This window comes from Pseudophryne corroboree, chromosome 8 (genome assembly GCF_028390025.1).
Source record: "Pseudophryne corroboree isolate aPseCor3 chromosome 8, aPseCor3.hap2, whole genome shotgun sequence".
Taxonomy (NCBI): Eukaryota; Metazoa; Chordata; class Amphibia; order Anura; family Myobatrachidae; genus Pseudophryne; species Pseudophryne corroboree.
The window spans coordinates 421,101,700-421,173,788 of NC_086451.1; the positions used below are offsets into that span (position 1 = coordinate 421,101,700).

At 48.3% G+C, this 72,089-nt stretch overlaps 1 protein-coding gene across 2 annotated transcripts; it reads right to left on the bottom strand.

Annotated features, from left to right (window-relative positions):
• Nucleotides 1-30,243: 30,243 nt before the first annotated feature.
• GMFG (glia maturation factor gamma) lies at nucleotides 30,244-58,350 on the bottom strand. Of its 2 annotated transcripts, XM_063935724.1 has the most exons (8): nucleotides 58,260-58,350; nucleotides 49,111-49,207; nucleotides 48,951-49,000; nucleotides 48,350-48,401; nucleotides 45,293-45,373; nucleotides 39,487-39,560; nucleotides 36,140-36,219; nucleotides 30,244-30,396 (listed from the first exon to the last, which is right to left on the bottom strand). In XM_063935724.1, the coding sequence occupies exons 1-7, from the start codon at nucleotides 58,263-58,265 to the stop codon at nucleotides 36,169-36,171; spliced, it is 411 nt and encodes a 136-aa protein (XP_063791794.1). In that variant the 5' UTR covers nucleotides 58,266-58,350; the 3' UTR covers nucleotides 30,244-30,396; nucleotides 36,140-36,168. The 2 variants fall into 2 exon arrangements, with proteins under 2 accessions (XP_063791794.1, XP_063791793.1); XM_063935723.1 differs by lacking the exon at nucleotides 36,140-36,219 and having other exon boundaries at nucleotides 58,260-58,349.
• Between the last annotated feature and the right edge of the window lie 13,739 nt (nucleotides 58,351-72,089).

Here is a 72,089-nt window from a genome sequence, read left to right on the forward strand (position 1 = left end):
GATAAGGCGGCCAAATCGGAATGTGAAGATACGCATCCTTGATGTCGAGAGACACCAGGAATTCCCCCTCCTCCAGACCTGAGATCACCGCGCTCAGAAACTCCATCTTGAATTTGAACACCCGTAAGTACGGGTTCAGTGACTTGAGGTTTAAAATGGGCCGTACTACAAGCAGGTTGCAATAATAACCCTTGTTTTGTAGGTGTAGTGGAACTGGAACAATGACCTGAGTCTGTACCAGTTTTTGAATCGCTGCCTGCAAAGTCAAACCTGCTTCTGGAGAAGCTGGTAAGCCGGATTTGAAGAATCTGGGAGGTGGGAGTTCCTGAAATTCCAGTCTGTATCCCTGTGCGATAAGCTCTTTGACCCGGGGATCTTGACATGATGTCACCCATATGTGACTGAAATAACGTAACCGGGCTCCCTCCTGCCTGTCTTCCAGGCAGTGCGGTCCACCGTCATGCTGAAGGCTTTGAGGAAGCAGATCCGGAGGTCTGTTCCTGAGAACCTGCAGCCGCGGGTTTTCTGGGTTTACTTTTACTGCCTTTGAAGGTTGTAGAAGAACCCTTGGATTTTCCTTTAAATTTTGCAGTCTGAAAGGATGGCAGAGTTGGAGCAGTGTAGGTTTCCCTAGCTGGGGTTGCTGCGGAAAGAAGGTATGTAGACTTACCCGCCGTAGCTTTGGATATCCACACATCCAGTTCATCTCCAAAAAGAGCATCACCCGTGAATGGTAGGCTTTCCACACCTTTCCTGGAATCCGCATCCGCAGTCCACTGGCGTAGCCACAAGCCTCTGCGTGCTGACACTGCCATGGCAGTGGTGCGTGCGTTGAGCAAACCAATTTCCTTTAAAGCCTCCACCAGAAAGTTAGCAGAATCCTGAATATGCTGTAGGAGTAAAATAATCTCCCCCCTGGGTAAGGAATCTAAGCGGTCAATTAGGTTACCTGACCACATAGCAATGGCCCTAGTGATCCATGCACAAGCAATAGTGGGTCTTTGAGCCACCCCAGCCGCAGTGTATAAAGATTTGAGAGTGGTCTCAATCTTGCGGTCAGCTGCGTCCTTTAAGGACGTGGCCCCAGGAACCAGTAAGACTATCTTACGCGACAACTGGGACACTGATGCATCCACAATCGGCGGGTTTTCCCATTTCTTCCTATCCTCCGCAGGAAAGGGAAAGGAAGAAATCAGCCTATTAGGGATCTGAAACTTTTTGTCAGGGTTCCCCCACATCTCTTCAAACAGGGCATTTAATTCCTTTGAAGCGGGGGAAGTAGCTGAGGATTTCTTTTTAGTGTTAAAATAAGATTCCTCTTCTATATCTTCAGTCTTGTCAGGAATATGTAGGACAGATCTGATAGCCTCAATGAGGGCCTGTATACCCTGTGACAGGACAGCATCCCCCCCACTCGCATCCACTTCACCCTCCTCTGGATCTGATGTGTCAGGATCAGTATCACCCTGCATGATTTGGGCCAGAGTACGCTTTTGTGGACAAATGGCAAGAGTGTGGGGCGCAGGCATGGGAGCTGAATCTCTATTTATCAGGTCATCCATAGACTGCCGTAAGAATTTTGTCTCATTCTCAGAATGAGACCGCTTAGTAGAAATATTTGAAATCATCCCTTTAATGGAGGCCAGCCATGAAGGTTCAGCCCCACTGGACTGGGAGTGAACACTATCCTGAGTACAGGGTAGTGAGTCCCCAGGGGATGAGAGACATTCCGCTGTACAAGACACACAGTCCCTGGACATGATTGTAAAGGGACACCTACACACACACACACACACACACTAGTGAAATCTCAGTATATGTAGGCAGGGTCCTCAGAGAGACACAGAAATCAGAGCCAAACACACAGCGCCCATTCTAGCAAGGTAAAACCTAGCTGGGTTGCACAGAAATAAGCACCTTAGTAGTGGTTATAATCTTAAACTTGCTCCTCCACTTTACTAAGACCCCCTGGTACCACTGAGGAGATTTGGAGTCCTTGTGGAGAAGCTGCGCATCCCTGGGAATGCTGCCTGTATGAGCTGCAGAGGGAAATGGCGCTGGAAAGCTGTAGGATCCGCTCCGAGTGAAGTCCCGCCCCCTGTAATGGCGTGTGGCTTCCCGCATTTTTTATACTGGCCCTGAGGTAAAAAATGTCTAACCAAGAGTTAAAACCCCTGTTAGTACGTTGTGGCCAGTGTGGGCATCGGCGGAGGCTCAGCGCGCCCCTCACAGCGGGACACACCACCAGCATGTGTCTGTCTGAGCCCCCTGAAGCACAGTCTGCAGTCAGGGCTGTGCTACATCCCTTGTACCGCCATTCCAGCTGGCGCCCCGCTAACCGGGGCGCCGGCGTTGTACTCACCACTCTTCATCTTCTGGCTCTGTTAGGGGTGGCGGCGTGCTGCAGGAGGGTGCGCTGTGCCGTGGTGTGACTTGCTAATGGCTCCCTCAGGAGTTCAGTGTCCTGTCAGCAGAGAAACGGGACCATTAACTCTAAGGAAGTTGGGCCATTCTCCCCCCTAAGTCCCACGAAGCAGTCAGGCTGTTGCCAAACAGCCCTGACTGAAAGTAACAAACATTTAAAATAAAAGTAGAAAACTCTTCAGGAGCTCTCCAAAGCGTGACCGGCTCCTCCGGGCACATTTTCTAAACTGAGTCTGGTAGGAGGGGCATAGAGGGAGGAGCCAGCCCACACTATTGATTTCTTAAAGTGCCCATGTCTCCTAGTGGACCCGTCTATACCCCATGGTACTAATGTTTACCCCAGTATCCTCTAGGACGTAAGAGACACTTAGAGAAAAGCTAAGGTAACTCTGTGAGGTTTAAAGCCACTCTCCACTCCAGGTGGTGACCAGAGGTGCTGGTGCTACACAGACATACAACATACATGTGAATCAGTTATAATGTAGCCGTGTATTGTATATGAGTCAGCAGTGGCTGATCGGGTAACCCCATCCGCTGTCTCACTCTCACACACAGGGTGTATATGTCCCTTTCTCCTTTATGCCCAATGAATACAGAGAAACAGTCGTCCAAGGTGAGGGGTTAATAATAAAACTCTCTCCCATTGTCTAATGATCACGCTCGATATATCACATTATTCTCTGATCACGATGAATCATCCTCTCCCAGACGGGATTCTATTTTCCCTCTGCCTCTCGAGCCGTTTCCATTATTTTGAATGTATAAATAAAAGGATTAATAGCGCAGTGTTTACGGAAAACATTTTCTTTAATCCAACAGCCATCTACACTATCTTCTGCTAAACCACAGCCCTGACGGGTCTATTGTGTATTTGCGTACAGGTTCTTGGGGCATTTATCACAAAATAATGTTTTGTTGGGAAAGAATACACAGTGCATCCTGTATACCCAGCCAGTGACATTCCATATTCATACAAGTTTGTTTTGCAGTTGTTCTACAATAGTTCCACTATGTGCAGAATTGAGTAATGCTGTCAGTGCCAGATTAAGGGCCACATGGGCCTGGAGCTGAAATTTACAAAGGGCCTAATTGTGTGCGGCAACAGGGGATGTGGCTTTCCTTCAATCACCTCAACTGCGCTCTCCATTTCACCTATATCAACAGTATAACGTGAAAGTCAACAAACAAAAGGAAACCACTGTGTATAGCAGTGGTGCTTAAACACATAATAATGCCCATGGTATCAGTGGCGCTTATACACATAATGCCCACGGTAGCAATGCTCTTATACAAATAATAATGCCCATGGTAGCAGTGCCACTTATACACATAATAATGCCCACGGTAGCAGTGCCACTTATACCCATAGCAATGCCCACAGTATCAATGCCCCTTATATACATAATAATGCCCACAAGGTATCAGTGCCGCTTATACACATAATAATGCCCACAGTAGCAATTCCGCTTATACACATAATGCCCACGGAATCAGTGCCACTTATACACATAATGCCCATGGTAGAAGTGCTCTTATACACATAATAATGCCCACGGTATCAGTGGCGCTTATACACATAATAATGTCCACAAGGTATCAGTGCTGCTTATACACATAATGCCCATGGTATCAGTGCCGCTTATACACATAATAATGCCCATGGTATCAGTGCCTATCATATACAATGCCTATGGTAGCAGTGTCGCTTATACACATAATGCCCACGGAATCTGTGCCACTTATACACATAATGCCCGTGGTAGAAGTGCTCTTATACACATAATAATGCCCACGGTATCAGTGTCGCTTATACACATAATAATGCCCATGGTATCAGTGCCTATCATACACAATGCCTATGGTAGCAGTGTTGCTTATACACATAATGCCCACGGAATCAGTGCCACTTATACACATAATGCCCATGGTAGAAGTGCTCTTATACACATAATAATGCCCACAGTATCAGTGCCACTTATACACATAATAATGCCCATGGTATCAGTGCTTCTCATACACATAATGCCACGGTATCAGTGCCTCTTATACAAATAATGCCCATGGTAGCAGTGCCGCTTATACACATAATAATGCCCACAGTAGCAGTGCCGCTTATACACACAATAATGCCCACGGTAGCAGTGCAGCTTAAATCCATAGCAATGCCCACAGTATCAGTGCCGCTTATACACATATGATATAATATCACCTCTCAGTGTGCCACCAACTCTACTCCTTGTGGTCCCATTCCTGCCGCAGCCCAGCGCCATTGGAAGGGACCGCCCTATCTATTAATGCAGGAGCCATGGCTCACAGAGAGGAGACAGCGCTGCCTGTACAGATAGTCCCATTGCCAGCGGAGGAACGCATACCGCCTCCACATACAACTGATGAACCGCAGTTCCACCCCACTTTAACCCCTGCCTACCACCACATATATAGACACACAGTACACACTACAAACACATACAGTACACACACGCCCATCACCACATATACACGCGTTTTGTTATTGCTGGACTTCTACACCCCCTGACGAAGTCCAGCAGTGACGAAACGCGTTGGTCGTGGCCTGGAAGGACGTGTGATACACACCTATCGAGTACTATGTCCATGAGCTAAGACGCTGCTGAAATGACACTTCCGCTGAAGCTGTGTGGAGCATATCGCTGGTGCTTTCCGGAGGCATTGGTGAACTGACCATATACTTGTGTTTTTAAACCTTGATGTACGTGAGCCTGTTACTTGTTTAGTAAAATATATTTGATATCTAATCTCACCCTCATTCTCTTCTAGTTGTTTTTATATATATATATAGGAAGAAGGCATGGACCGGCACTACCACAGCTCCAATCAATTGCCCCGGTGCCCTCTGAGGTAATGTTGAATATACGGAGAAGCTGTGAAGCATTCAGCGGCACTCGAGGTCTTTGTAAATAAACAACTGTATTAAAAAATCACAGCATAAAGCCAACGTTTCGGGACTGACACGTCCCTTTGTCAAGGTGAGTAACAGTACAATAAGTGAATATACACATACAGTACACACACCACCACATATACACACACAGTACACCAACACATCCACCACTGCTGAATAAGTGAATATACACACACAGTACACACACCACCACATATACACACACAGTACACCAACACATCCACCACTGCTGAATATACACATACAGTACACACACCACCACATATACACACACAGTACACCAACACATCCACCACTGCTGAATATACACATACAGTACACACACCACCACATATACACACACACAGTACACCAACACATCCACCACTGCTGAATATACACATACAGTACACACACCACCACATATACACACACAGTACACCAACACATCCACCACTGCTGAATATACACATACAGTACACACACCACCACATATACACACACAGTACACCAACACATCCACCACTGCTGAATATACACATACAGTACACACACCACCACATATACACACACAGTACACCAACACATCCACCACTGCTGAATATACACATACAGTACACACACCACCACATATACACACACAGTACACCAACACATCCACCACTGCTGAATATACACATACAGTACACACACCACCACATATACACACACAGTACACCAGCACATCCACCACTGCTGAATATACACATACAGTACACACACCACCACATATACACACACACACCACTGCTGAATATACATATACAGTACACACACCACCACATATACACACACACACCACTGCTGAATATACACATACAGTACACACACCACCACATATACACACACAGTACACCAGCACATTCACCACTGCTGAATATACACATACAGTACACACACCACCACATATACACACACAGTACACCAACACATCCACCACTGCTGAATATACACATACAGTACACACACCACCACATACACACACACACCACTGCTGAATATACATATACAGTACACACACCACCACATATACACACACACCACTGCTGAATATGCACATACAGTACACACACCATCACATATACACACACACCACTGCTGCATATACACACACAGTACACCAACACACCCACTACTGCTACCAGGGGCGGATTGGGAACAAAAAGCGGCCCTAGAAAAAATTGTACTAGTGGCCCCACATGGGCAGCACCAGAGGTGTAAGGTCTAGCCATGGGCCATGGCAGCAGCACCCTTCCCCCAAGACTTTCCAGATAGTGGGCATGTCCAGCATCAAGGGGGAAGTAAAAGGAAATAAGATTAAATATTATGAGCACATTATATGATACACCTTCAGAATTTAGGAAACTATAGAATTCTTTAGAAAGATATAGTTTCTTGCTTATTACACCAACCGTATCCCAATCACTATTCACTCAATCTTATATGTCAGCCAAGCAGGCAGACAGAGCATACACTAGATTAGTGGTTCTCAAACTCTGTCCTCAGGACCCCACACAGTGCATGTTTTGCCGGTAACCCAGCAAATGCACAGGTGTATTAATTACTTACTGACACATTTTAAAAGGTCCACAGGTGGAGCTAATTATTTGACTTGCGATTCTGTGAGGAGACCTGCAAAATATGTACTGTGTGGGGTCCTGAGGACCGAGTTTGAGAACCTGTGCACTAGATCATCTGCAATCACAGGCTAAGTGGCAAAGTAATTTTCATATATGCTAATTATTTTGCATCTTATTCATCATGTCTATAAAAAGGACCACATGTCCTCAAACAAAACAGGCCCCACGGGTGCGTCGGCCCACCGGGAATCTTCCCTGTGAGCCCTATGGCCAATCCGCCTCTGACTGCTACATATACACACACAAACATAGACCCTCGTGGGCTTGCCACGCTTTGGGCAAGGTGGCTCGCTCTGCTATCAATTTGCTAGCCACAGGTTACTATTCCCATTCTTAGTCCACGTGTATAATAAAGCAAGAAAATGTTGTGAAAACGTGAAAAAAACCCACCCCACCATTGTCATGTCAACCTTTTGAACCTGTCGACCTTAAGCAAGCTTTCATCTGTCAACCTTTTGTACCCATTGACCTTTTGTACCCATGACCTTTTGTACCCATTGACTGTCTGCCTAGTCGTTGTAGATATATCATCTGGATACTGCAGTAGTGGGCAGGTGGGGTGTTATGGGGGGAGGGGGTGGTGATCGCCCTGACACCCCGCTCCTGGGTCTGCCGCTGCATACATTTACATTTTCAATGGCAGAACAATCACTCATGGCCATCTAACGTCACACACAAAGAGGGCAAACATTGATGATGAAGTGAATTACGCTGCTCAGCAGCTGAGAATTAAAGAGCACGCCATGCAGGCAGACTATTGTGAATCACTTCCCTCACTTATATGCTGGCAAGAGTTTAGCGTGATTACTGTTCATGCTGATCCATGTGAATTTATTCTCTCAGTTGTGTGTGTAGGTCAAGTCCTGAATAAATTGTGGCAGTATTGATGCAAGCTCTACAGACTGGCCCATATCATTTGCTTTTATTAGCTGCGTAAGCCACTATTTCCTAACCCAAACAGAGTGCAAGCTTTGCAGGAAAATCACTGTGAATGGTTTCCGGCATCGGTGTGCAGGACATGTCTCGGATACATATAGTGGTGTTGTACTTCCCGCAGCTCTATGCAGAATATCCCCTAATCATTGTATCTGCTCATTAGGGAATTAGTATATAAGCTCTGCAGGCTAGTCTGTATAAATTGCTTTTCTGTAGTGTTTGCAGGGCAGCTCCCCACAGGACGTGTTGGAGATAGCTCTATTTTCACACATGGCACAATTAGAGACCTGTGATAGATTTGGTGCACTGGAGAGATATAGACCAGCGTACATGCAGTTGCTCTGGTAACAAAGGGCCTTGTTTTGCAGAGAAGGGAGTTGCTGCCATCTCATGCTCACATCAAGGAAAGGTAATTATCGCAGTACCACAGAGGCAACTGGCATGGTGGGGGGGGATAAAAAGCTCTTTTCTGGAGGGGAAAAAAACGATTTTGATGTATTAATTTAATTTCATATAGATTTTGATAACATAATTTTCCTAGATCAGTGTGACGGGAGCTTCATATCACTACTCCCCAGACCCCAGTACTGCTGGGGACGCCTGCCCCTTCTGTTATATAACTCTCAGTCTGTGGCTTCCTGATCGATGCCTCCATTTGCCTCCTTACATCATGTGACTCCCTCTGTCACGTGCAGCTCTGTTCTCCCTAACACATCAGTCAGTTCCTGATATACTCTGTGCTGCTGGTGAACCAGGTTCCTTCTATCTATATAACTCAGTCTGTGGCTTCCTGTTTCCTCTTTTCTCCTCACATCATGTCACTGCCCCTGTCACATACGGCACTGTCCTCACTTCCATATGACATAACATCTCCTGATTACAATACTATGTAGGGATGGCCATAGACCATCGATGATTCAAAGGTTTATGGCCGATGTAGAATATTTTTGCCAGATGTTTTCCCTGCATTGATGGAAAGGCATAACCAAATATTTATTTAAATTTTTTTAATGAGGTGCCGGGACACGGAGCATAGCTCCGCCCCTGACACACATGAAGCCCCACTCCCATATTCTGATTGGCCCATTAAAAAACAGGGAAGACCATCAAAAGTGGGAACCATCGATAGTCATCCACTGCATAGTTGGCAGCCATTGATGGTTACTTGCCACATCGCCATCGATGGCAACCACACCAATGGCCATCACTAATACTATGTGCTGCTGGGCACCCTGCTTCTTTTACTGTATAACACTTATCATGACACTGTCCGTGTCATATGCAGCTCTGGCCCAAGTAACATAATCAACGATACCCCTTTCAAATTACAAAAGCACCGGTCGCACCCGGGCTCATGTACAAGGCCCAACCCAGGCGCAACAAGATAGAGACCCCTTTAAGGACTCTCTGAAACTGAAGTAGAATCCCAGGTTGCTGTACTTTCACTTGCAATAACTCAGGATATTTTTGCCAGTCTTATAGGGGTAAAGGTGTACAGATCGCCATATCCCACAACATCACCCGTACTCTAATCTCCTGAAATACTTTATGCTGCAGTGAACATTCAGATGACTCTGCAAACGCACAGATAATCGGCCTAATTCAGAGCTGATCGCAGCAGCAAATTTGTTAGCAGTTGGTCAAACCATGTGCACTGGAGGGGGGGGGGGGGGGGGGCAGATGTAACATGTGCAGAGAGAGTTAGATTTGGGTGGGGTGTGTTCAAACTGAAATCTAAATTGCAGTGTAAAAATATAGCAGCCAGTATTTACCCTGCACAGAAACAATATACCCCACCCAAACCTAACTCTCTCTGTAAATGTTGTATCTGCCCCTCCTGCAATGCACATGGTTTTGCCCAACTGCTAACAAATTTGCTGCTGCGATCAGCTCTGAATTACCCCCTATAAGCAGGAGATGAATAGTGAATACAGGGGGTCATTCCGAGTTGATCGCTCGCAAGCGGATTTTAGCAGATTTGCTCATGCTAAGCCGCCGCCTACTGGGAGTGAATCTTAGCATCTTAAAATTGCGAACGATGTATTCGCAATATTGCGATTACACACCTCGTAGCAGTTTCTGAGTAGCTTCAGACTTACTCGGCATCTGCGATCATTTCAGTGCTTGTTGTTCCTGGTTTGACGTCACAAACACACCCAGCGTTCGCCCAGACACTCCCCCGTTTCTCCGGCCACTCCTGCGTTTTTTCCGGAAACGGTAGCGTTTTTTCCCACACGCCCATAAAACGGCCTGTTTCCGCCCAGTAACACCCATTTCCTGTCAATCACATTACGATCGCCAGAACGATGAAAAAGCCGTGAGTAAAGATCCTAACTGCATAGCAAATTTACTTGGCGCAGTCGCAGTGCGGACATTGCGCATGCACATTAAGCGGAAAATCGCTGCGATGCGAAGATTTTTACCGAGCGAACAACTCGGAATGACCCCCACAGAGTGGTGCTCTCACCATGTTATTTGCATATGTAAAAAAAAAGACTTTGTTGAAAGGGTGAATGGGAGATGGTGACTGAGAATTCATTCAGTAATGAGCTGAATGTGTTACTTCAATTTATTTTCAGATCTTCGGAGGGAGAAGTCGAGAAATTGACAAATTCCTCTCTATGAAAATTGCTTTTTCCAATTAATAGGGAAACATGGAGGGAGGAAAAAACGGCACAGACTGTTTGTGATTCTTCAGGAACCATGCAAGAGTACAAGTATTAACATATAATCAAACTGCAGACTGGGGAGGAGAGACATTTTGTAACAAGCTGGATGTATATCAAAAGAATTGTGGGACAACAGCCAGCACAGGGATATTTGCAGTCAGTACTGCCATCTAGGGGAAATATGGGTCTCCACACTCTGCAATTCAGAATCTTACAGAGTGCTCCCTCTGCTGGCCAAGTGCACAAAACGAGTTTCTAGTTCACAAGCTTAGCCCAGTGTACACTTGGGACAATGAAAATACTGTATTTATGTCCCCATGCAGGTTTTAGGTGCCCCAGAAACATCTGCACCCTAGATGACTGGCTCTGGTTATTTAAAGAGCAGTTTGTCGCTTACGCCTTGAATTATAGTTGAGCCCCGGTTAATAGCATCCAGTGGTGCAAGTAGAAATATTTTCTTAGTGGTACTGAGGCGTGGCCATGTGTTATGAGGGGGCGTGGCCACATGCTGCTAGTGGGAGTGGCTACATGACAGCCCCTTTTTTTGGAATTTGGAGGCAAGGCTAAAAATATATAGTGATACCTCCAGTATAATAGAAATATATAGTAATGCCCCCAATTTAACAACAATATATAGTACCTAGGTGCTTCATCGCGCCCTACGGGCGCTCTTCACACCGTCGCAAGGGGCTACGCCCCCTTAACCCTTGCATGCCTTTCTGGGGTTTAATATTTGTATTATATGGAGTATTACCTGCATTCCTTTGTTAGTTGTTAAATATTGCACAATGAAAGGGCGTGCGATGGTGAAGGAGGCGCAGCCCCTTGCGACGGCGTGAACAGCACCTGCAGGGCACGATGTACAGAATGTAGCGGGTGTGGGGGGGACTGCGGATGGTGTCTGTAGATGCTGCGGGTGGAGGGAAGCAGAAGTGGGGGTGGGGCCCGGATGGGGAAGGTTCGGGAGGTGCTGTGCGTGGGGGAGGGGCAGAGGAGTGGGGGATGCAGATGGGGGAGGGGTCCGGAGGCACTGAAGGTGGGGGAGGGGCAGGGGTGCCACGGGTGGGAGAGGGGCAGGTGTGGGGATGTTGTGGATGGATGAAGGGTTCCGGAGGTGCTGTTGGATGGGAAGGGACGGGAGTGCCGGGGGTTGGGTAGGGGACCGCAGGCACCATGGGTAGGGTAGGGGCAGGTACGGGTGTTGCGGCGGATGGGAAAGGAGATCCGGAGGTGCTGCAGGTGGTGGAGGGGCAAGTGCGGGGGTGCCATTGGTGGGGGAGGGATGGGTGAGGGGGGGACCGCTGATGGAGGAGGGTGTCTGCAGATGCTGCGGGTGGAGGGGAGCAGGTGTTGGGGGAGACATATAAGGGGGGTGAATGGTGGAAGGGGCCTGGAGGTGCTGTGGGTGGTGAAGGGGTGGAGGAGTGGGAGCCACAGGTGGTGTAGGGGGTCTGGAGGCACAGCATGTGGTGGAGGGGAAGGAGCGGAGGTGTGGTGCATTGGGGAGAGGTCTGGAGGCGCTGCGGATACTGTACATGCCATAAAAGGTAGTTGGAGGGTATGCAGTAACAGAGCCAGGACAGGGGTGACAGGGTCAGTACAGGGTTGACGGGGCCAGGACAGGGGTGACGGCCAGGACAGGGGTGACGGGGCCAGGACAGAAATGATAGGGACAGGATAAGGGTGACAGGGCCAGGATAAGGGTGAAAGGGCCAGGATAAGGGTGGCAGGGCAAGGCCAGGGGTGACAGGGACATGACAGAACACAGGGCACGGGAGAGATTGGTATTAGGGACAAAACAGTGGTGACAGACAGATGTGTCTTACCGGAGTCACTGCTGCTGGCTGCTGCTGTTCCACTCCAACCTGTTGGGATCTGCTGCTGCTGGAGACTTGGCATGGCTGACTCTCTCAGGCTGGAGTCCTGCTTTCTCTGCCCGTCCGCATCCCTCCCCCCCCCTCCTCAGTCACACACCACAGATCTCGTGCAGCTGCCGGGCACTGTGGTAAGGTAAGACTGGAAATGACTGATTAGCCCCCAGGAGATGCTGCGGCTGGAGGGAGGAGGGGGTCATAGCATGCACGTGGCGCGGACCTCACGGCTTCCGGGCACTGTGGTAAGGGGAGACTGGGAGTGACTGGTTAGCTCCGAGGAGACGCTGCGGCTGGAGGGAGGAGTGGGTCAGAGCCTGCAAGCAGCTCGGATTTCTGCAGCGCTACCCGCCAGCTAAAGTGTGTGAATGAGCTGGGCGCACTCCACTGCGGGTGGCAGCGCTGCAGCTAGCGGTGGGGTTGCCGGGGCTGGAGATAACAGAGGCAGTATGGAACCTGCACAGCAGCAGGTGCCCCACTAAACTGCAGCTAAGAAGCGTGGAGTGTGCCAGAAAGTGACGCTCCTCTGCACCAGAGAGACCCTGCTGAGTATGCCGATGTGGGGGGTCAAGCACACAGTGAGCCGGTGCCCGTCTGTCTGTATGACATACCCCTCACACACCCCCATACCTCCCAAATGTCCCGATTTTCGCGGGACAGTCCCATTTTTTGGGGTCTGTCCCGCTGTCCCACCCGCGGGTCGCAGTGTCCGGCGGTGGGGGGTGGGGGGCAGTTGGAAAGCTCCTGTACTCGCTGTTCTGCTTAGCAGAGCAGCGGTGAATAGTGGAGACAGAGGGAGAGGGGGCATCAGGGGGTACGGATTAATGGGGGGGTTCCAGCAGCAGAGCCGGAATAAGGTGGGGGGGGGGGCAGGGGATACGTACCGTTGGCCCCACAGTTTTAGGGGGACCCCCGGCTGGAGTATCTCTGTCCCAGCTCAGAAGCTACCCCCCCCCGTCCTGCCAGCAACAGTGGCAGCATTGTGCTACAGTCAGCACACGCTGCTACGTGTAGGCAGGTCTGTGGTGTTGCAGGGAGGCAGCAGTCTCCCTGCTATCTTCTCCCTGTGCGGGTGTGTAGGGGGGAGCGAACCACCTCCTCTGGATTTAGCCCTAGCTGAGGGGCCAAAATCCCATCAAAAAAATAAAAATAAAAATCGAAATTTGCATAAGGGGGCGTGGCCGCGCGGGGCGCGATTAGGCCACGCCCCCAACCCACAGCAGGCACAGCAATGAGATAGGGCTCCCCTGTCACAAGTGCCCTGTGCCCCCTGGACTCATAATCAGCCCCTGGGAGCATGCCAGCAGCTCACAGAGCGCTGGGCATGCCCCCTCACTGACGAAAACGGGGCCCTCCCGTGAAGCCACGCCCCCTTTTCGCCGAGTGTGTTTCCCTCCTTCTGCCTGGAGAAAGCTCCTGCAGAATGCTGGGAGGTATGCAGCCCTGCCTGTGACATGCCCAATGCCCATGCTATCTGCTTCTGCTCCTAGTCTCCTGTAGATTTGGACAGATCTCTGTGACTCATTTGACTAACTCCGCCCACTGTTGTAACTCCGCCCAGCGTTAGCAAATGAATCACAAGGTCACAGAATAGGGCTATTATATAGGAGATGCCTCCATTATAACAGGAAAATACAGCCACTGTCACACTCCCAGTAACCCTGACAAAGTGGGAAGAGCCGTCATGCTGCCAAGCACCATGGTCTTGTTGCTTTGTGGCACATTATAATTGTGGTAATGGCAAAGTGTGTGGCAGGTGGTACTGCGTACCCACTGCCAAATTCTTAAGGGTACTCCGTACCCGATCGTACCCGCATACTTGCACCGCTGAATGCATCCTATCTATTCACCAGGATCCAGTGACTGGAATATTAATTGGGCCTAAAAATGGGCTACATGCACACATTTCTGAACAGCTGCACTTATTTCCATGACTGTATGTAAAGGAATGACGTTCATTGTGTGCTAGGTGGGATATTCTTAGAATATGTTCCAATTCTATATATTATGGTTAAAATGTATTTGTTTTGTTCCCAATTGTAAAGTGCAGCTGAATAAACAAATGTTAAAAATGTTCATGTAGTTAAATAGGGATGTTATGCAAAATACAACAAAACTGCAACAGAAAGAGACCTGACATCGGTTAAGGTAACAGATTAACAATGTGGCGGACAAAGTTACACTCCAGGCCGCACCTAAAAATAGGCCAGTCATCATCAGTATTAAAATTGTTGTGTTTAGGTACTCAAAAAATTCTGCAATTTTTCTATGTATTTAGGGAGACAGCGTGGCTGATAAGAGTAGAGAGTGTACACGCCCATGTGTCTTTGGCCACACCTACACAGCTTCGGTCACAGTTCCTCCCCTTCTCAGTATTGGCCCTTTAAAATTTTCAGCCGCAAGCACATGCAGCTCTTAACACGGATCTGGGTCCCCCCTCTATTTTTCAGCAACCCGGGAAGTGCCTAGTAAAGTGGGAAACCCCACCACCACAAAAAAAAAATAGTTAGCCCCCTCTTTCAGCACAGTGCTCTTCTCCATACCCTGGTGCGGTGGGTATAGAGGTGATTGTTAGTTAATATTAAAAGTGATATTATTCTTTACATTTGGACTTCTGGTGGAATGTAGTACGGAGTCTAAGGATAGGAAGCGAGGGAGACTAATAGGCCCTACACACTGGGCGATATCACTCAAAGATATGAACGATCATGTTCATTAATGAACGAGATAACATTCATGTCTTTGAGTGTGGAGGCACCAGCGATGAACGATGCGCAGCCCCGCGCTTGTTCATCGCTGTTGCCTCGTCGGCTGTGCATGCAGGCCAATATGGACGAGATCGTCCATATTTGCCTCCACTGCTATGGAGCCGGGTGATGTGGGGAGTGAAGAAACTTCACTCCCCCGTCACTGCCCCCCCCCCTCCCCGCGCCGCTAGGTCGCCCGTCGGCCGTATCCGCCGTCGGGCAGCTCGGCGGCGGATCGGTCAATGTGTAGGGCCCTTTACAAATTAAGATGACAAACGATAGGAAGCAAATTAGGAGGAATGCATAAGAGAAGCTTATAGTGAGCTAATATGGAGGACACATTTGCTGCAGGCGTCTCATACTCCATTTCCACCAAACTTAAATACCGGGTTATTCCCGGGGCAACCTGGGTCCAAGTTTGGTGTAAAAGGGTCTACCTGGGTCATGTTACACAGTAATCTGATCCTAATAGCTACAAGGGCTAAACCTGGCACCGTCCCTGGTAGCCCGCAGTGTGAGCGCGGGGGCCTGGATCATCTGTACCGGGTCACACTAAAGACATAGGGGGCAGGATGTACTAAGCGGAAAATGCGGTAAACTCCCTGTTTACCGCATTTTCCTGATGTACTAACCCCCGGCCGGCAGGACAGCGCCACGGCGGGGCGTACGTCCATAGAAGCCTAAGGGCTTCTCTCCGCGGCGCTGTGTGAGGGATCCGATCGGATCCCTCCCAGCATGCCCTGCGGCCGCCACCGTCACCCCGCGCACGCGCAGACTGACTCCTGGGGCCGAATCCCGGAAGTCAGGCTCCCGCTGCGCATCGCGGAGGACAGCTCTTATCGGAAGAGCTGTCCCCCGCAATGCTGATCGCATATGTTAGTACATATGCGATCAGCATCGTGGCGCAGGGCGGTGATGTACATTAGTACATCCCGCCCATGGAGAGTCAGATCACCTGCGTTTGGAGAGGGAAGACCCGGCAGTAACTTGGGTCTAAGATCCAGCATTTTGGTGGAAAAGGGGTATAAGTGTGAAAAGACCCATGCATTTATGATATGTCCAGCTGTATATCACTTACATACAGTATGCGCCAGGTTTTCATCTGGACACACAGGTGTGTATAACTACTGTACTTAGACACTGCAAAAGCACAATGATAACGTAGCCGTGGCTTGACGGTATTTGTAGTACACGTAAAGGTCACATGACTACATTCCTATACAATATAATAATGTAATAAAGAATCACAGACACAACAGGGAACAGCTCCTTGACAGTGCTATTAATAAATGTTAAAGTCGTATTTACTATATAAAATATAATTAGTTACAAACACAAAAACAAAATAGGAATGAAATTAAATTACATGAAATTAAACACAACCATCTGCTGTTTTCCACTGTAAAAAAGAAACAGAAATCCTTCTTTCCCGCCGAAGTCCAAATGTAAACGTCAACTCAGTAATGCGAATAGACCACCGTGACTTCATATAATGTAACAGCCATACTAATTAATTAATATTGCAATTATGAAACACAAACGTAATGTGCTCACCCTATGCTGAGCCACACATTCCCTACCCTGTTCCTAATCTCCAAGTATAAGGAGTCACATTTTTGCTGAATATCCACAGTACATAAATGCATATTTTGCACAAACAATAGATGGACCCATAAACATCTGGCTGTATGTGATCCCTAGCAGGGCCGGTTCTGGGGCTCTGTGTGCACCGGGCGCCAATAGGGGGTGTGGCTTTGTACAGGGGGCGTGGTCATTTACGCCCCCTGTACAGACTACTGTAGCGCTGAAATGTGCGGTGCGCGTCGCGCACCGCACAGCAAAGGTCCTCTCCACGAAGGGAAACTAGACGCGTAGCGTCTAGTACCCATCGTGGAGAGGACCTTTGCTGTGCGGTGCGCAATGACGTCATCGCGCACCGCACAGTAAAGGACCTCTCCACGAAGGGAAACTAGACACATACGCGTCTAGTTTCCCTTCACAGCGGCAGCGGTTCAGCGGGGGGCACAGCAGCAGCGGATCTTGCCCTGGTGCGGCACCCTCCGGATGGCGCCCTGCGCCCTCCGGGAGGTGGCGCCCCGGGCAAAAGTCCTGCTTGCCCGTGGCAAGATCCGCTACTGATCCCTAGTACATGAGATGGTTATAGGAGGGAGTCTAGAAGGTGAGTGAGAAGAATAAACGAAGGATGGAAGCAGACAAATGAAAGTTGATAAGACAGGATGCAAGTGAGGGTTATAATACAAGACGGGAAGTGAGGGAGAAGAGTGAATGAGGGCACTGGAAAGAAAAGGAAGAGAAGGGAGAAAATACAATTAAGGGAAGATGATATCCCGAATGGTTGATCGGTTATTACAGTGGGTAATGCATGAGGACATATGGGTTGGGATTGTTTTGCCGGCGGTTGGGATCCCGGAGGTCAGCATACCGAGGGGAGAGGGGAGTGAAACGGAGCCCCTTGTGGGCTTGCTGTGCTCACCACGCAGCGAGCTCGGTGGCTCACTGTGCTCACCACAGGCTCTATTCCCACTCTATCGGTGTAGCGCTAACAAACATAGTCTGATTTGCTTAAGAGGAGGAAACATGTCTGCCTCATCCTATCATGACAGTTACGAGAAAAAGAAGGCCACTAGAACAAGCGAGGGAAACCAGGAATAATGTAGATAATAAGTAATGTAGAACATGGAAAGGAAGTGGTAAGAAGGGATAATGAGAGGTGCACGTAGATTGTGATAGAGAGGAACAAAGGTTATATGGGGAGCAATAGAGAGGAACAAAGAAGTGACTAAACTGGGAGCAAAAGAGAGGAGCAAGGATTGGATTAGACTGGGAGCAAGGGAGAGGAGCAAGGAAGGGATTAGACAGAGCAACGGAGAGGAGCAAGGAAGGGATTAGACAGAGCAATGGAGAGGAGCAAGGAAGGGATTACACAGAGCAAGGGAGAGGAGCAAGGAAGGGATTAGACAGAGCAATGGAGAGGAGCAAGGAAGGGATTAGACAGAGCAATGGAGAGGAGCAAGGAAGGGATTAGACCAGGGGTGGGCAATTATTTCAGCTGGGGGGCCGCTTAACACTTCCAGCGAATATTCGAGGGCCACACACAAAATACTCAAAAAGAGTCCCCTTTTTACACATTACGGCAGATAGCGTCCCCCTTTTTACACGTTACAGCAGACAGCGCCCCCGTTTTTACACATTACGGCAGACATTGTCCCCCTTTTTACACATTACGGCAGACTGCGTCCCCTTTTTACACATTACGGCAGACATCGTCCCCCTTTTTACACATTACAGCAGACAGCGCCCCCGTTTTACACATTACGGCAGACATCGTCCCCTTTTTACACATTACAGCAGACAGCGCCCCCGTTTTTACACATTACGGCAGACATTGTCCCCCTTTTTACACATTATGGCAGACATCGTCCCCCTTTTTACACATTACAGCAGACAGCGCCCCCGGGTACTAATGGTTCCCTGAAGGAGGTCTATTATTGGGATCCCGGTGCCCTCCGGAGGGGACTTTACTTCTAGTCAACGGTTGTGCTGCCTGTGTCCAGTATATATATATATATATATACACACACACACACATATATATATATATATATATATATATATATATATATATACACAGTATATGTTTACAAATACTCACACACACATATATATATATATATATATATATATATATATACACACACACACACATATATATATATATATATATATATATATATAGTACACACAAACACACATTACGTATACACACCAAGCCAACACGATACAGAGCCAAATATTCCAATTTAATAAATAGCAGCATTATAAAAAAAAACTAAGAAAAAAAAAATACAGCCAGCTTACTTTTGTCTCTGCTGCTGGCAGGCTACAAGTGACACTAGGGATTGCCATCCGTAAGTGACAGGAGAGCGAGAGTGAGAGCTCGTCCCTCCACTCATGCACCCTCCGCTGGCTCCACGTTCCACGCTTCTTTTTGCACTGCAGCCTGCATGCCCAGTAAATGACTGAGCCGTAGGCTGCACGTTTACTCTCCATTGGACAGCTGAGCCGTTGCAGCTGTCCTTCACTTCTATGCGGTGCCGCGGCTGTAATTAGGTTGTCAGGGCAACCCATGGGGAGCGCAGCGCCGCAGATCGGAGGTCTGATCTGTGTGCGGGCGCAGGGGGCCCTTTTAGGAAGGGGGGGCCTGGGGTACTCACCCCCCCCCCCCCCGGCCTCCCCCCTTAATCCGGCTCTGCGCCCAGCGCGATTGGTAAGAGAGGAAATCCCGGTCAGCTGACCCTGTGACGTGACCGGGATTTCCTCAGCGGCGCCTCGTCTGAGAGCAGTGCAATGACAAGCGGCCTGTCGGGCCGCTTGTCATTGCACTCTAATGGGGCACAGCGGGCCAGGCACGATCGGTCCGCGGGCCGCATTCGGCCCGCGGGCCGCCTGTTGCCCACCCCTAGATTAGACAGAGCAATGGAGAGGAGCAAGGAAGGGATTAGACAGAGCAATGGAGAGGAGCAAGGAAGGGATTAGACAGAGCAATGGAGAGGAGCAAGGAAGGGATTAGACAGAGCAATGGAGAGGAGCAAGGAAGGAATTAGACTGGGAGCAATGGAGAGGAGCAAAGAAGGGATTAGACAGAGCAATCGAGAGGAGCAAGGAAGGATTAGACTGGGAGCAATGGAGAGGAGCAAAGAAGGGATTAGACAGAGCAATGGAGAGGAGCAAGGAAGGATTAGACTGGGAGCAATGGAGAGGAGCAAGGAAGGATTAGACTGGGAGCAATGGAGAGGAGCAAGGAAGGATTAGACTGGGAGCAATGGAGAGGAGCAAGGAAGGATTAGACTGGGAGCAATGGAGAGGAGCAAGGAAGGATTAGACTGGGAGCAATGGAGAGGAGCAAGGAAGGATTAGACTGGGAGCAATGGAGAGGAGCAAGGAAGTATTAGACTGGGAGCAATGGAAAAGGGCAAGAAAGGGATTAGATAGGGAACAATGAAGAGTAGCAAGGAAGGGATTAGACAGGGCAATGGAGAGGATCAAGGATAGGATTAGACTGGGAGCAATGGAGAGGAGCAAGGAAGGGATTAGGCAGAGCAATGGAGAGGAGCAAGGAAGGTATTAGACTGGGAGCAATGGAGAGGAGCAAGGAAGGGATTAGACTGGGAGCAATGGAGAGGAGCAAGGAAGGATTAGACTGGGAGCAATGGAGCGGAGCAAGGAAGTATTAGACTGGGAGCAATGGAAAAGAGCAAGAAATGGATTAGATAGGGAACAATGAAGAGAAGCAAGGAAGGGATTAGACTGGGAGCAATGGAGAGGAGCAAGGAAGGAATTAGACAGGGCAATGGAGAGGAGCAAGGATAGGATTAGACTGGGAGCAATGTAAAGGAACAAGGAAGAGATTAGACTGGGAGCAATGTAGAGGAACAAATAAGGGATTACACTGGGAGCAACGGAGAGGAGCATGGCAGGGTTTAGACAGGGTCAACGGAGAGGAACAAAGAAAGGTTTAGAGTGTGAGCAATGAGTGGCGAGGAAGGGTTTAGATAGGGTCAATGGAGAAGAGCAAGGGAGTAATAGAGAACAATGGAGAGGAACCCTATAGGATAGAAGTACCTTAGGAGAACTTCAAAGAGCAATAGAGAAGAACTACAAATAAGAGAAAAGAAAGAAGGTTGAATGAGAGAAGGAAGATATAGGGGACAGGGCAGCAGAATTACAGGTTGATAGAGGTAGTGAAGGAATATAGGTAGAAGGAATAAAGCAGGATAGGTTTGCAAAATGGAGGACAGAATTATTATGGGGCTCAGATTAGGAAATTGAGAAAAGAAGTGTGTAGCTGCAGATGGTGATAGAAGGGAAGGAAGATTACAGACGTTGAGGAACATTGCTTTCCTATTACTGCATTGCACTGTAGATAACAATTTCTGTTCCGTACACAGATCCCACAAGTGCTGTGTAATCCATCTTCTTGAAAGGCTTATCCTGGAATGTTTTTCCCGGCTTCTCAGCTCTTAAAGACCTCAATAGGGAATTTACTTTCCAGATTTTATTCTCAGGCTCAATGTCCTTTGTAATGTGTGCAGTTTATTTTCTAGGTATTCAAGGACCCAATGTTATAGCTCACACACGGAGAACAGGAAAATAACACTGACATCTAGCAGTGAAACAACCTGCATTCCTGAGGCACATATTTACTAACACAGCTCTCCCTACACCAACTGCTCCCACTAGTGACAGTACCCAGGGGCATCTGCAGGGGGAGCAAACCCACACCTTATTTATAGGGAAGCTAATTCCAGGCCATTTTTTCAATCCCGGGTATTGGGATGGAAAAATGGCCAATCTGCTTCTCCTAACAAGGGCTGATGCTGCTGCCCACTGAGTAAGCAGAGGAAGAGATAGAGGGGTAATTCAGACCTGATCGCTGGCTGCTAACATTGCTGTCCTGCGTTCAGATAGTCGCCGCCCCCAGGGGGAGTGTAAATTTGCCGTGCAGGTGTGCGATCCCATGTGTATGCCGAGCTGCAAAAATCCACTGTGTGCAGTCTCTGCGCAGCCCAGGACTTACTCCCACAGTGTGATGAGAACGGGCTGATCGGGGCCGGTGCTGACGTCACACACCCTCCCTGAAAACGCTTGGGAACGCCTGCGTTTTTCCGGACACTCCCAATAAACGTTCAGTTACCACCCACAAACGGCCTTCTCCTGTCAATCACCTTGCAAACGTCCGTGCGATTGGATTTTTCGCACCATCCCGTCGCTGACTGGCGATGCCCTTTGTTGTTGTCCGATGCATGTGCGCAGTGCGAAAACACACAGCAGCGATTAGGTATGAATCAGGCCCAGAGACTGAAGAGTGTGATGTCCCAGTTTCCCATTTGATGCACAGTACAGTATCTGCTGATGATGCTGGGGGCTACTAAAATAGAATGTGGGGGATGCTCGCTGGGCATGTATCAGGGTATCATTGTGATGAAGGAATGGAGGGCGGTGACTAGGGTGGCCAATTCCGGGATCGGGATCGGTAGGATCCCGGGATTTAGGCCAAAAATCGTCCGGGATTCAATCCCAGGATTGGAAGTTCCAATGCCGGTGATTGTGGGATCATGCGGCCCTTTGTGTTTTTAAAGTCAGGCAGTGGCTCAGACGCTGCCCGGCTCCCCCTGCACAGCATGACGTGCAGTCACAGGACATGCTGCACAGTCAGCCATCCGCCATCACCCGCCGCCGACCCCTCCCGCCACTGTCATATGGTGAGTCATGTGTGTGGGGCGGGATGGGCAGGGCGGGACGAGATGGGCGGACACATAGGGAAAAGCCAGTTCCGGGTATTCCTTTTTTCAATCCCTATTCCCGGGATTGGCCACCCTAGCGGTGACAATGTAGAGCTAGGTCCTGGAGCGCCTCTTTTTACCACTTCACTCCCCTTCTTGTCAAAAGCTGCCTATGCCACTGACAGCACCGTCTCCTAGACCACATATTTACTGACACACAGATCTGGTTTCACTTACTAGCTGCACCCACATAGCGACAGCACCCGCTCCTAGACCACATATTTACTGACACACAGCTCTGGCTTCACTTACTAGCTGCACCCACATAGTGACAGCACCGTCTCCTAGACCACATATTTACTGACACACAGATCTGGTTTCACTTACTAGCTGCACCCACATAGCGACAGCACCCGCTCCTAGACCACATATTTACTGACACACAGCTCTGGCTTCACTTACTAGCTGCACCCACATAGTGACAGCACCGTCTCCTAGACCACATATTTACTGACACACGGATCTGGTTTCACTTACTAGCTGCACCCACATAGCGACAGCACCCGCTCCTAGACCACATATTTACTGACACACAGCTCTGGCTTCACTTACTAGCTGCACCCACATAGTGACAGACCACATATTTACTGACACACAGATCTGGCTTTACTTACTAGCTGCACCCACATAGTGACAGACCACATATTTACTGACACACAGCTCTGGCTTTACTTACTAGCTGCACCCACATAGTGACAGCACCCTCTCCTAGACCACATATTTACTGACACACAGCTCTGGCTTTACTTACTAGCTGCACCCACATAGTGACAGACCACATATTTACTGACACACAGATCTGGCTTTACTTACTAGTTGCACCCACATAGTGACAGCACCCTCTCCTAGACCACATATTTACTGACACACAGCTCTGGCTTTACTTACTAGCTGCACCCACATAGTGACAGCACCGTCTCCTAGACCACATATTTACTGACACACAGATCTGGTTTCACTTACTAGCTGCACCCACATAGCGACAGCACCCGCTCCTAGACCACATATTTACTGACACACAGATCTGGTTTCACTTACTAGCTGCACCCACATAGCGACAGCACCCGCCCCTAGACCACATATTTACTGACACACAGCTCTGGCTTCACTTATTGGCTGCACCCACATAGTGACAGCACCCTCTCCTAGACCACATATTTACTGACACACAGCTCTGGCTTCACTTACTAGCTGCACCCACATAGTGACAGACCACATATTTACTGACACACAGCTCTGGCTTTACTTACTAGCTGCACCCACATAGTGACAGCACCCTCTCCTAGACCACATATTTACTGACACACAGCTCTGGCTTTACTTACTAGCTGCACCCACATAGTGACAGACCACATATTTACTGACACACAGATCTGGCTTTACTTACTAGTTGCACCCACATAGTGACAGCACCCTCTCCTAGACCACATATTTACTGACACACAGATCTGGCTTCACTTACTAGCTGAACCCACATAGTGACAGCACCCTATCTTAGACCATATATTTACTGACACACGGATCTGGCTTCACTGACTAGCTTCACCCACATAGTGACAGCACCCTCTCCTAGACCACATATTAACTGACACACAGATCTGGCTTCACTTATTAGCTGCACCCACATACAGTAGTGACAGCACCCTCTCCTGGACAACATATTTACTGACACACAGCTCTGGCTTCACTAACTGCCTCCACATAGTGACAGCACCCTCTTCTGGAGCACATATTTACCGTCACACAGCTCTGCCTTTACTAACTGCCTCCACATAGTGATAACAACCTCTTCTGCAGCATATTTACTGACACACAGTTCATCCTTCACTAACTGCCTCCACATAGTGACAGCACCATCTCCTGGAGCACATATTTACTGACACACAGCTCTGACTTCACTTAGCTGCACCCACATAGTGACAGCACCATCTCCTGGAACACATATTTACTGACACACAGCTCTGACTTCACATACTAGCTGCACCCACCTATGGGGGTCATTCCGAGTTAATCGCTCGCTAGCTAGTTTTAGCAGCCATGCAAACGCTATGCCGCCGCCCACTGGGGAGTGTATTTTAGCTTAGCAGAAGTATGAACACATGTGCAGCCGAGCTCTGCAAAAACAGTTTGTGCAGTTTCAGAGTAGCTCTGAACCTACTCAGCGCTTGCGATCACTTCAGCCTATTCGTGTCCGGATTTGACGTCATACACCCGCCCAGCGAACGCCCAGCCACGCCTGCATTTTTTCAGACACGCCTGCGTTTTTCCAAACACTCCCTGAAAACGGTCAGTTGACACCCAGAAACGCCCCCTTCCTGTCAATCTTCTTGCGGCCGCCAGTGCGAAGGAAAACTTTGCTAGAACCTGAGCACAACCACAAAGAGCTTTGTTCCCGTACGTTGTGCGTGCACTTTGCAGGGCATACACATGCACAGAAATGCCATTTTTTCACCTGATCGCTGCGCTGCCAAAATCGGCAGCGAGCGATCAACTCGGAATGACCCCCTATGTTCAATAATTCAACAATAAAAATGTAAAAGAGATAAACATGGTCAGTGTGTTTGTTGTTTACAAATATTAAAGCTTATATTAATGAATAAGGGGATTAGGAAAAGATTGGGGCACAGATAGAGGAGAACAAGGAACGGCGCACCTTGCTGTAATATCACAATAGATTAATGGGACATCATGCTCACTGGGCTGTTATATAGAGTTGAAATGGGCTTTTTCATTACCATGTGAAAGGTACGCACAGTACAGTAAGATCATAAAATGAAAGGCATAAAAAAGTGGACGAGGCAGAAAGTGTGCATTTAGTATCCAGCATCAGATTCAGCGTTATATGAACTTTCTTCCATAAATGTAAGATGTTTAGGAACTCATTGAGAGTCATTTTTAAGGCACCACCGGTGGGTGGTTAGGGTTTGGCAAAAAAGGGGGAAGGGTAGGGTTAGGCTGCGGGAAGGGATGGTTAGGGGGTAGGGGAATGGGGAGTGGGGATAACTCCCCTGTCGAAATTTCAAAGATCAGGATGTCAACGTCGGTCTTGTGACCACCGGTCAATCATACTGAACCCGCAGATTACACCATTCTGTCATGACGTGGTTGACTGACGCAAAGAGCCCGGCCACCAGGAATGAGCTTCTGTTATTTCAAAGACTGTGCTAGATAAATGACAGAGGAGTCTATTCATGAAGCAGTGATAAGTGTGGAGAAATGAGCCAGTGAAGAAGTTGCCCACGGCAACCAATCAGCATTGAAGTAACATTTATAATTTGCATACTATACAATTGTATGGAGCAGCTGATAGGTTGCCATGGGCAACTTCTTACCCTTTATCTCTTTCCAAGGCTTGATACATCTGACCCTGAAACTTTTGCAAAAGTTAGCCCAAAGACTACAATGGCTAACAACATCTGAAGATGGCCAATTCTAAAGGATAAATGAGAGACCTATTGGGACTCCCTTTGCAAAAAATATGTGGTTGGAGGTGCTATCACTCCCTATTACAGGCATGTCCAAACTGCGGCCCTCCAGCTGTTAAGAGGGTCTGGGACTCAGGGTCGACAACAAAAAGGTCGACACACCTTAGGTCGACGCCAATTGGTCGACACACCTTAGGTCGACATGGACAAAAGGTCGACATGGACAAAAGGTCGACAGGAACAAGGTCGCCATGGAAAAAGGTCGACATGATTTTTTTAATGTTTTTTTGGTGTCGTTTTCTTCGTAGAGTGACCGGGAACCCCAATTAGTGCACCACGTCCCCTCGCATGGCTCGCTTCGCTCGCCATACTTCGGGCATGGTGCCTTCGCTCCGCTACTGCTTCGCTCGGCACAGATTACTGTTCCAATCGTAGTCCACGTGGATCGTTAAGTATGAAAAGGTTCCAAAATAGAAAAAAATCGTGAAAAACGCATGTCGACCTTTTTCCATGTCGACCTTGTTCCTGTCAACCTTTTGTCCATGTCGACCTTTTGTCCATGTTGACCTAAGGTGTGTCGACCAATTGGCGTCGACCTAAGGTGTGTCGACCTTTTTGCTGTCGACCTGGAGTCCGGATACCCTGTTGAGAAACTACACAACCCACATATGTCGTTTCACAACAGCTGGAGGGCCGCAGTTTGGACATGCCGCCCTATTATATAGAAGCAGCAGCGATAACACTAGTATGGTAATGCAGCAGGAGGTGTCACGCCTGTTGCATGCATTAGGGATCGACACAGTATGGGTCTGGCACATGCACTGCAGTAACTACGGGAACTGATTCGGGCCCAGTATTTGCAGATACCTCCCGAACATTGGTGTTTTCAGGGGATATCTCACAAATATCTTTTGACTTAAATACCACTTATTGATAGAAACCAGACAGAGAAATTCCATTTCAGGCTCTCACAGGGAAGTCAGTGAGACTAATGTGAAGCATGACCCGTTCGCTGCTCAAGATATTATATACAGTGCGCATAGCTTGTATGTAGCTGAGAGCTAAGTATTGCCAAGTGGCGTAACGTCTTGTGTGAGGCTGCAACCTTCTCACATCACAGAGGCCCCAGTCCCACATCACTTACATCTATTCAGTCATCATTAAAGCCCAGCTGTCAGTGGCAGACAATGGGGTGATCCAATTCCACACAGTTCCTGGCTCTGTGATCAGAAGGCAGAAGCACTGAGCACCTGCATCCCAGTAAAGGGCAGATGAGCGATGTCACATGGGGCGGTCATCAGAATGGTTCCTGAGCAGCTCTCCCCTGCCAGGTAACTCTTCTCTGCCAGATCCATGCAAATTGTGGCATAGCTGCTAATAGATTTAAGAGTTCATTAACAACTCAGGATATCCCCGAAAACAGCATTTTCAGGTGTTACCCGCAGTGGCAAATGCAGTATTTCTAGAGGGGGGTTTCCAAATGCAATCCATAATCTCCCACTCTACGAAACATGGAATACTGTATTAATATTTAACACTATAGATTGCCTATAATATTGGCTGTATCAAACATATTTAAATAATATAAATAAGTGGTCAGGAAAAAGTTAAACATACTGTAATAAATACACAAACATAATAGAGCCGGTACAGCACTTTCTAAGCACACATTCTCCCACCTCATGGTAAGGCTCCTGTCTCTGCTTCCTGGTAACAACTCTCCAGTCCATTGCAATGATTGAGGACTGAGAACCACACATACAGACTGGGCATGTGCAGCAGCTCTGCTCTGTCCCTTACACTGCATGATGTAGCAGCAGCTCTAATAATCGTATTATATACCATTGCTATTGTCCTAATTTGAGCCACTTGCCAAGAGGAGGGGGTTTCTGGGCAACCAGAAACCCCCCCCCCCCCCGCCCCCTGCGTTTGCCTATGACCCACAAATACTGATTTAAGTATCCCCTGAATGTAATAGCAGCTCTGATAAGTGCCTGTACTTGGCAGCTAAGGCTATCTGTAGATGGTGCCAGCCCTCGTAGCCTATGGACTACATTACGAAAAATGTTCTGGCACTCTCCGCTCGCACATGCGCAGTGTGGTGACTACCCATGCGCAGTCGGTTGGCCGGAAACCAATCCCAGAAGAAAAGTGATCGCAATAGTGGCAGGAATGGGGCAGGGGGTGTGATACAGAAGATAGACAGTAAAAAGATAGACAATCAAAGGTCAAAAGGTCAACAGGCAAAGGTCGATAGGGTCAAAAGAGCCACACAAAAATTGTGTGTTTTGTGTTTTTACTTTTTACACATTTTTTACCCCAATCAGTTGAAATGTGTCCCTTTTTGCCCGTGTCAACCGTTTGACTGTCGACCTCTTGACTGTCTATCTATCATCCACCTCCCTGGGGCAGGGACGGGCTCCACATATGAATTCTGTGAAATTGGGGAGATACTGGATTTCTTATTACCGCAATAAACAGCAATAAGAAATTCTAATTATTGTTATAAGGCCCCGTGATTGGTAAATATGCCCCTTTGCTTCTTATTTCTGTAACACTAACAGTTTAACCTGTCACTAGTGTGATGCCTTGGAGTGGTTGGACTGTGCTGACTTAGGGGGTCCCGTACCCTGGACTTGAACCTTTGTTTTAGGGACCTACCAAATCGGTTGGTGGGCCTATATATTTTTGTCCAAAAATTATGCTAAGCACCTTAACATTGATGTGAATTCCCATAATATTAGTAACGTTTGTTTTACCTATACACCTTGTGTACATCACTATTTTTGTTAATTCACATCTTTGTACACATACAGATGGAGCCACGCTTATCTTGGCTTCTCTGCTGCGCCTAGGCACACCATGGTTTATTAGCATAAGCCCTTCATCTATTGTTTTCAGCTGCAATACAATACAGAGAGAACAATACATCAGGGGATTTAGGCGGTCATTCCGACATGATCGTAGCTGTGCTAAATTTAGCACAGCTACGATCACTTACACTGACATGTGGGGGGACGCCCAGCACAGGGCTAGCCCACCCCGCATGTCAGCCCCCTCCCCCCCCCGCAAAAGTACAAAAGCATTGCACAGCGGCGATGCTTTTGTTCTTGCAGAGTACCTCCCAGCCAGCGCAGCTCCTGCGGCTGGCTGGCAGTTACTCGTCACTGCCCTGGGTCGCAGCGAATGCGTGTGACGTCACGCAGCCGCTGCGGCCCGCCCCCCCCATGATACAGCCACGCCTGCGCTGGCCGGACCGCGCCCCTAAAATGGCAGCCAAATACCACCCCCTCCTGCCCAGCGACCGCCACTGCCTGTCAGTCAGGCAGAGGCGATAGCTAGGCAACAACGGCCTTCAGGCATCTGGCATGGGCTGGCACACTGCGACGCATGCGCAGTTCTGGCCTGTTCGCAGTGCTGCGAACAACTGCAGCGTGCGATTGGGTAAGAATGACCCCCTAAGTCATTACAGCAGAGGATTAAGGGGGTCATTCCGAGTTGATTGCTAGCTGAAAATGTTCGCTGCGCAGTGATGATGCAAAAAAATGGCACTTCTGCGCATGCGTATGCGGCGCAATGCGCACGTGTGACGTACTTTCACAACAGCCGATGTAGTTTACCATAAGGTATAGCAAAGCTTTTCAGTCGCACTGGTGGCCGCAGAGTGATTGACAGGAAGTGGGCGTTTCTGGGTGTGAACTGACAGTTTTCAGGGAGTGTTCGGAAAAAACGCAGGCATGCCAGGAAAAAACGCAAGCGTGGCTGGGCGAATGCAGGGCGTGTTTGTGACGTCAAATCAGGAAATGAACAGTCTGAAGTGATCGCAGTCTAGGAGTAGGTCTGGAGCTACTCTGAAACTGCACAAAATTATTTTGTAGCCGCTCTGCAATCCTTTCGTTCGCACTTCTGCTAAGCTAAGATACACTCCCAGAGGGCGGCGGCATAGCGTTTGCACGGCTGCTAAAAACAGATAGCGAGCGATCAACTCGGAATGAACCCCTAAGCCCCACTGCCCTGGCTCAATTAATCCTATTAAAGGCCAAGATAAAGGTAGCTCCATCTGTAGCAACCAATCAAGGTTACCCTTGATAGCACACTTGCTGCCTAACCTAGGTAACCCTTATTGGTGAGCGCGAGTTGATACACACTGTTAGAGTCCAGTGTAGCGCTTGTGCTGCCTTTACACAGATCAGGCCAATGCGCAGCTATTGTATGTTACAGAGTTTGTATTTATTAGTACAACCGATATACAATCAGAGCTGCAGAATATATATATACACAGTTCCAGTTTAACGAAAGAAAGCCAGGCGCTCCTTCAGCCACTCTTCTGTCAGGTCACTGGTATTCCTGATCTCAAACACCTGCAGAGAGTCACAGAAAGAAGTTAGTCAGGGGTCACATTCAAGGCAACCCGTATACAGCTCATATCAACGTCTGATTTCATCAACAGTATTCAAATAAGATGAGGGCTACCTAAGCACAAAATCACATCAGAGGCTTGAATTTTTGTGATTGGTTCAGTATAAGTCGTATGTTGCTAGGCAGACTAGTTTCATTAGTGTATTTGTAATTGGTTAGGACCAGCCTATCATTGTGATAATGGGCGGTTGCCATGCGGTAGGGTATTTAGGGAAAGTCCGACCAGAGCTATTCCTCTTACCAGGTTGGAGACCACCCTCCCTCCCTTGACGAATTCTTAATTTGGCTCTATTCAATTTGACTTACTAATCATTTATTCCTGGATTTAGCAGGCACAAAGGCGCTACTAGCCAGCGGTCACGTGTAGCATAAGTGGTAGTTGTGGGGCACTTACCCTTTTGAACGACGGCGAGTATGCCTGCCCTTGTGGGGGGACAATGGGCGCCAGGGCTGTAACTACGTGTGTGCCAGGCGTGCCTGGCACACAGCGCAGTTGCCCTGAGGGTGCAATGGCCAGCGGCATGTTATGAGTCAAACTGACTCATTACGTGCCGCCTCTGTTGTGTGCCGTGTGCCGCGCTCGGCGCTGGAGAGGAGTGAGCAGCAGCCGCGCCGGGCAGCGGAGAAGGAGGAGGAGGGAGGGGGACTGAAGCCGCAGCAGCGCTATGTCATTGGTAGTAAGCACCGCTGCAGCAGTCCCCTCTCCTTCCGTATAGGCTGCCCGGCGCTGCTGTGAATGCTGGGATGCGGTTCCTCTATCCCAGCATTCACAGCGGCGCCGGGCAGCCTATACGAAAGGAGAGGGGACTGCTGCAGCGGCGCTTACTACCAATGACATAGCGCTGCTGCGGCTCCAGTCCCCCTCCCTCCTCCTCCTTGTCCGATGCCTGCACGGAGGGAGCTGCTAGCACGAGGAGCCTGTCAGTGGGGAGATGGTAAGTATCTCTCTCTCTCTTTCTCTCTCTCTCTCTCTCTCTCTCTCTCAGGGGGACACCGTCTGCCGTAATGTGTAAAAAGGGGGCCTGGCTGCCGCAATGTGTAAAAAGGGGGACACCGTCTGCCGTAATGTGTAAAAAGGGGGACTGGCTGCCGCAATGTGTAAAAAGGGGGACGCTGGCTGCTGCAATATGTATAAAGGGGGACACCGTCTGCCGTAATGTGTAAAAAGGGGGACTGGCTGCCGCAATGTGTAAAAAGGGGGACGTGGCTGCTGCAATGTGTATAAAGGGGGACAACGTCTGCCGTACCATGTAAAAACGGGGACGCTGTCTGCCGTAATGTGTAAAAAGGGGACGCTGTCTGCCGTAATGTGTAAAAAGGGGACGCTGTCTGCTGTAATGTGTAAAAAAGGGGGACGCTGTCTGCCGTAATGTGTAAAAAAGGGGACGCTGTCTGCCGTAATGTGTAAAAAAGGGGGACGCTGTCTGCCGTAATGTGTAAAAAAGGGGATGCTGTCTGCCGTAATGTGTAAAAAAAGGGGACGCTGTCTGCCGTAATGTGTAAAAAAGGGGACGCTGTCTGCCGTAATGTTTAAAAAGGGGACGCTGTCTGCCGTAATGTGTAAAAAGGGGACGCTGTCTGCTGTAATGTATAAAAGGGGCTCTACCTGGTGTAGTGGTGCTACTGTGCTGCGTAATTTGAATAATGGAGACTACTGTGCACCGTAGTATGAATTGCTATTATTTTGTGGCCACGCCCCTTCCCCATGAAGCACTGCCCCTATCTTGCATGGGGGGGGTGCCAATGCCGTTTCTTTCACACAGCACTAAAATGCCTAGTTATGGCACTGATGGGCGCTCTATGAGAAGCTCACTGTGCTATAGTAAAGGGTAGTGAGACCTTCATGACACAAGTTATGCTTATAGTTTTAGATAGGGTGTTTCAGTCGCCACCATTACAACGTGGGTTTTTCAGTCGCCTCCAATTTTGATGAGATCTCGTTGACTAGAACTGGATAATGGTAGCGTCTTCCTGGCCACCCACTACGAATAGGGTCATTCGAATTAATAAATTACTGACCATTTAATCCAATGCAATTTGTGTCCGTGTCTTTATTTTTACTTGTTAAGCTATCTTGAAGTATATTGTTAAGGTTCAATCACAATAAATTGATAGATGAGTTATAACATTCATCACTATGACTGGACAGTTTGGGCCAGATTCTGAGTCATATGTCCTTATTATTATTATTATTATTATTATTAATATTTGTATCCTTTATAAAACACCTTACATAGGGGGTCATTCCGAGTTGATCGCTCTCTAGCAGTTTTTAGCAGCCGTGCAAACGCATAGTCGCAGCCCACGGGGGAGTGTATTTTCGTTTTGCAGAAGTGCGAACGCATGTGCAGCAGAGCGCCTGCAAAAACATTTTGTGCAAAACAAGACCAGCCCTAGACTTACTCTTCGTGTGCGTTGATTCTAACGTTGGAGGGGCGGCTTTTGACGTCACACACCCACCCAGCGTTCGCCCAGCCACGTCTGCATTTTCCCTGGCACGCCTGCGTTTTTCTAAGCACTCCCTGAAAACGGTCGGTTGACACCCAGAAATGCCCACTTCATGTCAATCATCCTGCGTTGTGCCGTGCGACTGAAAGCTTCGCTAGAACCTGTGCAAAACCACAAAGAACTTTGTACCCGTACGTCGCGCGTGCGCATTGCGGTGCATACGCATGCACAGAAATGGCAATTTTTAGCCTGATTGCTGCGCTGCGAACAGCGGCAGCTAGCGATCAACTCGGAATGACCCCCCATAGTACATAAACAAAGCAATAAAAAATTAACTATTGGTCCGGAACACTGCAGGACATGGGCAAAGTGTATAAACATTGCTGCTGTAGCCATAATACCCCAATAAGCTGCGGGCGGCCAATCCCAAAGGCAGGGGAGATCTACTATGAACCCACCAGGGCCCTTGAAGCAGATTTTTTTTTTATGAGTGAATTTTTCTACAAAATCAATGGAGTTTTTTAAGTGTGTGTTAATAAAATAAGGTTATTTTAGTTATAGAGTCATAAGCTAGTGGGTTGAAGTACTTACTATTGACCTTAGAATATGCTTTATTACCCATTTCATATGGCCTTAAATTGTCCCTGTAATTGACAATTACTGATTGGTCAAATTTCTACATTTTCTTGGGGACCTGAAGCACCCGAACCCCCAGCTTTATGGGCTCATTGAGCTGGCCAGTATCTATTCACAGCCTACTTTATGGTAGTTGGATCTTCTAATCCTTCGTTGGTGCATGGAATAATAGTTCTACAGCTCAGCCCTTAGGCTTGAGCCAGTTGGAACCATAAAAAGACACCTGAAGTCTCAATTCATGCTGCACTCATCTCGCTTGTGCATTTTACCACCAAAATCTGATTTTTACCCCTTGTTTTTATGTACTGTTTGGTTATAGCTCGTCACCAATAGCACCATGACAACCAGGCTTCTAGTACAGCATAGCTGCTATTACAGCTTGTACTGTATGTGCATCGCTTAGTACCGCAGGGGCTGCTGGGAGTTATAGTCTAGCTCTGTGATTTGCACTCTGTGAATAGCGTGAAATGTGTATCCGTTTTAAACTACAATTCCCAACAGCCTGCAGAACTTCTCTTTATGACATTCTAACTAATGGCGGAGCCTGAAAGAGCCTGTCCTAGGATGGAGACTGGTAGCAATGAAAGGTGAGAAGGAGCCCGGGACAAAGAGCCATCCAATAAGGTAATTTTGCTGCCGCCGAGCGGTGTGTGTTGTCTGGTGTTTATTGAAGAGAGGGATGTGTGAGAGTGCTGTGAGGTGATTATTTAAAGGGGAGCGTCTGTGAGGTGATTCCACCCTACCACCCCGTTCTCCGGTATTTGGACCTCAAGGTCCTTGCAAGGGCAGCAAATCCTTTGGACCTTGTTGGATGTTGCCCTATTGTTGCTGGTTGTGAATTGGTCCCCATAACAGTTCAAGCTTCAGGGTCCCAAAAATGTAGATCTGTCGCTGTCCAAAGGATTGGTGCAGTTGTTGGCATTGGGGAGGAGATGATGGTACAACGGTGTGAAGGAAAAGGTTTAGGCTATGGGGAGAGGGATAGGCTGCGGGGAGGGGGTGGGTTTAGGTTTAGGCACCCCCAGGGAGGGTTAGGCTGCGGGATGGGAGTGTTAAATTTAGGTTGCGGGAAGGGGGGGTAGGTTAAGGCACCACCAAGGAGGGTTAGGGTTAGGCTGTGGGGCGGGAGGGTTAGGTTTAGGCCGTGGGAAGGGGGGGTAGGTTAAGGCACCACCAAGGAGGGTTAGGGTTAGGCTGTGGGGCGGGAGGGTCAGGTTTAGGCTGTGGGAAGGGGGGGGATAGGTTTAGGCACCGCCAGGGAGGGTTAAGGGTTAGGCTGCGGGGGGTGTTGGGGGGAGGGTTAGGTAAAGGCTGCTAGAAGGAAGGGTTAGGGGGCCGGTGGGGGAAGGTAAGTATACTTAACTACCCCTATCGGGTTTCTGACCATCTTAATGCCGTGGTCTGTATTCTGACCACCGGCATCTCAATCCCAACCTGTATGCCAGACTCACAGATATATAATATTAAGAGAAACGGCTGCATTGCCATTGCTAGCATTACACAGTAACTGGGAGCCAGATCAGGGCATATGTAAAATGATATATGTGGAACTTCACTGGGCAAGGACCAAAGAATGGGTGTGTTTACTTTGAACACATATGATACAGGCATCACCATACAGTGTGAGCCATAAAATCACTGGCAGCACTATAGAGGGTTAGTCATACAACCTAGGACAGATAACCATCAGACAAAGAAATCCTGAGGTCAAAATATCATATTATACCCAGCAGCGTATCTAGAGAGGAGCGGACCGTGTGCAGTCTCCGTGTGTGGGCCCCCTTCCTCTCCCATCCTGTAGCCGGCAGCGCTGTGGGCGCTCTGAGCGCTAGAGACTCTGACACAGTTCCAGAGTCTACAGTGAATGAGAAGGTCTCTGTTCCTGGCAGAACACCCTATCAGAGTGCAACTTGGGAGTAAAATTCCGGGTCGCACTATTCACACATAACCTGGGTCTTTTACCCGGGACAAATGTCCTGGGAAAAACCCTGGTCAAAAGCAGGGGCACCGAAGTGGGAACATGTTCTCGGGTTGGTGCCTTTCAGACATACCAAAATCCCAGGTTGATGCACGTTCATGTGCAAAAAGCAGGGAAGTATGCCTGAAAGGGGTATAGAAGTAGTGAAATAAAGGTACATAATTAGAGTTTCACGATCATGATCCATGTAATAGCACATGTGTAATGCAGCACCGTAATACTAATAATTAATTATATACGTCACGTCAGTAAAAAAAGCTTTAGCGGGAGCCGAAACAATGCTATATCATGTTACATTTCTTTTGTGTGTTTTGTATGTATGTGCTGCTATGTACTATAGCTCTGTCAGTATGAGTGTTTGTGCAATGCTGACATAGGAATGTATAGCGGGTGTGGTATAATAGATCGACAATGTTTAGATTGACATTCAACAGGTTGACAACATATGGTTGATATGCATTAGGTTGACAGGTACAAAAGGTCGACAGTGGTTAGGTCGACGGGGACAAAATGTTAACATGCAATGATCAACATACAAATGGTTGACACAAGTTTTTGGGGAGTCTTCAGGCCAAATCTTGTATATTTCATGATATGTGACCAACACCAGAATAAACGTCTACCCTCGTGGGATCGCTCCGCTCACTGCTCTTCAGGCAAGGTGGCTCGCTCCGCTCCACAGGTTACTATTCCCAGTAGATTTCTATGTGGAGAGTAAATCAAGCATATGTTGAGAAAACATGTGAAAACCCCCCGAAACATGTGTCAACTGTCAACCATTGTCATGTCGACCTTTTGAACCTGTCGAACTTTCATCTGTTGACCTTTTGTACCTGTCGACCGTATAGTGTTGATCTATTGACTGTCGACCAATATACTGTTGATCCATCATACAGATACCATTCTATTATAAGCAGAAAGTCTGGTCTACAGTCAGTACTCTGAGCACGTGTTGTGCCCCATGCCCACCTTTACCTATGCAAGACGTGATTTTTGGCATCCCAAATGTTCTGAAAAACATGGACTTGGTTTGGTGGACAAGGGCTGAGGCATGTATTGACCCAGTGTTCCAGTAGGGAATGTTGTCAGGAATGCCTGAGATTCGGAGCCTGTTACTGCTGAGCGCAGCCTGACACTGCATCTAGTGGGTTCCCTGCCACCGACCACTGCATCTAGTGGGTTCTCTGCCACTGACCACTGCATCTAGTGGGTTCCCTGCCACGGACCACTGCATCTAGTGAGTTCCCTGCCACCGACCACTGCATCTAGTGAGTTCCCTGCCACCGACCACTGCATCTAGTGGGTTCCCTGCCACTGACCACTGCATCTAGTGATTTCCCTGCCACTGACCACTGCATCTAGTGGGTTCCCTGCCACTGACCACTGCATCTAGTGGGTTCCCTGCCACCGACCACTGCATCTAGTGGGTTCCCTGCCACTGACCACTGCATCTAGTGGGTTCCCTGCCACTGACCACTGCATCTAGTGGGTTCCCTGCTACTGACCACTGCATCTAGTGGGTTCCCTACCACTGACCACTGCATCTAGTGGGCTCCCTGCCACGGACCACTGCATCTAGTGGGTTCCCTGCATTGGAACACTGCATCTAGTGGGTTCCCTGCATTGGAACACTGCATCTAGTGGGTTCCCTGCCACTGACCACTGCATCTAGTGGGTTCCCTGCCACCGACCACTGCATCTAGTGATTTCCCTGCCACTGACCACTGCATCTAGTGGGTTCCCTGCCACTGACCACAGCATCTAGTGGTTTCCCTGCCACTGACCACTGCATCTAGTGGGTTCCTTGCCACGGACCACTGCATCTAGTGGGTTCCCTGCTACTGACCACTGCATCTAGTGGGTTCCCTACCACTGACCACTGCATCTAGTGGGTTCCCTGCCACGGACCACTGCATCTAGTGGGTTCCCTGCATTGCAACACTGCATCTAGTGGGTTCCCTGCATTGGAACACTGCATCTAGTGGGTTCCCTGCCACTGACCACTGCATCTAGTGGGTTCCCTGCCACTGACCACTGCATCTAGTGGGTTCCCTGCTACTGACCACTGCATCTAGTGGGTTCCCTACCACTGACCACTACTTCTAGTGGGTTCCCTACCACCGACCACTGCATCTAGTGGGTTCACTGCCACTGACCACTGCATCTAGTGGGTTCCCTGCCACTGACCACTGCATCTAGTGGGTTCCCTGCAACTGACCACTGCATCTAGTGAGTTCCCTGCCACTGACCACTGCATCTAGTGGGTTCCCTACCACTGACCACTGCATCTAGTGGGTTCCCTGCCACCGACCACTGCATCTAGTGGGTTCCCTGCCACCGACCACTGCATCTAGTGGGTTCCCTGCCACTGACCACTGCATCTAGTGATTTCCCTGCCACTGACCACTGCATCTAGTGGGTTCCCTGCCACTGACCACTGCATCTAGTGGGTTCCCTGCCACCGACCACTGCATCTAGTGGGTTCCCTGCCACTGACCATTGCATCTAGTGATTTCCCTGCCACTGACCACTGCATCTAGTGGGTTCCCTGCCACTGACCACTGCATCTAGTGGGTTCCCTGCCACCGACCACTGCATCTAGTGGGTTCCCTGCCACTGACCATTGCATCTAGTGGGTTCCCTGCCACGGACCACTGCATCTAGTGGGTTCCCTGCTACTGACCACTGCATCTAGTGGGTTCCCTACCACTGACCACTGCATCTAGTGGGCTCCCTGCCACGGACCACTGCATCTAGTGGGTTCCCTGCATTGGAACACTGCATCTAGTGGGTTCCCTGCATTGGAACACTGCATCTAGTGGGTTCCCTGCCACTGACCACTGCATCTAGTGGGTTCCCTGCCACTGACCACTGCATCTAGTGGGTTCCCTGCTGCTGACCACTGCATCTAGTGGGTTCCCTACCACTGACCACTACTTCTAGTGGGTTGCCTACCACCGACCACTGCATCTAGTGGGTTCACTGCCACTGACCACTGCATCTAGTGGGTTCCCTGCCACTGACCACTGCATCTAGTGGGTTCCCTGCCACTGACCACTGCATCTAGTGGGTTCCCTGCCACTGACCACTGCATCTAGTGGGTTCCCTGCCACTGACCACTGCATCTAGTGGGTTCTCTGCCACTGACCACTGCATCTAGTGGGTTCCCTGCCACGGACCACTGCATCTAGTGGGTTCCCTGCCACAGACCACTGCATCTAGTGGGTTCTCTGCCACTGACCACTGCATCTAATGGGTTCCCTGCCACCGACCACTGCATCTAGTGGGTTCCCTGCTACTGACCACTGCATCTAGTGGGTTCCCTGCCACCGACCACTGCATCTAGTGGTTTCCCTGCCACCGACCACTGCATCTAGTGGTTTCCCTGCCACCGACCACTGCATCTAGTAGGTTCCCTGCCACCGACCACTGCATCTAGTGGGTTCCCTGCCACGGACCACAGCATCTAGTGGGTTCCCTGCCACTTACCACTGCATCTAGTGGGTTCCCTGTCACTGACCACTGCATCTAGTGGGTTCCCTGCCACTGACCACTGCGTCTAGTGGGTTCCCTGCCACTGACCACTGCATCTAGTGGGTTCCCTGCCACTGACCACTGCATCTAGTGGGTTCCCTGCCACTGACCACTGCATCTAGTGGGTTCCCTGCCACTGACCACTGCATCTAGTGGGTTCCCTGCCACTGACCACTGCATCTAGTGGGTTCCCTGCCACGGACCACTGCATCTAGTGAGCTCCCTGACACGGACCACTGCATCTAGTGGGCTCCCTGCCACGGACCACTGCATCTAGTGGGCTCCCTGCCACTGACCACAGCATCTAGTGGGTTCCCTGCTACTGACCACTGCATCTAGTGGGTTCCCTACCACTGACCAATGTATCTAGTCGGTTCCTTGCCACTGATCACTGCCTCTAGTGGGTTCCCTGCTGCTGACAACCGTGCCTCCATACCTTTGTGAGCTCCGCAGTCTGCACCAGCCTGTTCTTGCTCCCAGCATACATCATTTGCTGTTCCGGTTTGCATCCTGTATGGAACAGATATTACTGATATTAGATGATGCCACAGCTTTTAAATAAATGGTCACTGTTCCTAGTGAATAAAAAAATGGCTTTCTAAGCCAAGGAGATGCCACAGCTGCCCATCCCTGGTCCTTAAAGAGTCTCCTATCTCCGTGACTATCTATAGATGGCGTTGCCTACTGGGTCCAAACTCTGGTAAATTTTGCTTGGCACATACTGTAGGGGGAATGCAGCTAAAACTCCATAAATGGCATTTCGGAGGTTTGACCGGATTTTCACTTTAGTACATGACGCCCCCAGTCAGAAAATAGAATGTTAGTGTAAAGGTGGGTACACACGGCAGCTGATTGGGGTGAACTCTCCTGGTCATACATCCTGTGTGTCCTCAGTGTGACCCCCTTTCAGCTCCTGTTAGCACCATACACACAGTGCAGACTATAGCCCAATGTGTATGGGGCTTCTACATGCCTCTATGGGATCGGATGTTCAAACCTTTAAAATTCAAACAGCACATTCGATCCCGGCCATTGTAGGCCATTGTAAGCCGCTTATCAGCATAAGCTGGGCATCGGCACTGCGTACACACGGATTCAGTCACTTTGCCGACCCTTCAATATCGGATGTAAATTCTAAGATCTGTATAATGATTGTATCTGTGTGTAGCCAGCTTAAAAGACTGCACTAAAGGGGAGATTTATCAAAGCCTGGAGAGATATCAGGGGCGCGAGGCGCGTTCCGGACAACACAGGCATATCTGAATCATTGGGGCGTGGCGGTTAGCCCCCTGCCAGCGTGCAGGAGCTGCGCTGGCAGGAAGATACTCAGCGGGTGCAAAAGCATTGGCGCTGTGCAATGCTTTTTCACCCTTGCGGGGGGTAGGGCCTGACATGCAGGGCGAGCTAGCCCTGTGCTGGGCGTCCCCCGCATGTCAGAGAAAAGGATCGTAGATGTTTAAATTTAGCACATCTACGATCAGATCTGAATTAGGCCCTAAGGCCAGATCGAAATAGCCAGATGAAAAGCATGTGGTGGGCTTGTCGCTGACAGTGACACGTCTGCTAAAGAGATGCAGTTGTGCTGACACAGGAGGCCATTGTTCAGAAAGCTAAATTGCACCTTCCGCAAGGCTGGTGCGATTTGCGATTTTGCAACCGATGATGCGTCTTAATATGTGCAGCGATGGAACAGCTCTGCTGCCCATGGGTGTCTCAGTTTGCTGAGAACTGGATGCAGATGTTGTTGTGGAAAAATAAATCCGTCGCAGATTTTACCTAAACAGCAGCCCTCCCAGGTAAAATCTGCTACCCAGCTCAGTGTCAGTGAGCCAGATGCAGTCAGTGACTGCACTGGCTTCACTGTGACTGGCAGTGGCTTCCTATTGGAAGTCCTGTCAGTCACTAACACACAAGGCAGTTCCATTGGGAGGTGTTTCCTCCCTCAGGGACTGCCAGACCAGGCTGCGATAGGCAGAGAGCTGGCTTCCTGTAGGAAGCCACTCCCTGTCTTTCACGCAGCCCAATCCGGCTTCAATGGGCTGCAGCCGATGTAGTCCACAGAAGCGGGGGATTTGTGCATGTGTTGTCAAACTGCAGTGTCTGCTCACGCGCCGCTTCCGACACCTGTCTGATCCATTGCGCATGGGATGGCTGTCTCCTCTCTGAGTACAGGAGTAGCGGCAACTCCCCCCCCCCCCCCCCCACTATAAGTAAGCAAGAGCCGCTGCTGAAAAAGACCCACCCATGCCCACGTCTACATGCACCTCTAACTCAGGCCCACTGTGTGCAAGTGCTTGCCCCGTACATGCTCGGAAGCAGACCACCCCCACCCCACCGATTGTCTATTGCCCCAGCGATTGTATACGACGCTCCTGGTTATATCTTTTGTTAGTCTCTCATTGTTAAATGACACAAGAGCCACTGTACAGTGCTTGGGAATAGTAAGTAGGCTGTGAAGTGGAAAATCCTTCAGTTTGATAAACAAACGGATCAATGTACCTTACAGTCTTCTGTTTTTTAATTATGGAGTCTTTGCCTTCTAATTTATCCAAATGAGAAGAATGTTTACTGAAGCTTGGTGACTCAGGTTCTGGATCACTTGCGATAAACACACTGATGACTCCTGCTGTGAGTAATCCCCACATCTGATGTTTGTTAGGAGTAATTGGATAAGGCCGAGGTCGGGAACATGGGATTGGCTTTTTCTCCGCAGTGTTTTGTTTTGTTGCTCTTCCTCTTACTGCTGATCTTATTTTATTTTATCATAATTCTATAGTATTATAAATGCAATGAATCAACTACTCTCCCACTCGCAACCTAATATCTTTAACTATCAAATTCATTGGACCTCATTTCTGGGCCTATCTATTAAATACTGTTTGCAGGATATGGGGTGTTTTTGGGGTGTGCGTAAAATTATTAAGTGCAGGCATTGAGAGGCAAAGGAGCGGAGCTACGATGACGCGAAACACGTCATCAGCCCTCCTCGGCTGCGGGAGGATGTGAGTTGCGGCGGGAGATTGCGGGCAGGTGGTGGTGGGCCAGGAGACTTGCCCACTCTTTTCCGGGGAGCCGGGAGCACCACTCAATTTTCGGGAGCCTCCCGGACATTCCGGGAGATTAGGCCACTATGGGACTGTGGCCTGTGGCAGAGACTGAAAGTAAACTGATCGCCAATGCAACCACTTTACTTCTACACATCGCAGGGCCGTGTTAATATGGAAGCCACTGTTCTTGATAAATGCCGGTGGTACATAAGCAGCAGATAAGCAGCAATAAGAAATTATCATTCATTCCAGGGTCTAAACCCTGATGATTAATAGTTAGGAGTTAATCCAACTAGCAAGTGTACTTTTGCACCTCAACAGAATCCTAACACAATGCATGGGAGGGACGTTTACAGTGAAGGGACAGATTTGGATATATGAACAGAAAGTGCCCTAGCTAATCCCTAAAGTGCAGTGTAATAACCCTGAGTGCTGCATGTAAAAGAATTTAATGCATGCAAAAAATAAATACCGGTAAAATGCGGCATGGTTTCTCCAAGTTTAAATTTGCTCCTAACCCTAATGAGGCCCATGTTATTTATCAGTGTCACCAATTATGGTGCGGCCCATATACAGTATTTATACTTAACTCATACTTATCTGCTTTTAAATTGCCCTCCACAGGAGAAACTCGCTGAGGACAAGCAGGTGGGCTGTGATGGGGTTGGGGCCAGAGTTCTTGCATCATTAGGCCCCACCCACTCACAGCAAAGTGCTGCGAATCGCGCTACTCTGAATATGGGGTGAAGCCTAAATGACTCAATTAACATACAGTAGAATCGCGTTACTAGGCCCCTTCCGCACGGATCTGGATTCCTGTTACTGTTCTACCTACTTCATTGGGAAGTGTGGGCAGAATGCGGGAGGAATGCCCACTCCTCCGGGGGTGCGGGGGACTACCCCAAATATCGGGAGTCCCGCAAAGGATCTGAGAGAGTAGGCAAGTATGACTTAACTTTACCAATTAACCATATAAGGTAACAACTCATCGTGTTGGGTATGGGATGCCGGCAACCGGGATCCCAGCGGTCAGCATACCGATACCGGGACCCTAGCCGCAAGAATGCTTTGCAGGCTTGATGGCTCGCTGCAGGTTCTATTCCCACTCTGTGTACACCCACAAGTGGGAATAGCCCCTGTTAGCCAGGAATCCAGATGGCGGCATTGTCAGTGGTCGGGATTTCGGCGTCAGTATCCTGACCACCGGGATCTCGACTGCCGGCAATGTAACTACATCACAACTCATCCCGTAATGGCAGTTTGCACAGACAATAAAGTACTTTATGTATGCACCAATGATTGGTCCCCCTTTCACACCGCAAAAATAACCCGGTATATTGCTGGTGTGAAAGGGGCCATGGTCGAATTCCCAGGTCACCTGAACCGGTAATTCAGCCCGGGAATAAGGCAGTATTATTACCCAGTCGATGCGACCCGGGACCCATTCACTGCATAGGGTGAGGCGGTGCGGAGATGGTGTCATCTCTCAGCGCCGCCTCTGCACTCACCCCTGATTCCAACTCCGGCCCCCGCCCGCGATATCAACCTGACCCAGTATATTGCAGTGTGAAAGGGTCCAATGCCAGGTCCCACCCGGGAAGGACCCATTTCCAATTCCCGGGTGGGACCCGGCATTGCGATGTGGAAGTGGTATCAGTGTGCTGTCCAGATGGGAATTGGTAACATGTATAAATCCTCCTACTGAGTTATATTAGCAGCCGCAACCGCCTTCTGATGCGTTTCATCTGCCAACCTGCAGAAGGGTGAAACGCGTCAGTAGGTGTATGTGGATGTAATAATCTTATTACATGGAGGTAAAGGAACAGAAGTATATAATGCAGACAGACCTCTTCTCAATTGCTTGTACCCAGCCAGGGGTATTAGAACTTACATGAACACTTAGCTGACATGCAGCACATACGTTAGACTCCTGAGAACAGACACCTGAGCATACATAATATTGGAGCTACCTAGTCACCGCTGAGTATGGCTTCTGCTTACTATGCATTTATAACAGGATTGATATATGGAACCTGTAATTTGACTACAGATAGAGATCTTTGAAGCCCAATCAAATGACCACCGATCAGCACGCTGACAGCCATTCATTGTCTGGCTGCAGGCTGGTAGAGAATGCTGCCTGGCCACTCTGATTCCGTGATCACCACCCACTCCTGCTTGAAGGCCTAGAATTGTGGGGCCCTGGGCAGCTGCCCAGTGTGCCTATACATTAAGATGGCCGCGTTACCGTGACACTTCGGTAACACGCCCATAACACAGACCACCTCCGAGCGTACGCTTAGCCTCCCCCTCTCACCTCCCAGTCACCGTCCAATACATTTTCAAGACATTTCAGAGTTTGCTTCTCAATCACAAATGCAACTCTGGGCCTGATTCAGAACCCGTGTACGGTATTGCTGTGACACCCCACCCTCCCTACCCCGAAACAGTTATAACACGCCTGTGCCTGAGGGCGAGACGTACTAAAGCACAAATGCCGTAAAACCCTGTTATACCGCATTACCAAATGTACCAAAGCCCAGTCGTCGCCAGGGCTCTGATGTGGAGGGTAACGTTGGCGTTACCCTATAGAAGCCTATGGGCTTCTTTCTGCATCGTGCTGTGTGAGGGATCCGGTCGGATCCCTCCCAGCACACCCCGTGGCCACCGTGGCCTTCTGCACATGCGCAAACGGACTCCCAGGTCATAAACCCGGAAGTCCAGGGGCGGAAGAACATCATGAAGGACAGCTCTTATCGGAAGATACATATGCGATTAGTATCTGTGCAATGTCTGGTGATGTGTGGTGGTATGTACATGCAAGGTTAGTACATCCCGCCTTGAGTCACCACTTCCCCATTACCTCCCGCAAATGCTCCCCGACCGTAAATCACTTTGGGGTCTATTCATGAAGCAGTGAAAAGTGTGGAGAAGTGAGCCAGTGGAGAAGTTGCCCATGGCAACCAATCAGCATTGAAGAAACACTTATAATTTGCATACTATACATTGTACAGAACAGCTGATTGGTTGCCATGGGCAACTTCTCCACAGGCTCACTTCTCCACTTTTTTCACTGCTTCTTAAAAAGACCCCTGAGAGAATAGATCCTCACTGCGGCCGTCTTTGCAACACAATCACGGCTTATGCGCGGTGCGATTTACATGCCAACATACGACACCCTCACTGGTCACTCACCTACTGGGCTGGAGAATATCATGCAGAGTGGGTACGAGACGCGGCCATCTTCATGCTGATACTTATAACTGTACACTAGGAATGTGGCATTGTGTCAAGGAAATCAGTGGACACAAGACAAATCTACAACTGCAAAACCTTACATTTGTTATAAATATAACATTCAATATAGCGCCAGCGTTGTAACTCACAGAAACATTGATATCATTGTTAGGTGCATCATGTTATGTTATCTAATGTGTAATATGTTACAGTATATATTAAAGCTGTATTGCCACACAACATGATAAACATTACCGTTCATCAGTGGTAAAAGGAGTAAAATCCTCCTCACGGAACACACAGGGCGGGATGTACTAAGCATCGCATTTGCGATGTGATTAATCCTGCCACTTATCGGGCACATAGGGGGACATTTACTAAGCATTGATAATAGCGGAGAAGTGAGCCAGTGGAGACATTTCCCCATCAACCAATCAGCAGCTCTGTATTATTTGATAGTATGTAAATTATAGATATTACTGCAGTGCTGATTGGTTGCCATGGGCAACTTCTCCACTTGCTCACTTCTCTGCTCTTATCACTGCTTAGTAAATGTCCCCCATACTGGCATTTATAATGCTGGTGGGATCAGTATGATTTGCCTGCGCACGGGATCCCAGCGGTCGTAATACCGATGCCGGGATCCCGATGTTTGAGAAGCTGACAGGGGGTGAGTAAGGGGTGTACCCAGCTCTCACCAACCCCCCTAACCATAACTTGTTGCCTAACCCTAACTACCCCCCGTAGGTGCCTAAACCTAACCCCCTGTCCCCGCTGCCTTGACCTAACCCTTCCCCCGTGCAGCCTAACCCTAAACCCAAAAGAAAGGTTAGATTGGTATCAATGGTTTGATACACGTTCTGGCGCTATGATTGTGCTGGTTCTCTAAGCTGCTGTTAGGGGGAGAGATAGTCAGTCTCTCATGAACTGCAAAAACAACATGTAAAACATAAAACAGCGCTAAATGAAGAAACTAAAAAACAGGTGTTTCCTTAAAAAGAATTATATACGTTTTAATAATACATATAAAAAATGAGGAATTCTCATGAATACACCATAGGATAATGGAGCCTCTATAGCCAGTCTCTGACCCTTGACAATTAGATGTAAATGTGCACACCTCTTGGTTTTGACAATGTCCCTGTGACCGGTCACAATATCAACAGGATCTTCACTTAAATATGCAGATGAGTCCAATCTTGTGATATATTTACCAGGATATAGTGGATTGGCCGGGTATCCCACCTAGCGAAGATCCAGAGGCTGTCTCAGATCCAACGCCGATGATTTTGGTGGTTTTCCCTCTATTAATTTTCCACGTCCATGGATTAGGAATGTCCAAGATGGTGGTAACTGCAATGGTGTCCTGGAGGTGATTCTGGAATGTCTGGGTCAGGGCTGGTATCCTTACGCGTTTCGCTGGCGTTTGGCAGCTTTAACAAAGGTCCCTAAACCCCGCCCGCACAGCCTAAACCTAACACCCCCAACCCCCGCAGCTTACCTGCTTACGGCGCGGTATGTCCTTGTTCGGGATCCTGGCTGTCGGTATTCCGGCACCAGGATGGCGTACCCATTTTGGATGCCTGTGTCGGCATTCAGAATAGGGTCGGTAGTACGGCATCGGTATTCTGACTACTTCCCGCACCGGTATGTACTTACCGGGATCCTGACTGCTTCCCACGCCAGTATGAGGGGGGGGGCGGGGGCTGCTAGGGGTGCTGGGAGGGATCCAATCCTATGTGTTGTATATGTCATGTGACCCTTTTCATATTCCATTTTGTTCATTTCACTAGTGACTGTGTACTGTAGTAATCCTCTGTTATACTGAGCACTGGCATCTCTTTTCTATTTATTACACATTCATTAACAGGGCAATTGATCATCACAGTCATGCCGGGACAGTGCATATATAAGAGGCTGCCCGGTGATTGCTTCCCACCATAAAGCTAAGCTTTCAGAGCTTGGTAAATTACTCCAGCAGCGGTCCTGATTGCAGATAATAAGAACGTCATTACCTGGCGTTACTACCAGCTGAATGCAGGAAAATAGCTTTGGTCAATTTCAGGGACACTTAAATTATGCAGAAATTGCTGTTTCAAGGGAATCTTGATAAATAGGCTCCTTGATGGGTGTCATTATGTATTGGGTGAAGCAAGGATAAGCCCTATTGCAGATGAAAACACCCATATCCCCCCTCAATAAATCAGCCACAACGTTACATGTTATGAAATGTCATGAAGACACACCGGTTGCTTCTTTGCCTTGGCCTCCTGATGTCTTCAAGTAGCCATGGCTGTTACTAGAAGCAAGAGAAAGCTAGATATGTGGCTCTTGTATAGGAAACTCACTATGGTCTCACCATTGCCTCCGGTACCTGAGGGGTCAACTAAGCCCTTAACCAATAGCTGCCCCCTGCTGGCGTTCCTGCACTGTGTGGCAGAGAGTCACTTCGGCTGGGAGAGGAAGAGGTCAGGTCTCTCTCGCGCTGACTGCAGCAGGTAAATGTATGAAGCAGTGATAAGAGTGGAGAAGTGAGCCAGTGGAGAAGTTGCCCATGGCAACCAATCAGCTGCTCTGTATCATTTTATAGTATGCAAATTATAAATGTTACTTCAATGCTGATTGGTCGCCATGGGCAACTTCTCCACTGGCTCATTTCTCCACACTTTTCACTGCTTCATACATTTACCTCATAAGTACTAAAGCGGCGCTGGCAATGGGAGCCACTCTTCATCTGGCAGTAGCGTGGTGGATGGGAGCCTGGTGGATGACCTGGCATGAGAAAAGTTAGATGTCCGTTACCTGCTCAGGTTATTCCCCCCATCATCCACACCCCCTCAACACCACCACCACCACCTGTGTAAGAGCCCTGGCCTGTCTGCATTATTGCAGAAGCTGTGTGTGCCGGTCAGTGGGGCAGAGTGGGCCGGGTGGAGGCAATTTTGTGGCAATGTGGGGACCACAAATGTGTGGAGATCCCTGGGTGTCCACTCTGCTTATAATTATAATAAGGATATCTAGGCTGACGTTCTGGGAGCTCGTTCTGTAGGTCATCAGGGGAAATATCCTGAAACACAAATTTCAGTTAATTTTTTGTTTTCATTTATACTTTGTGATGAGACAGAGGGCTGGTTCTGAGTCGCACGCTGCTCCATTAGCTGCCATGCTCGGAATGCTTTGTGCTTACGCAGGTGCAGCTCTCATTGCTATTATAGGGACCCTATGCTGGGTGCAAGAGGTCCCTCTAAAATAGTCATATAAGAACACCCTTTAAATTTCATGACCCAGAATAGGACAACACTCGGCTTACACTCAGACGGTTCTCTTCCATGCATCCGCCAAATGTCCTCCCAGTTACCCAGAACCTCCGATTTCACATACCGAGAGGAGCGGCCGAGGTGCAACCGAATCAGAACCGCCCAGGGAAAGGCAATGACGTGTATGTTGGCTGCAGAGCAAATGTAATTGCCTAATATTGGTTAGATACATGTGCTTTAGAATCAGGCCGAAAAAGTTGCACCATCTCCTGGTGGCTCCCATCTTCTCAGCAGATGCAGAAGCCACGGCAGATTATCAGTGACGGCCACACATTTCTGGGCAGACAGACAGCACCCACCTCAAGCTCCTGCTCCAAGATCACCAACTGCTTCTCCTTGTCTATCTTCACTATGAAACAAAGAAGAGTGGTGAGTATGAGGGGTGAAGAGACGGCGGGGTGCACCCTGTTGGACCTATGTGTGGTCTCACTCCGTGTCATTGCGCAGCCAGTCACTCACTCAGAATAGCAGCGTTATTGGTCTCCTTCCTAAAGCGAAATCTCCTCAGCTTGTCCTTAAGCTCAGGGTCCACGTCACAAACCACCAGTGAGTCTGACTGGGATAAAAAAAAGAAGGGTGGAAGAATCATTACTCACCACAGGCATTGCTACTCTGATGTCCCCATTCCCTGTGATGGCTATAATGCAGTCAGAGCCGGATTAAGAGAGGGGCGACAGGGGGGGGTCATCCCGGGGCCCCCACACACAGGGTAATCTGACCCGGCAACTGGGACAATGCCTGTCGCTGCTCAGGCTGCATACAGCGGCACAAAACAGATCCCACGTGCTGCTGACGAAGGGACTTGGGAGCCAGTCTGCGCTATATGCAACCTGAGCAGCGGCAGGCATTGGTCCCATTTGCTGGGCCTCAAAGCACGGGATGTAGGGGAGACACGAGGGAAGGTGGGGGGGGGGGGGGGCAGAGTCATCTGACTGAGGGGGGGGGGGGGCAAAGGAGCAGCTTGCTCCCCTCCCATACATGACAGAGGTGGAGGCACTGGTGAGGGGGAGCTTTAAAAGCAGTCTTATGCCGCAGCGTGCTATGCCCCATGTTCTGACTTAGCCGGTTGTCTCTCTTCACAAATACATTACTGTGAGGAGGTTTGGCCATGCTGAGCCTGCTGGGACATCCCACCCCCATCAGTGAGGGACATGGGGATTGTGTATTACATCAGTCATTTTGCAGATGTGATATTTTTCATTACAGTGTTCAGCTAAGGTCAATATAGAGGCGCAAAACACATGCTATTAAAAGTCGTCAGTAAGACCCGATCTCTGCCAGCTCCTAGCCGGTACAACATGTAAGACCCTCTGACAAGGAGATAAAAAAGGTGCGTGTTCTGAATGGCAATGATGGCCCATAAATCTGTGCTCTACACTACTTTATCTCACTTCAATCATCCTGGCCTATGTGTAGCGCCTTAGAACAAAGTGCACTAGTGTGACCAGCCTTATTGCCTGGTGCTCGAGTTCTACTAATAAACAGGCCACTTGTTGTAATTACTAGAACAGGGCTGAGATCCATCACCTACTGAAATGATACAAGTTTAAGGTCATTTTGCAAAAAGAAAAGAAAATAAAAAGTATAAAATATAAAGTTACATAGAAGCAAAGAAACAGAAATTGATGGCTGACAAGAACCATATGGCCTATCCAGTCTGCCCTGTAGGGTTAAGGTATTAGGGTTCATTTAGGAGATTGAGTTAGGGGTGAGAGTATTTGGGATAGGGTATTATGGTTGGCTTAGTGGTTTGGGTTAGGGCAGTGGTTCTTAAACTGTGTGCCGTGGCTCTCTGGGGTGCCTCAGGACACTTTCAGGGGTGCCCTGGGTTGGTGGTCCAGGACCAATTCAAATTATTTATGGTCAATGTAATAAGTAAAACCAGTGCTGGTGGCTGCTATCATAAAATATGTGGACAAACAGAAGCAAATCTTGTCCCTCACTACACAATTGAGCCTAAGAATGACATATACACAGAATTTACTTAATTTAATATCTCTTTCTAAATTTCTCAATAAGGAATTGTTGGCTTAGGGGTGCCGTGAAAAGAATTCTGATGCTCTAGGGCAGGAGCAGCCAACCCTGGTCCTCGAGAGCTACCAACGGTGCATGTTTTCCAGGTCTCCTCACAGAATACACCTGTGGATCTTTTAAAATGTGACAGTTAGTAATGACTGCACATGTGCACCTGCCAGGTGAGCTGGAAAACGTGGACTGTTGGTAGCTCTCGAGGACCAGGGTTGGCTACCACTGCTCTAGGGCACCGTGCTTAAAAAAGTTTGAGAACCACTGGGTTAGGGTATAGGGTTAGTTTAGGGGTTATGGTTAGGGGTGGGTTAGGGTATTAGGATGCTTAGGGTGAGCTTTAGGTAGGGCACTAGGGTGAGGGTAAGCAGCAGCTACTGCAAAATTATGGTAATGCCACAGGAGGTGTCTTGTGTAAGTAGATGCCTCCTGCCGGGTTCTATGATGCACTGCTGCGTCTGAAGACACAGCACCGAATCACTTTGCATGAACATCAGCCATCACAGTAACCCTCAGGTTACGCAGGATGCCCGAAGTGTTCACGCTGCTGGGGCCAGGAATTCTATATTGGAAGCAGCAGACTCTTGCCTTGCCCTGTCACAGCCCCCTCCCTGGCGACAAATGGCTGTCGCATGCCACTCATGCTGTGGCTTGGGGGGCACTTAAGGGGTCTATTCATGAAGCAGTGAAAAGTGTGGAGAAGTGAGCCAGTGGAGAAGTTTCCCATGGCAACCAATCAGCATTGAAGTAACATTTAACATTTTCATACTATACAATTGTACGGAGCAGCTGATTGGTTGCCATGGGCAACTTCTCCACAGGCTCACTTCTCCACTCTTTTCACTGCTTCATGAATAGACCCCCAAGAGTGGTGTCACAGTCACACAACAGAACAGGCGCGGTACAGAAGTTCCCATGTGCTGATAACCAAACATTGGAGCTGTGTGCGTATTATCAAAAGCATCATGAGGTGCCCAGGCCGCAATTCATCCGTTCAAAACGTACGTATCTTTGCCGCAGAAATCCACACGCAGTTGTTTAAAAAATAGGCGTAAATTCCCTTTCTCTATCGTCCTAGTGGATGCTGGGGTTCCTGAAAGGACCATGGGGAATAGCGGCTCCGCAGGAGACAGGGCACAAAAAGTAAAGCTTTCCGATCAGGTGGTGTGCACTGGCTCCTCCCCCTATGACCCTCCTCCAAGCCTCAGTTAGATTTTTGTGCCCGGCCGAGAAGGGTGCAATCTAGGTGGCTCTCCTAAAGAGCTGCTTAGAGAAAGTTTAGCTTAGGTTTTTTATTTTACAGTGAGTCCTGCTGGCAACAGGATCACTGCAACGAGGGACTTAGGGGAGAAGAAGTGAACTCACCTGCGTGCAGGATGGATTGGCTTCTTGGCTACTGGACATCAGCTCCAGAGGGACGATCACAGGTACAGCCTGGATGGTCACCGGAGCCTCGCCGCCGGCCCCCTTGCAGATGCTGAAACATGAAGAGGTCCAGAATCGGCGGCAGAAGACTCCTCAGTCTTCTAAAGGTAGCGCACAGCACTGCAGCTGTGCGCCATTTTCCTCTCAGCACACTTCACACGGCAGTCACTGAGGGTGCAGGGCGCTGGGAGGGGAGCGCCCTGGGAGGCAAATGAAAACCTATTTGGCTAAAAAATACCTCACATATAGCCTCCGGGGGCTATATGGAGATATTTAACCCCTGCCAGAATACACTAAAGAGCGGGAGACGAGCCCGCCGGAAAAGGGGCGGGGCCTATCTCCTCAGCACACAGCGCCATTTTCCTTACACAGCTCCGCTGGTCAGGACGGCTCCCAGGTCTCTCCCCTGCACTGCACTACAGAAACAGGGTAAAACAAGAGAGGGGGGGCAAAATAGTGGCAAAAATTATATTATAAAAGCAGCTATACAGGGAGCACTTATTATAAGGCTATCCCTGTCATATATAGTGCTTTTGGTGTGTGCTGGCAAACTCTCCCTCTGTCTCCCCAAAGGGCTAGTGGGGTCCTGTCTTCGTTAAGAGCATTCCCTGTGTGTCTGCTGTGTGTCGGTACGTGTGTGTCGACATGTATGAGGACGATATTGGTGTGGAGGCGGAGCAATTGCCAAATATGGGGATGTCACCTCCTAGGGGGTCGACACCAGAATGGATGCCTTTATTTATGGAATTACGGGATAGTGTCAACACGCTAAAGCAGTCGTTTGACGACATGAGACGGCCGGACAATCAGTTAGTGCCTGTCCAGGCGCCTCAAACACCGTCAGGGGCTGTAAAACGCCCTTTGCCTCAGTCGGTCGACACAGACCCAGACACAGGCACTGATTCCAGTGGCGACGGTGACGAATCAACCGTATTTTCCAGTAGGGCCACACGTTATATGATTTTGGCAATGAAGGAGGCGTTACATTTAGCTGATACTACAGGTACCACTAAACAGGGTATTATGTGGGGTGTGAAAAAACTACCTATAGTTTTTCCTGAATCAGAAGAACTAAATGATGTATGTGATGAAGCGTGGGTTGCCCCCGATAAAAAGATGCTAATTTCAAAGAAGTTATTAGCTTTATACCCTTTCCCGTCAGAGGTTAGGGCGCGCTGGGAAACACCTCCTAGGGTGGACAAGGCGCTCACACGCTTATCTAAACAAGTGGCGTTACCCTCTCCTGAGACGGCCGCACTTAAAGATCCAGCAGATAGGAGGATGGAAAATATCCAAAAAAGTATATACACACATACAGGTGTTATACTACGACCAGCTATAGCGACAGCCTGGATGTGCAGTGCTGGAGTAGCTTGGTCAGAGTCCCTGATTGAAAATATTGATACCCTGGATAGGGACAATGTTTTACTGTCTTTAGAGCAAATAAAGGATGCATTTCTTTATATGCGTGATGCACAGAGGGATATCTGCACACTGGCATCACGGGTAAGTGCTATGTCCATTTCGGCCAGAAGAAGTTTATGGACGCGACAGTGGTCAGGCGATGCGGACTCAAAACGGCATATGGAAGTTTTGCCGTATAAAGGGGAGGAGTTATTTGGAGTCGGTCTATCAGATTTGGTGGCCACGGCTACAGCCGGGAAATCCACCTTTTTACCTCAAGCTACTCCCCAACAGAAAAAGACACCGACTTTTCAACCGCAGCCCTTTCGTTCCTTTAAAAACAAGAGAGCAAAGGGATATTCATATCTGCCAAGAGGCAGAGGAAGGGGGAAGAGACACCAACAGGCAGCTCCTTCCCAGGAACAGAAGCCCTCCCCCGCTTCTACAAAAGCCTCAGCATGACGCTGGGGCTTCTCAAGCGGACTCGGGGGCGGTGGGCGGTCGTCTCAAGAATTTCAGCGCGCAGTGGGCTCACTCGCAGGTAGATCCCTGGATCCTGCAGATAATATCTCAGGGGTACAGGTTGGAACTAGAGACAGATCCGCCTCGCCGTTTCCTGAAGTCTGCTTTACCAACGTCCCCCTCCGAAAGGGAGACGGTTTTGGAAGCCATTCACAAGCTGTACTCTCAGCAGGTGATAGTCAAGGTACCTCTTCTACAACAGGGAAAGGGGTATTATTCCACTCTATTTGTGGTACCGAAGCCGGACGGCTCGGTAAGACCTATTCTAAATCTGAAGTCCTTGAACCTGTACATAAAGAAGTTCAAGTTCAAAATGGAGTCACTCAGAGCAGTGATAGCGAACCTGGAAGAAGGGGACTTTATGGTGTCCTTGGACATCAAGGATGCGTACCTCCACGTTCCAATTTACCCCTCACACCAGGGGTACCTCAGGTTCGTTGTACAAAACTGTCACTATCAGTTTCAGACGCTGCCGTTCGGATTGTCCACGGCACCTCGGGTCTTTACAAAGGTAATGGCCGAGATGATGATTCTTCTTCGAAGAAAAGGCGTATTAATTATCCCATACTTGGACGATCTCCTAATAAGGGCAAGGTCCAGAGAACAGCTAGAGAGGGGATTAGCACTGTCTCAAGAAGTGCTAAAACAGCACGGCTGGATTCTGAATATTCCAAAATCCCAGTTAATGCCGACAACTCGTCTGCTGTTCCTAGGGATGATTCTGGACACGGTTCAGAAAAAGGTTTTTCTCCCGGAGGAAAAAGCCAAGGAGTTATCCGAGCTTGTCAGGAACCTCCTAAAACCAGGAAAGGTGTCTGTACATCAATGCACAAGAGTCCTGGGAAAAATGGTGGCTTCTTACGAAGCAATTCCATTCGGCAGATTCCATGCACGAATTTTCCAGAGGGATCTGTTGGACAAATGGTCAGGGTCGCATCTTCAGATGCACCAGCGGATAACCCTGTCTCCAAGGACAAGGGTATCTCTTCTGTGGTGGTTGCAGAGTGCTCATCTATTGGAGGGCCGCAGATTCGGCATACAGGATTGGATCCTGGTGACCACGGACGCCAGCCTGAGAGGCTGGGGAGCAGTCACACAAGGAAGAAACTTCCAGGGAGTGTGGACGAGCCTGGAAACGTCTCTTCACATAAACATTCTGGAACTAAGAGCAATCTACAATGCTCTAAGCCAGGCAGAACCTCTGCTTCAAGGAAAACCGGTGTTGATCCAGTCGGACAACATCACGGCAGTCGCCCATGTAAACAGACAGGGCGGCACAAGAAGCAGGAGTGCAATGGCAGAAGCTGCAAGGATTCTTCGCTGGGCAGAGAATCATGTGATAGCACTGTCAGCAGTGTTCATCCCGGGAGTGGACAACTGGGAAGCAGACTTCCTCAGCAGACACGACCTTCACCCGGGAGAGTGGGGACTTCATCCGGAAGTCTTCCACATGCTGGTAACCCGTTGGGAAAGACCAATGGTGGACATGATGGCGTCTCGCCTCAACAAAAAACTGGACAGGTATTGCGCCAGGTCAAGAGATCCGCAGGCAATAGCTGTGGACGCGCTGGTAACGCCTTGGGTGTACCAGTCGGTGTATGTGTTTCCTCCTCTGCCTCTCATACCAAAAGTATTGAGAATTATACGGCAAAGAGGCGTAAGAACGATACTAGTGGTTCCGGATTGGCCAAGAAGGACTTGGTACCCGGAACTTCAAGAGATGATCACGGAAGATCCGTGGCCTCTACCTCTAAGGAGGGACTTGCTTCAGCAGGGTCCCTGTCTGTTTCAAGACTTACCGCGGCTGCGTTTGACGGCATGGCGGTTGAACGCCGGATCCTAAAGGAAAAAGGCATGCCGGAAGAAGTCATTCCTACTTTGATTAAAGCAAGGAAGGAAGTAACCGTGCAACACTATCACCGCATTTGGCGAAGATATGTTGCGTGGTGCGAGGATCGGAGTGCTCCAACGGAGGAATTTCAACTGGGTCGATTCCTACATTTCCTGCAATCAGGATTGTCTATGGGTCTCAAATTGGGATCTATTAAGGTTCAAATTTCGGCCCTGTCGATTTTCTTTCAAAAAGAATTGGCTTCAGTTCCTGAAGTCCAGACTTTTGTTAAGGGAGTGCTGCATATACAGCCTCCTGTGGTGCCTCCAGTGGCACCGTGGGATCTCAATGTGGTTTTGGAATTTCTAAAATCTCATTGGTTTGAACCACTAAAAAAGGTGGATTTAAAATATCTCACATGGAAAGTGACCATGTTACTAGCCCTGGCTTCGGCCAGGAGAGTGTCAGAACTGGCAGCTTTATCTTACAAAAGCCCATATCTGATTTTCCATTCGGACAGGGCAGAACTGCGGACTCGTCCGCATTTTCTCCCTAAGGTGGTGTCAGCATTTCATCTGAACCAGCCTATTGTAGTGCCTGCGGCTACAAGTGACTTGGAGGACTCCAAGTTACTGGACGTTGTCAGAGCATTAAAAATATATATTGCAAGGACAGCTGGAGTCAGAAAATCTGACTCGTTGTTTATATTGTATGCACCCAACAAGATGGGTGCTCCTGCGTCTAAGCAGACGATTGCTCGTTGGATCTGTAGCACAATCCAACTTGCACATTCTGTGGCAGGCCTGCCACAGCCTAAATCTGTAAAGGCCCACTCCACAAGGAAGGTGGGCTCATCTTGGGCGGCTGCCCGAGGGGTCTCGGCATTACAACTTTGCCGAGCAGCTACGTGGTCAGGGGAGAACACGTTTGTAAAATTTTACAAATTTGATACTCTGGCTAAGGAGGACCTGGAGTTCTCTCATTCGGTGCTGCAGAGTCATCCGCACTCTCCCGCCCGTTTGGGAGCTTTGGTATAATCCCCATGGTCCTTTCAGGAACCCCAGCATCCACTAGGACGATAGAGAAAATAAGAATTTACTTACCGATAATTCTATTTCTCGGAGTCCGTAGTGGATGCTGGGCGCCCATCCCAAGTGCGGATTATCTGCAATAATTGTACATAGTTATTGTTAACTAATTCGGGTTATTGTTTAGGAAGCCATCTTTCAGAGGCTCCTCTGTTATCATACTGTTAACTGGGTTTGATCACAAGTTGTACGGTGTGATTGGTGTGGCTGGTATGAGTCTTACCCGGGATTCAAAATTCCTCCCTTATTGTGTACGCTCGTCCGGGCACAGTACCTAACTGAGGCTTGGAGGAGGGTCATAGGGGGAGGAGCCAGTGCACACCACCTGATCGGAAAGCTTTACTTTTTGTGCCCTGTCTCCTGCGGAGCCGCTATTCCCCATGGTCCTTTCAGGAACCCCAGCATCCACTACGGACTCCGAGAAATAGAATTATCGGTAAGTAAATTCTTATTTTCTATGTCTGAGTTAGAGAGAGTTATTTCGGCATCTGTACAGCAGATTGCCTAACCCTGCACACTACAATTACACCACTTGTGTTATGTGTGCAACGTCAGGAACAGGGGGGGTAATTCCAAGTTGATCAGCAGGAAAAATTTTAGCAGTTGGGCAAAACCATGTGCACTGCAGGGGGGGGGCAGATATAACATTTGCAGAGAGAGTTAGATTTGGGTGGGTTATTTTGTTTCTGTGCAGGGTAAATACTGGCTGCTTTATTTTTACACTGCAATTTAGATTGCAGATTGAACTCACCACACCCAAATCTAACTCTCTCTGCACATGTTATATCTGCCCCACCTGCAGTGCACATGGTTTTGCCCAACTGCTACCAAAATTCCTGCTGCGATCAACTTGGAATTACCTCCAGGGTTTCAGAATACACTTTGTATTTTATACTCATTTACCTCCTCAGGTGGCTGGATATTCTTTACTGCGTCTTTCCCTCTAGTTTAGTTGTAATTTGACGGCTCTTGATTAATTTAATTGCAATATAGCTCTTAATGCTTCATTTCCTCAACAAGATATTATCGAATTATACCATGGGAAAACATCTGTGAGGATATAGCCATACATTTATCTCCGGTTTGCATGTGAATATCTGAATATAAGTCTGGTTCTTAGCAACGTTCAGTGTTACTGGTAAAAGAGAGGCTCATTCATTCATAGCAGTCTATAGCAGAACAGAGCTACACATCCCAGGACACAAGTTCCAAGGGGGCAAATCCTTAACCCCTGGCACCGTTGGTGGCAGTTCTCAGTGTAACAGAAATACAATGGCCGTGCTATGTAATAAGGCAGAAGGGATGCATCTTACCATCATGCAGGGCGTCTCCTGTGTGACTTGGTTGCCTGTTTTGTGGCCCTGATGACAGCAGGATGTGAGTGGCAGCAGAAGGAGGGGATGAGGGCTGCACAGCACAGCACTGTCTCAGGAGTACACCCTCAGCCAGTGCAGCTACACACACCACATGTTCCGCCACCACATCCTGTTAGCGCAGCGCAGAGATAAATTTGTCGTTTTTGCTGATGAGGAACAAATATGTTAGAAATGTGAACAGAGAGGATATTTGGATCATCAGACAAACAAAGCACCGTCTTTACTGGTAAAACCCCCCAGCTCCTGTCATCTAAGAACAGTTTTCATGGTTTGCAAAGCACTACCAGGGCTGGCAACAGAAATATTGGGGCCCGGTACAGTGATATCTCTGGGGCCCCCGCAGTCGCTGTGTGTGAGAGGATCCAGCCACGCTAAGGCTGCGCCCACACCGCCTACAGCTCGCTGCCCTATTTGGACAAGACGGCTCGCATGCCTGTCGTGCACTAAGTGGCATATGCTTGGGGCCCCTCTGAGCCTTGGGGCCCGGTACAGGTGTCCCCTTTGACCCCCCCCTTGTCTCCGGCCCTGAGCACTACTATAGTAATTATGTAAAAATAAAAAAGTGGGGCTTATTTAATAAAATTGTGTAATGCACTAAAATGCGCTGCAACACAGAGCAACTGATTAGATCTTCGCTATCGTTTTTATAGTATAATAAAAGCAAGCATTTGATTTGTTGCCATGGGTTACATGACATTTGGCCATATTGTACCATTTTATTAAATAAGAACCACTGTATATAGAGGGTATATAGGGGGTCATTCCGACCTGATCGCTAGCAAGCTACTTTTAGCATTGCTGCAATCAGGTAGTCGCCACCTACAGGGGCGGGGGGATTAGCTGTGCAGGGCTGCGATCCGCTGTGCAGAGACTACACAAGCAAAAAGTTTGTGCAGTCTCTGCACAGCTCAAGACTTACTCACCCGCTGTGATGATCCTTCCTGGAGCTGATGTCAGGATCTCTCCCTGCATTCGGCCGGACACGCCTGCGTTTTATTCGGCACTCCCAGAAAACGGTCAGTTGTCACCCCTGGCCGACCTCTTCCTGTCAATATTCTTGCGTTCGCCGCTGTGAATGCGGCCGTCGCCAGGCAGCGACGCTCCTTCGCAGTTCTGACCCGTTCGCACGGCTGCAAAAAACTGCAGCGTGCGAACGGCTCGGAATGACCCTTATAATGTATTAGAAGGCCTGAATAGTCTTAAGACGGATGATGACTGTGATGCACTCCAGTTGTGGGAAATTCCATCAGGCCACATTATTATTCCATATTATTATCAATGATTTATAAAGCGCCAATCCTATTACACAGCGCTGTTTAAATAATATGTGATTATTCACATCAGTCCCTGCCCTAGCCAAGGTTTAATGGTCCCATTTATCATTGAATATTTGTGGCTTAATCCCCGAAAACGGGCGTTTTTTAGGTTTTAACCTTTTTTACGACCCCTTGTCTATTTAAATCAGGCATGTCCAAACTGCGGCCCTCCAGCTGTTGTGAAACTACATATCCCAGCATGCACTGACACAGTTTTGCTGTCAGAAAATGCTAAAGCTGTGTCAGGGCATGCTGGGATGTGTAGTTTCTCAACAGCTGGAGGGCCGCAGTTTGGACATGCCTGATTTAAATGAACATTATTTAAAAAAAATATTATTAATAATAATAATAATAATAATAATAATAATAATAATAATAATAATGTAGAAAATTCAATACTAATTTCATAATAATTAAATAATAAAAAACATAGAGAGAAAAACATATATTAGGACTTCATTCTACTTTACCAGTGTCATCACTTGGATACACCGGAATCATGCAATGGGTCATAAAGAGTTAACTGCAAATATTAAGTATCCCACAAATGTATGTAGGAGGGACCACAGCATATGTTTCCGATACCTGCTGCGATCCCTCCATTCCTGTCGGCAGCTGCATCTCCCGTCGGTTTCTATGGGGGATGCAATGCTGGCAGATTTACCAATCTGCAGAAGGCAAAGCTTTCCCGATGTTGGTCCCCACAGCCAGGGCCGGATTAACAATGGGGCGGATAGAGCTGCAGCTCCAGGCCCCCCATTGAAAATAGGCCCACAGGAGCCAATGCGATTCAGCAGTTTTGACAAGAAAAAAAAAAAATCCTGTCACCACCAGCTGCTCACCGCACTCACCTCACAGGTGCCCAAGTTAGCACCGTCTGGCCACTGTGCATAACACCCATGGCCTTGGCTTGTCAGTCTGATACTCTGCTGTGGTGCTGCACAGACCCGCTGGAACTCCGCCCCCCGTCCCACTGAAGCTCCACCCCCAGACCAATCAGAAGCTCTGTCCTCATGCTAGCCAAAGCTCCGCACCCAGACCCATCTAAGCCTTGCCCCCATACCCACCGAAGCTCCGCCCCCACACCAGTCCAAAGGTTGTCTTCATACCAATTGAAGCCCCGCCCCATATCTGGTGAAGCTCCGCCCCCAGACAAATCCAATGCTTCATCCTCATGCCACAACAAAAGCTCCGCTCTCTGGCCTGTCTGGAGGACCTGCCATGGGGGAGTAGGCTGCTATCTGTGAGGAGAGCTGGGTTATGGATTGCACAGTGCAGCAGACGTGCGACACCTGAGTAGGCGCAGAGCACACCAGGCCCGGAGGTCACCCTCTTCCCATATTTCAGTAAGTGGTCTGTGTCAGTAGGTGTATTTGTCTGTGTGTGTCAGTGAGTAATGTCTGTCAGTAAGTGGTCTGTGTCAGTAAGATTGTCTGTGTGTGTCAGTAAGTAACGTCTGTCAGTAAGTGGTCTGTGTCAGTAACTTTGTGTGTGTTAGTAAGTAGTCTGTGTCAGTAAGTTTATTTGCCTGTGTGTGTCAGTAAGTAGTGTCTGTCAGTAAGTGGTCTGTGTCAGTAAGTTTGTCTGTGTGTGTCAGTAAGTAACGTCTGTCAGTAAGTGGTCAGTGTCAGTAACTTTGTGTGTGTTAGTAAGTAGTCTGTGTCAGTAAGTTTATTTGCCTGTGTGTGTGTGTCAGTAAGTAGTGTCTGTCAGTAAGTGGTCTGTGTCAGTGTGTGTGTGTGTGTGTGTGTGTGTGTGTGTGTGTGTGTGTGTGTGTGTGTGTGTGTGTGTGTGTCGGTAAGTAATGTCTATCAGTAAGTGGTCTGTATCAGTAAGTTTCTGTTTTGTGTGTGTCAGTAAATAGTGTCTGTCAGTAATTGGTGTCTCACTAAGTGGTGTCTGTGTGTGTCTTTAAGGCCCTTACTGAGAGACACACCACTTCCTAACAGACTTACTGTAAGGGGTGTCTGTCAGTAAGTGTGTCTGTGTCAATAAGTGTGTGTGTGTGTGTGTGTGTGTGTGTGTGTGTGTGTGTGTGTGTGTGTGTGTGTGTGTGTGTCAATGATTTGTCAGTAAGGGGTGTCTGTCAGTAAGTGTGTCTGTGTCAATAAGTGTGTGTGTGTGTGTGTGTGTGTGTGTGTGTGTGTGTGTGTGTGTGTGTGTGTGTGTGTGTGTGTGTGTGTCAATGATTTGTCAGTAAGGAGTGGCTGTCAGTAAGTGGTGTTTGTGTCAGTAAGGGGTATTTGTCAGTGAGTAGTGTGTGTGTTAGTGTGTCAGTAAGATGTGTCAGTCACTGGGTCAATGTCAGTGTGTATCATTTAGTGGAATCTGTGTTAGTAAGGATCTAAGAAGAAACATAGGGTGAGGGTTCCGCACTGGAATGCCGTATGGTTTCCTGTGACCCTCAACTCATGCGGCACAGGAATTATACCAAGGGGAAAAAAATAAAAAGTAAAGCCAACTACAATATAATTTTAATAGGGTTATCGTGGTGTCCCAGCTATTAGAGGGGTCGGCGGTGCACCCCAGAGTCAGATATAATAGTCAGAAACACAACAGAGAAAGAAAAGAAGACTCTTTGTTGGGGGCACTCAGATCAAATTCAATAGTATGTTCCTGTGATCAGAAGTTAAAACTAGAGATGAGCGCCTGAAATTTTTCGGGTTTTGTGTTTTGGTTTTGGGTTCGGTTCCGCGGCCGTGTTTTGGGTTCGAACGCGTTTTGGCAAAACCTCACCGAATTTTTTTTGTCGGATTCGGGTGTGTTTTGGATTCGGGTGTTTTTTTCCAAAAACACTAAAAAACAGCTTAAATCATAGAATTTGGGGGTCATTTTGATCCCAAAGTATTATTAACCTCAAAAACCATAATTTACACTCATTTTCAGTCTATTCTGAATACCTCACACCTCACAATATTATTTTTAGTCCTAAAATTTGCACCGAGGTCGCTGTGTGAGTAAGATAAGCGACCCTAGTGGCCGACACAAACACCGGGCCCATCTAGGAGTGGCACTGCAGTGTCACGCAGGATGTCCCTTCCAAAAAACCCTCCCCAAACAGCACATGACGCAAAGAAAAAAAGAGGCGCAATGAGGTAGCTGTGTGAGTAAGATTAGCGACCCTAGTGGCCGACACAAACACCGGGCCCATCTAGGAGTGGCACTGCAGTGTCACGCAGGATGGCCCTTCCAAAAAACCCTCCCCAAACAGCACATGACGCAAAGAAAAAAAGAGGCGCAATGAGGTAGCTGTGTGAGTAAGATTAGCGACCCTAGTGGCCGACACAAACACCGGGCCCATCTAGGAGTGGCACTGCAGTGTCACGCAGGATGGCCCTTCCAAAAAACCCTCCCCAAACAGCACATGACGCAAAGAAAAAAAGAGGCGCAATGAGGTAGCTGACTGTGTGAGTAAGATTAGCGACCCTAGTGGCCGACACAAACACCGGGCCCATCTAGGAGTGGCACTGCAGTGTCACGCAGGATGTCCCTTCCAAAAAACCCTCCCCAAACAGCACATGACGCAAAGAAAAAAAGAGGCGCAATGAGGTAGCTGTGTGAGTAAGATTAGCGACCCTAGTGGCCGACACAAGCACCGGGCCCATCTAGGAGTGGCACTGCAGTGTCACGCAGGATGGCCCTTCCAAAAAACCCTCCCCAAACAGCACATGACGCAAAGAAAAAAAGAGGCGCAATGAGGTAGCTGACTGTGTGAGTAAGATTAGCGACCCTAGTGGCCGACACAAACACCGGGCCCATCTAGGAGTGGCACTGCAGTGTCACGCAGGATGTCCCTTCCAAAAAACCCTCCCCAATCAGCACATGATGCAAAGAAAAAGAAAAGAAAAAAGAGGTGCAAGATGGAATTGTCCTTGGGCCCTCCCACCCACCCTTATGTTGTATAAACAAAACAGGACATGCACACTTTAACCAACCCATCATTTCAGTGACAGGGTCTGCCACACGACTGTGACTGATATGACGGGTTGGTTTGGACCCCCCCCAAAAAAGAAGCAATTAATCTCTCCTTGCACAAACTGGCTCTACAGAGGCAAGATGTCCACCTCATCTTCACCCTCCGATATATCACCGTGTACATCCCCCTCCTCACAGATTATCAATTCGTCCCCACTGGAATCCACCATCTCAGCTCCCTGTGTACTTTGTGGAGGCAATTGCTGCTGGTCAATGTCTCCGCGGAGGAATTGATTATAATTCATTTTAATGAACATCATCTTCTCCACATTTTCTGGATGTAACCTCGTACGCCGATTGCTGACAAGGTGAGCGGCGGCACTAAACACTCTTTCGGAGTACACACTTGTGGGAGGGCAACTTAGGTAGAATAAAGCCAGTTTGTGCAAGGGCCTCCAAATTGCCTCTTTTTCCTGCCAGTATAAGTACGGACTGTGTGACGTGCCTACTTGGATGCGGTCACTCATATAATCCTCCACCATTCTATCAATGTTGAGAGAATCATATGCAGTGACAGTAGACGACATGTCCGTAATCGTTGTCAGGTCCTTCAGTCCGGACCAGATGTCAGCATCAGCAGTCGCTCCAGACTGCCCTGCATCACCGCTAGCGGGTGGGCTCGGAATTCTGAGCCTTTTCCTCGCACCCCCAGTTGCGGGAGAATGTGAAGGAGGAGATGTTGACAGGTCGCGTTCCGCTTGACTTGACAATTTTGTCACCAGCAGGTCTTTCAACCCCAGCAGACCTGTGTCTGCCGGAAAGAGAGATCCAAGGTAGGCTTTAAATCTAGGATCGAGCACGGTGGCCAAAATGTAGTGCTCTGATTTCAACAGATTGACCACCCGTGAATCCTTGTTAAGCGAATTAAGGGCTGCATCCACAAGTCCCACATGCCTAGCGGAATCGCTCCCTTTTAGCTCCTTCTTCAATGCCTCCAGCTTCTTCTGCAAAAGCCTGATGAGGGGAATGACCTGACTCAGGCTGGCAGTGTCTGAACTGACTTCACGTGTGGCAAGTTCAAAGGGCATCAGAACCTTGCACAACGTTGAAATCATTCTCCACTGCACTTGAGACAGGTGCATTCCATCTCCTATATCGTGCTCAATTGTATAGGCTTGAATGGCCTTTTGCTGCTCCTCCAACCTCTGAAGCATATAGAGGGTTGAATTCCACCTCGTTACCACTTCTTGCTTCAGATGATGGCAGGGCAGGTTCAGTAGTTTTTGGTGGTGCTCCAGTCTTCTGTACGTGGTGCCTGTACGCCGAAAGTGTCCCGCAATTTTTCTGGCCACCGACAGCATCTCTTGCACGCCCCTGTCGTTTTTTAAAAAATTCTGCACCACCAAATTCAAGGTATGTGCAAAACATGGGACGTGCTGGAATTTGCCCATATTTAATGCACACACAATATTGCTGGCGTTGTCCGATGCCACAAATCCACAGGAGAGTCCAATTGGGGTAAGCCATTCCGCGATGATCTTCCTCAGTTGCCGTAAGAGGTTTTCAGCTGTGTGCGTATTCTGGAAAGCGGTGATACAAAGCGTAGCCTGCCTAGGAAAGAGTTGGCGTTTGCGAGATGCTGCTACTGGTGCCGCCGCTGCTGTTCTTGCGGCGGGAGTCCATACATCTACCCAGTGGGCTGTCACAGTCATATAGTCCTGACCCTGCCCTGCTCCACTTGTCCACATGTCCGTGGTTAAGTGGACATTGGGTACAACTGCATTTTTTAGGAGACTGGTGAGTCTTTTTCTGACGTCCGTGTACATTCTCGGTATCGCCTGCCTAGAGAAGTGGAACCTAGATGGTATTTGGTAACGGGGGCACACTGCCTCAATAAATTGTCTAGTTCCCTGTGAACTAACGGCGGATACCGGACGCACGTCTAACACCAACATAGTTGTCAAGGACTCAGTTATCCGCTTTGCAGTAGGATGACTGCTGTGATATTTCATCTTCCTCGCAAAGGACTGTTGAACAGTCAATTGCTTACTGGAAGTAGTACAAGTGGGCTTACGACTTCCCCTCTGGGATGACCATCGACTCCCAGCGGCAACAACAGCAGCGCCAGCAGCAGTAGGCGTTACACGCAAGGATGCATCGGAGGAATCCCAGGCAGGAGAGGACTCGTCAGACTTGCCAGTGACATGGCCTGCAGGACTATTGGCATTCCTGGGGAAGGAGGAAATTGACACTGAGGGAGTTGGTGGGGTGGTTTGCGTGAGCTTGGTTACAAGAGGAAGGGATTTACTGGTCAGTGGACTGCTTCCGCTGTCACCCAAAGTTTTTGAACTTGTCACTGACTTATTATGAATGCGCTGCAGGTGACGTATAAGGGAGGATGTTCCGAGGTGGTTAACGTCCTTACCCCTACTTATTACAGCTTGACAAAGGGAACACACGGCTTGACACCTGTTGTCCGCATTTCTGGTGAAATACCTCCACACCGAAGAGCTGATTTTTTTGGTATTTTCACCTGGCATGTCAACGGCCATATTCCTCCCACGGACAACAGGTGTCTCCCCGGGTGCCTGACTTAAACAAACCACCTCACCATCAGAATCCTCCTGGTCAATTTCCTCCCCAGCGCCAGCAACACCCATATCCTCCTCATCCTGGTGTACTTCAACACTGACATCTTCAATCTGACTATCAGGAACTGGACTGCGGGTGCTCCTTCCAGCACTTGCAGGGGGCGTGCAAATGGTGGAAGGCGCATGCTCTTCACGTCCAGTGTTGGGAAGGTCAGGCATCGCAACCGACACAATTGGACTCTCCTTGTGGATTTGGGATTTCAAAGAACGCACAGTTCTTTGCGGTGCTTTTGCCAGCTTGAGTCTTTTCAGTTTTCTAGCGAGAGGCTGAGTGCTTCCATCCTCATGTGAAGCTGAACCACTAGCCATGAACATAGGCCAGGGCCTCAGCCGTTCCTTGCCACTCCGTGTGGTAAATGGCATATTGGCAAGTTTACGCTTCTCCTCCGACAATTTTATTTTAGGTTTTGGAGTCCTTTTTTTACTGATATTTGGTGTTTTGGTTTTGACATGCTCTGTACTATGCCATTGGGCATCGGCCTTGGCAGACGACGTTGCTGGCATTTCATCGTCTCGGCCATGACTAGTGGCAGCAGCTTCAGCACGAGGTGGAAGTGGATCTTGATCTTTCCCTAATTTTGGAACCTCAACATTTTTGTTCTCCATATTTTAATAGGCACAACTAAAAGGCACCTCAGGTAAACAATGGAGATGGATGGATTGGATACTAGTATACAATTATGGACGGGCTGCCGAGTGCCGACACAGAGGTAGCCACAGCCGTGAACTACCGCACTGTACTGTGTCTGCTGCTAATATATAGACTGGTTGATAAAGAGATAGTATACTCGTAACTAGTATGTATGTATAAAGAAAGAAAAAAAAACCACGGTTAGGTGGTATATACAATTATGGACGGGCTGCCGAGTGCCGACACAGAGGTAGCCACAGCCGTGAACTACCGCACTGTACTGTGTCTGCTGCTAATATATAGACTGGTTGATAAAGAGATAGTATACTCGTAACTAGTATGTATGTATAAAGAAAGAAAAAAAAACCACGGTTAGGTCACTGGTATATACAATTATGGACAGGCTGCCGAGTGCCGACACAGAGGTAGCCACAGCCGTGAACTACCGCACTGTACTGTGTCTGCTGCTAATATATAGACTGGTTGATAAAGAGATAGTATACTCGTAACTAGTATGTATGTATAAAGAAAGAAAAAAAAACCACGGTTAGGTGGTATATACAATTATGGACGGGCTGCCGAGTGCCGACACAGAGCTAGCCACAGCCGTGAACTACCGCACTGTACTGTGTCTGCTGCTAATATATAGACTGGTTGATAAAGAGATAGTATACTCGTAACTAGTATGTATGTATAAAGAAAGAAAAAAAAACCACGGTTAGGTCACTGGTATATACAATTATGGACGGGCTGCCGAGTGCCGACACAGAGGTAGCCACAGCCGTGAACTACCGCACTGTACTGTGTCTGCTGCTAATATATAGACTGGTTGATAAAGAGATAGTATACTCGTAACTAGTATGTATGTATAAAGAAAGAAAAAAAAACCACGGTTAGGTCACTGGTATATACAATTATGGACGGGCTGCCGAGTGCCGACACAGAGGTAGCCACAGCCGTGAACTACCGCACTGTACTGTGTCTGCTGCTAATATATAGACTGGTTGATAAAGAGATAGTATACTCGTAACTAGTATGTATGTATAAAGAAAGAAAAAAAAACCACGGTTAGGTCACTGGTATATACAATTATGGACGGGCTGCCGAGTGCCGACACAGAGGTAGCCACAGCCGTGAACTACCGCACTGTACTGTGTCTGCTGCTAATATATAGACTGGTTGATAAAGAGATAGTATACTCGTAACTAGTATGTATGTATAAAGAAAGAAAAAAAAACCACGGTTAGGTCACTGGTATATACAATTATGGACGGGCTGCCGAGTGCCGACACAGAGGTAGCCACAGCCGTGAACTACCGCACTGTACTGTGTCTGCTGCTGATATATAGACTGGTTGATAAAGAGATAGTATACTCGTAACTAGTATGTATGTATAAAGAAAGAAAAAAAAACCACGGTTAGGTCACTGGTATATACAATTATGGACGGGCTGCCGAGTGCCGACACAGAGGTAGCCACAGCCGTGAACTACCGCACTGTACTGTGTCTGCTGCTAATATATAGACTGGTTGATAAAGAGATAGTATACTCGTAACTAGTATGTATGTATAAAGAAAGAAAAAAAAACCACGGTTAGGTGGTATATACAATTATGGACGGGCTGCCGAGTGCCGACACAGAGGTAGCCACAGCCGTGAACTACCGCACTGTACTGTGTCTGCTGCTAATATATAGACTGGTTGATAAAGAGATAGTATACTCGTAACTAGTATGTATGTATAAAGAAAGAAAAAAAAACACGGTTAGGTCACTGGTATATACAATTATGGACGGGCTGCCGAGTGCCGACACAGAGGTAGCCACAGCCGTGAACTACCGCACTGTACTGTGTCTGCTGCTAATATATAGACTGGTTGATAAAGAGATAGTATACTCGTAACTAGTATGTATGTATAAAGAAAGAAAAAAAAACCACGGTTAGGTCACTGGTATATACAATTATGGACGGGCTGCAGAGTGCCGACACAGAGGTAGCCACAGCCGTGAACTACCGCACTGTACTGTGTCTGCTGCTAATATAGACTGGTTGATAAAGAGATAGTATACTACTAATATTATATACTGGTGGTCAGGTCACTGGTCACTAGTCACACTGGCAGTGGCACTCCTGCAGCAAAAGTGTGCACTGTTTAATTTTAATATAATATTATGTACTCCTGGCTCCTGCTATAACCTATAACTGGCACTGCAGTAGTGCTCCCCAGTCTCCCCCACAATTATAAGCTGTGTGAGCTGAGCAGTCAGACAGATATATAATATATATAGATGATGCAGCACACTGGCCTGAGCCTGAGCAGTGCACACAGATATGGTATGTGACTGAGTCACTGTGTGCTGTGTATCGCTTTTTTCAGGCAGAGAACGGATTATAAATAAAAGTGGTGGTCACTGGTCACTATCAGCAAAACTCTGCACTGTACACTACTGAGTACTCCTAATGCTCCCCAAAATTAGTAAATCAAGTGTCTCTCTAATCTATTCTAATTCTAAACGGAGAGGACGCCAGCCACGTCCTCTCCCTATCAATCTCAATGCACGTGTGAAAATGGCGGCGACGCGCGGCTCCTTATATAGAATCCGAGTCTCGCGATAGAATCCGAGCCTCGCGAGAATCCGACAGCGTCATGATGACGTTCGGGCGCGCTCGGGTTAACCGAGCAAGGCGGGAAGATCCGAGTCGCTCGGACCCGTGAAAAAAAACATGAAGTTCTGGCGGGTTCGGATTCAGAGAAACCGAACCCGCTCATCTCTAGTTAAAACATAACCTTTATTTGGTTTTGGTTAAAAATTATAGTTTAAGCACCTTTTTTGCATTTTTATATATACATATATATATATATATATATATATATATATTTATATATATTTATTTATATATATATATATATATATATATATATATATACACTGCTCAAAAAAATAAAGGGAGCACTAAAATAACACATCCTAGATCTGAATGAATGAAATATTCTTATTAAATACTTTGTTCTTTACATAGTTGAATGTGCTGACAACAAAATCACACAAAAATTATCAATGGAAATCACATTTATTAACCCATGGAGGTCTGGATTTGGAGTCACCCTCAAAATGAAAGTGGAAAAACACACTACAGGCTGATCTAACTTTGATGTAATGTTCTTAAAACAAGTCAAAATGAGGCTCAGTAGTGTGTGTGGCCTTCACGTTTCTGTATGACCTCCCTACAACCCACATAAGTGGCTCAGGTAGTGCAGCTCATCCAGGATGGCACATCAATGTGAGCTGTGGCAAGAAGGTTTGCTGTGTCTGTCAGTGTAATGTCCAGAGAATGGAGGCGCTAGCAGGAAACAGGCCAGTACATCAGGAGACGTGGAGGAGGCCGTAGGTGGGCAACAACCCAGCAGCAGGACCGCCACCTCCGCCTTTGTGCAAGGAGGAACAGGAGGAGCACTGCCAGAGCCCTGCAAAATGACCTCCAGCAAGCCACAAATGTGCATGTGTCTACTCAAACGATCAGAAACAGACTCCATGAGGGTGGTAAGAGGGCCCGACGTCCACAGGTGGGGGATGTGCTTACAGCCCAACACCGTGCAGGACGTTTGGCATTTGCCAGAGAACACCAAGATTGGCAAATTCGCCACTGGCGCCCTGTGCTCTTCACAGATGAAAGCAGGTTCTCACTGAGCACATGTGACAGACGTGACAGAGTCTGGAGACGCCAAGGAGAACGTTCTGCTACCTGCAACATCCTCCAGCATGACCGGTTTGGTAGTGGGTCAGTAATGGTGTGGGTTGGCATTTCTTTGGGGGGCCGCACAGCCCTCCATGTGCTCGCCAGAGGTAGCCTGACTGCCATTAGGTACCGAGATGAGATCCTCAGACCCCTTGTGAGACCATATGCTGTTGCGGTTGGCCCTGGGTTCCTCCTAATGCAAGACAATTTATACCTCATGTGGCTGGAGTGTGTCAGCAGTTCCTGCAAGACGAAGGCATTGATGCTATGGACTGGCCCGCCCGTTCCCCAGACCTGAATCCAATTGAGCACATCTGGGACATCATGTCTCGCTCCATCCACCAACGCTACGTTGCACCACAGACTGTCCAGGAGTTGGCAGATGCTTTAGTCCAGGTCTGGGAGGAGATCCCTCAGGAGACCATCCGCCACCTCATCAGGAGCATGCCCAGGCGTTGTAGGGAGGTTATACAGGCACGTGGAGGCCACACCCACTACTGAGCCTCATTTTGACTTGTTTTAAGGACATTACATCAAAGTTGGATCAGCCTGTAGTGTGTTTTTCCACTTTAATTTTGAGGGTGACTCCAAATCCAGACCTCCATGGGTTAATAAATCTGATTTCCATTGATAATTTTTGTGTGATTTTGTTGTCAGCACATTCAACTATGTAAAGAACAAAGTATTTAATAAGAATATTTCATTCATGCATATCTAGGATGTGTTATTTTAGTGTTCCCTTTATTTTTTTGAGCAGTATATATATATATATATATATATATATATGTATATATATATATATATATATATGTATATATATATAAAGGGAAAGAAACAAGGAAGACCCTAATTACACATATCAAGTGTTCATCTGGATATTTCCTTAACGTCCACCATAAATAAGTGGATAGAAAAAACCTGTCACAGTCTGATTCCTATTCACGTGTGACTCAATATTTGAATGGCTCCATGTTGCCATAATATACATTTTACACATTACGGATACCTGCAATGATGTGAACAAGCCCGTGGAGGTGAAACGCGTTATAAGGCAGCGACAGGTACCCCACTCTATGCGCTATTAGGCGTGACGGGCCCAACCGGCTCTGCGTTCTGAGCTCCAGCTCTCCCGGGGAAGTACAAACCGCTAATACCCCTTTCAGTATTGGTGAAAGTTTATACTGTATGGATCTTGTATTAATTTTTACACAACACAGGTATTCTCTCTAAACTCTTTTATTTACTAAACTTCTCTTTACCTTCAGACCCTCTCTCATCATTGGGGTAGTGGTCCCTGCAAGTGTCCATAGGACATCAGGGTCCGTCTCCCCTCTAACACTGACAGCAGAAGGGTCTCTAAATTCTCAATTCCTCCTCTGCTGTGATTAACCTATAACAGGGAACAGTAATTGAACAAAATATACTTACCTTATGGTACTTTACCACTCTCCGGCTTACCACTCTCCGGTTCTCTCTCATCAAGCGATTGTGGGGAGGGGGTCCTGCACAGGATCGGAC

Coding starts and splice junctions, on each gene's coding strand:
- GMFG (XM_063935723.1), bottom strand. Junction 49,001..49,110: donor CAATAACGCTGCTATTCTGA/GTGAGTGACTGG, acceptor TTTGTTTCATAG/TGAAGATAGACAAGGAGAAG. Junction 48,402..48,950: donor TCTTGGAGCAGGAGCTTGAG/GTGGGTGCTGTC, acceptor TTTGTGTTTCAG/GATATTTCCCCTGATGACCT.